Here is a 60,948-nt window from a genome sequence, read left to right as displayed (position 1 = left end):
AATGAGCTTCCTTAGTTCTCAATCATACATCTGTCGCAAATTTGGATTATTTCTGTGGGATTAGACACCAGGCAAGACTCTACACTTGTGTGAACTTGCTCTACCTTGCTCTACCTTCCCCGGGATTGTCCATATTTTCCTTTGCAGAGGCCTTTGTCCCTGTTGCAAGCCCTTCTTCCCAAATCTTGTGGTTTATCTAGTAGATGCTCATCATCCTTTTGCTTCAAGGTGTCATTTGCTGACAGGATTTACCCACAGATAATTTCCTCAGCAGGATAATGAAAGTGGTCATTGTTTTACTCCAGCTCCCTCTCCTTGCTATTATCATAGATTTTCCATCACTAACTCTTTTCCTCTGCCTGGATGAAGGAGTGAGGAGTGTTCATCTAGTTCCAGTCCAAAGGGAAAAAGGCTGGAATTAATGAGGCAGCATCAAATGATCACACTTCTGTCGACTGCTCAAAATTTCATGGGTAATCCTCTGGCCATGTGTCACTATGGCACAGCAGAAGCAGCCTAGCACAGGAGAGTCCTGCCACTGGAGTTGCACCACGGTTCTCACAGACACATAGACTTCTGGGCACAGGACAGGGATGCTGGGCCTGCAGAGAAGGCTGCTTGCTACCTCAGCCAGAATTGAATGAGTGCTTTTTTGCCTTGCTGAACTACAATTCAATTTTACAACTTCTGACACACTAACTGAGGTTGGGCATGTGACTGATGCTGCTGTAGGAGTGAGGGGACAACATGTGCCTTGATTGACTTCACCAAACTTTATGAAGTTCCATGTGGGTCTATGCCTTCATTCCAGGCTGCAGAGAGGACAGACCCTGGAGAAGGGAGTGGAAGAAAGTGCTTGGAGCCAGAGCTGCAGAGCTTGCCAGGGTCAGGCAATTTTTCACACAGAACCAGGATCAGTTAGGGATACACAACAATCTGGCAGAGCTAGGCTAGGGAAACACAGTTAGTGTGGCAGCTCAGGGCCGGTGAAGCAGCCACAGGGGTCAAGAGCCCACCAAGTGGTCAGTGTCGCCCAGGGGTGGAGGCCGAGGGCACTGTGCCTGTCCAGCAGTGCTGTGCTGCTTTGTTGGCAGCACGCACCAGAGCTGGTGGCATACCTGGCCAGTTCACATCTAAAGATGAAAGCAGGCCAGTGTGGGAGGTAGCAGCTTGCCCAGTTTCCAGCCTCTGATCACCTTCTTCCAGGCCCTGTTTCCTCACAGTATCCCCTTGTCCTCCCACAATGAATGGATCGCTGCCTTCCGTTGGGAAAATGAATAGCCTTATGAAAAAAGGGATTGCCCAAATGTTTCCCCAGAGAACTGTTTCACATTTAAGGGTGTGTGCACATCCTGAGAAAGGAGGTGATTTGATTTCTTTTAATAGACTCATTTCAGTCTCACAGGCTGAAGCATCCACAGTTGCACATGGCTTTTTCATTTGCTTCTTAGAGTCTTACTGATATGGCTGTTTAAGATGTCCATACCAACACATTAGTAAAGAAGCACCACAGCAAGTAGCCTCACGCTTCGTCCCAAATTCTGTGTAGATCTCACAGTTGTGCAGGTTAGGCTGGTGATGCCTGAGGATAATAAAACCCCAGTCTTCAGCCTGCTGGGCTCTGGCTACAGCCCAGCTCTTCTGGTATTAGGAAATTTTCTTCTTGTTTATAGGAAGTAACAGCCTATTTTTTTGCTTTCCTCCATCCTGCCATGGAACATATGGTAGTAAGAACAAAGTAGTCAATTTTTTCCCCTCTGTTCAGTGACTAGTTCTTTGCATAAGTAGTAGACCAGAATGGCAGGTGTTTTTGTAGATGAAGGTGACTGTTGCTGAACTTTAATCCTGATAAAAATGGTAACATCAAGAGGATTTGTTTTGTGAATGAGAAATAGCAGATCTGAGGTTTTATTTTACTAAAACTTTTTACTTTTTATAAGTTTGTAAGTATAAGTAAGTAAGCATAAAACTATCTAGCACATATTTGAAACAACAATGAATGCTCGTTTGCCACAAGTAATTAAAAAGGGAAACAACCTATAAGTTGAAATTGTTTTACGGTTTAACCCCAGCTGGCAACAAAGCCCAACAAAGCTGCTCACTCAACTCCCCACAGTGGGATGGGGGAAAGAATTGGAAAGGTAAAAATGACAACATTTGGGGTGAGATAAAGACAGTTTATAAGTAAAGCAAAAGCCACACACACAAGCAGAGCAAAACAAGGAATTCATTCCCTGCTTCCCATGGGCAGGCATGTGCTCAGCCATCTGCAGGACAGCAGGGCTTCATCGTGTGTAATGGTTACTTGGGCAGACAAACACTGTCACTCCGAATGTGCCCCCTTCCTTGCTCTTCCTCCAGCTGTATATGCTGAGCGTGACACCCTATGGTATGGGATTGCCCTAAGGTAGGTTGAGGTCTGCTGTCCTGGCTGTGTCCCCTCCTAGCTCCTTGTGCACTCCCAGCTACTCACTGACAGGGCAGTGTGAGAAGCAGAAGAGGCCTTGATGCTGTGCAAGCACTGCTCAGCAGTAATCAGAACATCCCTGTGTTATCCACACTGCTTTCATCACAAAATCAAACCACAGCCCTGTACCAGCTACTAGGAAGAAAATTTACTCTATCCCAGCCAAAAGCAGCGCAAAGATAGATAATGTTTTTGAAGCAAAAGCTGTCAGGTGATGTGGTGATATTAAATGTTACAGAATGACAGAATGGTAGAGGTTGGAAGGGATCACTGGAGGTCATTTTATCCAGCCTTCCCCAGTCATACAGGATCAGATAGCATTGGTTACCCAGAACTGTATCCAGATGGCTTTTGAATATCTCCAAGGATGGAGAGTCCAGAATCTCCCCAGGCAACCTGCTCCAGTGTTTGGTCACCCACACTGTTAAAAAGTGTTTTCTGATGTTCACACAGAACACCCCGTGTTTCATTTTGTGCCTATTGCCTTTGGTCTTGTCACTGGGCACCAAAAGCCTGGCTCCGTTCTTTGCATCCTTCCTCCAGATATTTATATACATTGATGAGATGCCCTGAGCCTTCTCTTCTCCAGGATAAACAGATCCAGCTCTTCCAGCCTGTCTTCATAGGAAAGATACTCCAATCCCCTAATCATTTTAGTGGCCTTCTGTTGGACTCTCTTCAGTAACTCTGTATCAGTCTGCACTGAGGAACCCACAACTGAACACAGCACTTCACATGTGGTCTCACCTGTGCAGAATGGAGGAGAAGGGTCACCTCCTCTGATCTGCTGGCAATACTCCTCTTAATGCAGCCCAGGACACCGTTATGTTCAACTTTGTTCACCAGGATCCTCAGATCCTTCTCTGCAAAGCTGCTTTTTGACCGGTTGGCCCTCAGCATGTTCGGATGCCTGAAGCTGTTGCTCCCCCATGCAGGGCTTTGTATTTCCCGTTGTTGGACTGTTAGATCCTGGCTATGCTGGCTCTGTATTTATTTTGCCTGTTGTTACTACTTGTTAGCTCATTCTTTCTGTTTATGTAGGGCTGCCAAGTGGCAATTTAGCTGCATCTGTGCTGGGTGCACATGAATCCTTCATGAGTGCTACCCTGTTCTAGAAATGTAAATTCACACATTGGCCTCATCAGTATCATTTTGAATGCAACTAACATCAATTATGTATGTTTTGTATTTTTCATCCTCTTCCAAGGTGCAAAATTGCTTATACAGTGTATTACTCCATCTTTGGAGTTTTTGCTGGTAATGTATATGCTAGGCCACGTTCTGTGTGCAGAAGTATTCTGAAACAAGCTGACTGAGGCTTGTTATCTCAGCCTCTCTTCAGAGGGCAAGTGCTACAGCTTCCCCTGGACAATTTGGTGGCCTCCACAGAACTTGCTGCTGTTTATTGAAGTTTTCCTTACATTCGGGGATGTAAAACTTGACAGCTACTCTACACGTGGCTATAAAAAGATACCACTCTCCCTTGCCTACTGGCTACGCTTTCGGTGGTACGACTCATGATGCTCTTGGCCTCCTTTGCTGCCAGGACACACTTCTGGCTTGTTGCCAACTTGCTGGCCACAAGACCCCCTGTCCTTTCCTACAAAGGTGCTCCCCAGCCCACCAGTCCCCAGCTTGTACTGTTGTCAAGGGCTCTTCCTTTCTAAGTACTGGACTTCAGACTGAATTTCCTTGCCTTTGCACTTGCTGAATTTCCTAAGACTCCCTGCTAGGCCATTCCTCTAGTCAGTCTTGATCCCACTGAATGGCAGCTCTGTCCCCCAGGCTTTCCCCTGTCCCTGCAAGCTTGATGAGTATGCGCTCCACCTCCCCCTTTAAAGTCACTGCGAAGGTTGTCAAATGGAACTGTCTCTGCTTGCTCGTGGCTGAGCCTTAAGATTTAACCATTTTGTTCCCCCTGTCTAATTATCCACTCTCTGTGCTGCGGTGTCCCAGTTTGTTCCTAGCTACAGAAAGCTGAGATGTGCTCTGTTACTCAGAACACCAAGTTGTCTCCTTCTACTGGTGCAGCAACGAGCAAGTCCTTTGTCCAACGCGATCAAAAAAACTTCACCTGCACTTTCACCGGGCAATGAATTCGCTCCCCATCATATGGGGGAAAGGAAACGAGGGTGTTTTGAACGTGTCATTGCTCCCTTCCAATGACACGCACGTGCCTTCACGAGTGTCACCTCGTAAACGTTCAGCGAGTCCCTTCTGCTTACAAGGAACCGCTCGACTTCTTCAAACGCGAGGCGAGGGCAGCTGGAGGCGCTCCCGGAATGCGCAGCCCTGGCAGGCGGGGAGGTCCCTCTCTAAAAAGCACGCACCCGCGCCGCGCCGGGGAGCGGCTCCCAGCGCTCTGGCGCTCCCGAGGGCGAGCGGTGTGGCGGCCGGGAGCGAAGCCGGCGGCGGGGAGCAGAGCCGGGGCTGTCCCGCAAGGCCGCGGCGGCCGGGCGCGTATTCACGCGTGCACGCGGGGCGCCTCTGACGCTGAATTCCGTCCCGGTGGAGGGTACTGCGTTCTGCCAAACACCCACAGCCCGCCGGCCGAGCCACGGCACGGCCCCGGGGCGAGCGGAGACTCCGCCCCCGTCCCTCCCCCGCCGCTTCCTCCCGTCGGCCCCCGCCACGTGACCCAGCCCCTCGCCCGCACCCAAGATGGCCGCCAGCGAGCCCCTTCCCAAGTTGGGCATCGTGCCCGACTCCAAGATGGTGGTCAAGGGAGGGAAGCCGCAGCCAGCCTAGCGGGTCAGTGCGAGCGCTGCGGCCCGGTAGGCTGGGCCATGCCCCGCCTCGGCCAGCCCGCCGCTCCCATTGGCTCCGCGGGGGGCCAGGCCTGCGCTCATTGGCTGGCGAGGTGTCGCTCCCGCTCTCTGCGCCCCAGGGCCCGGGGAACTATTTTCCATTCGGCGGAGGGGGGCCGGGGAGGGGGCTCCGCCGAATCGCTCCGTCCGCGCCGAGCGGCAGGCGGCGGGCCCGGGCGGGGCGGCGGAGCGGAGCGGAGGATGCTGCGGCCGTTGGGGCCACCGGGCCGGCGCTAAGGCGTCGTTGTCCCCGCCGCGGCGCAGCGGTAGGTGCCTCCGGCCGGGGCTCGGCGGACGGGACCTGCGCCGCTCGCCCCCCCGGCGGCGCTGGGTAGGCGACCGCTCACCGCAGCTGACCGTCGAGGCCGCGGCTCCGTGAGGGAGGCGGGGAGCTGCCGCCGTCTCCCGGCCGTGGGCAGCCAGCACCCGAGGGAGACGGGGGAAGGGACAGGGACGGGACGGGGCCGTGCAAGCGGGAGGGGAGCGGGCTCGGCAGCGAACGGCCGCCGCGGGGCTCGGCCGGGCCGGGGCGCGGCATGGCGAGATGCCCGCGGGGGAGAAGGCCGCCCCGGGGCAAGGGGGACGGCGACACGCGACGCTGCAAGGGACAACTGCGCTCGGTGCCGGCCGCTCGACTGAGACAGGCTGTGTTTGCAGCGGAGCCAGGGGCCTGGGGGTTAGACCTGCCCCATGCCTCGTCCGCTGCCGGCCCCCCGCGGCAGCCGGGCCGCGGTGCCCCGCGCAGGGCAGGCAGCAGACAGGGCAGGCAGCAGACGGGGCGGCCGCGCCGGGCTCCCGGGTCGGTGCGAGGCTGGTGCAGGCGCAGCGGGATTTGGTCAGCCGTCTCCTGGGGTCGAGTTTGCACGCGTGTTTGTCCGTGTGGAAATCACCCTCGCAGAATTACCGTTAAGGAGTCTTCAGGGCATGCAGCTGACCGTTACCACCTTCTGCGGAGGGTAGTACGTTAGGTATCAGGCTATTTCCCTCATGAGCACTCATAAAACTTTGGAAGGTTTTATACGCGTCTAACTCAAAGTTATGAATGGTTTCTCGTGATTGTAGGAGAAGTAAATCGTGTTATTTCTGCTCTTGTTAACTTTGTAATTCAATACTTGAACTGAATCACAATCGCTTAATCTTGTGGAATACATTTCTGTTTCTGATAATTTTTGTTTCATCAGATTTGTGTATCATCTGATCGATCGTGTGTTCTTCTAAACACAGCATGTGCAATACTTAATATTTCTTTTCCTTGAATATTTACAGAATGTTTCTTTTTTTCTTTTTTCCCCCCTCCCATCTCCTCTAAAGTTTGTTGAAATTTTCTGCAATGTTTATGACTGAAAGCTAAAAATTTTAGGGTAATCATCACATAGGGTGCCACGTCCCATCATGTGAGGTGTGATCCCTGGCCGTGCTACACAAAGCCCCTTACAACAAATACAGAACTTTTTGACTGAAGTTAATTCCTGTGTGGTTTAGAAGTTTGGTAAAGGTATGGTTTTGCAACAACTTTAGGAGTACTTTTATTGGGTGCAATATGCTCCTATAACAAGAAAATAGTTTGGGGATAGATGTGGCCCAAATTGAACTGTTTGCAGGGAGACAATGTGAGTGAGAAGTACTACCAAAGCTTGCATTTGTATAGCCTTATTTAAAAATAAATGTGTTCCATAAATTTATGTGTCAGTTGACTGGATATAATTTTAAATTGATCTGCCTCCTGCAGGAGACAGGTGAGCTAAGTTTGTGTGTTGAATAGCAAGGTGAGAGTGAAAGTTTTGAGAGGATTTTGGGTTTTTTTTTGTTCCTGGCCTTAAAACATTTTGCAGAAAACTAAACTGCATTTTTGCGACTGTCTAAATGTTTCAAATACATTTGAGTATTCTCTTTTTCTCAAGTTTTTACTCTATCCTAACATCTTCTGTGTAATTATTTTTTAAACTTAAAATTCCCTTAGCACTGAGCAATTGCATTTCAGGGACACTTTTTTTTCCCTTCTGAGTGAATGGCAAAAAGACCTGTGTTTGCAAGTACTACAATAATTCTTTTAAATGACAATGCACTTCAAACCTAGTAAAATGTAGCTTTAAAGTAATTTCACTATAGTAATTTTGTTAATATCATATGAGTTAGAACCCAATACTGAAAGGAGATTCTTCAGTTGCTGGACCCCTTTAGTGTGAACTTCTTTACAGAGTGGTGTCTTTAATCTGCTTTTCTAGGAGTGTTTGTATTTTTGTTACAGGATTATACAATGAGGATGTAATTCCTAATTTCATCTCATATAAACCTATTTAACTTCAGTTTAGGGATGTTACTCCAAGATACAGTACTCTTACGAAAGAGATTTTTTTAGTCTCATTCGACCCAAAAAGTGTATTTGTGCAACATGGAGATAATAATCTATGGGCACCAGAAGTTTTGATTCCAGTGAATTACTGAGGAAGATGGAATGTCCTTTTGTAAGTCCATTTCAGGAAGGGGCATTCAGTGGTGTCTCTAGGTGATGATCAGGGAGTGCACCATAGCCTCCAAGTGCCGTTTGTTTCAATTCACTTCTCATACTTTTCTTCTAAGTTCAAATCTCTCACGGGCCACTGTGCATTCAGATGATATTAGGGCAGTTTTGTAGTTAAATTGTCTTACATCCATAGAAATCTTGAGGTGTGCTTCACACACCTCAGGGTCTTTTATGGTGCGGGTTTTCTGCCATTAAAGGCTTCCTGGTGAGAATATTATCAGCCCCCAACCTGAACGTAACCCCTTTTACCTTGAATGTCCCTTGTTACAAGGTAGCTACAGTGAGATATCGGAAGAAGGCAAGTTTCCAGGAAGTTTGTAATTCCTTCAGTTGTCAATCTGTAAGCCAAGATATTTAGATGGACCTGATATCGAAGCAATAGCCTTGACAATAGGATCTCTGTCAAAACAGATTTAATTCTATCTTTTGGTGGATTGTGTGCACTAGTAACTATGGCAGAGCAAATAAGTGACACTTTTAGGATGCATTCGTTGTCAGTCCAAAGCAAAGGACAAAAAAAGAGAAAACAAAACAGTTTTGAAACCTAAAGGACTGAGCTACTGAAATCTCTTCTGATTTTCCAGTCAGTCTAAAATATCTTGCATCAACACTGGTTTCAGAGTTGCATTAGCAGTACAACCAACTGGGTAGCATGCAATAGCTTGACATGGCTTCATACGTATGAGAGCATTGGATAAATGGCTGGGTTAGTCCTTGGAGGAATATCTAGAATTTCTCTTCTACTGCTCTTTTAATGATGGCAAGTACATCTAAGAGAGAGCAGATGGCAGGGATTAGAAATCAACTGTGTTCTATTAGAAAGAGGTGGGTTATTTGGTTTTTTTTTTTAGTCTTTGAAACGTGTGAAGCCTGTCATTCTGCGGCAAGGTTCTAGAGAGATGACTGTTCATGAGATTTGATGTAGCAATTCACATGTTTCCCTGATGAACTAATAACCCAAGGTGGTATAACATGCATTCTTCTGGTCTCATTCATTATATTTGAAGTTAAGTAAGAGATGTAATTGAGTCTAATCAAAGGATAGTGGTGATTGCTGTTAGTTATAAACCACCTTGTCCTGTGATAGCTTGATTTTTGGTAGATACTTCATGGGATTTGCATGACTTCCTGTTACATTCACATGATAGGTTTGTCTAGTCTCAAGATTTAAAGTGGTGATGTTTCATTTACTGCTACAAATAGCAAAAGTGAACGTAAAATCTAAACAGCATACCTTTTCCTTCACTGAAATATATGTTCCTGACTTTGGAGAATTCTTTCAAGAGCTTTTGATGTAAAGGCTTCACCAGAAGCTCCTAAAATATTGATTCCTATTTCAAAATACTGGCTAGTTAAACAATTCTTGAGTATGTGTCTAATAAGTTGGTTTCCTTACCTCTTGTTTCCCCAAGAGCTATGCTAGGTAGTTTCTTCAGCCTTAAGGGGAAATTAGCATTTATTATTATGTTGTGGTATTTATGCCCAGAGGCTTCATTTAGGCGACAGAGTTTGTTTGTGTTGAGCAATATACAGTGCCTCCCCTCCATCAGACCATGGCCTGCACTGTACCAAAGTGCCTGCTGTCTTAGAAAGATGTCTACCTGGCTTAAAAAAAGCATTTTAATTTGTTGTTTGGGGTCAGAAGATTATCAAATTTTCTGATGTTGTTAACCTGTGCATTAGTTTGAAACAAATTTGCAATTGCTCTATTAAAAAAGTGCCCTGCAATGATAAGTAGTTTTGTGGTTTGGTCGTTGGACAGCTTATTTTAATCTTTGAGCTATATCTAGTTAAAATATTGTATTTAAAGTTTAGTAAATGTATGCTATACCTTCTGGAGCCCTTATACTTTGTCAGCTCTATAAATTAACTCTGACACACTGAATATTTTTCACCAGCTAGCGTAGCTGTTAGTTAAGTTAAATAAAGGAGAAAAGCCCACATGCTCTCTCCGTGCATACAGCTGGACATCTCTGTTAAATTTTTCAACAAAAATGAAATTTTGATTGCTTTTTAAAGCTTCATGAATACACTAATTGGTGAATCATCTAATGTGCTGTTTAGTTTCAGGAAATATGAAATGGCTCACTAACTTCATGGTTATAAGATTATGCAGACCTTCTTAAAATCTCAGTAAGAAAATGTGTGCAGTGGTGGTGGTTGATATTTTTGGCTGTGAGAGAGGTTGGCTAAAACTCCATGTACTTATGCATAGTCTGCACTAGTTTATGTGGTAGAAACTCCTTTGAAGAATTATCTGGAAGGAAGAAAGAGGGATTTTTGCAAGTTTATCTACTCTTGGGACCTTATGCAGATTTTGTTGAAGAAGTCTGCAGTCAGGAACCTCTTCTGGATCTGTAACTGGTCCTGAATTCCTGGATAACATGGTAGTTGCTTGTCACTCTGTAGCTTTATACAGCCATGGTTCTTCAACATTAATGTTGGACAGCTGCAAAACATTCAAAACGTATCTTTGAACAATTGGGATAAGAAGGAGGAGGAGGTGGAGACTGCCCAAATAAGTAATACTTCATGAGGACTCAGAAGTATTTTCTTTATGTAGACATATATGGTATGTTCCAGGCTACCTGGATACCACTTGATTATGTACTGTGTTATCAGCTGGAGTATCTAAACCAATAGGCCTTTCCTGTGAAAGTTTGGGTCTCTACAGAAGTTGAAGAGTCAGAGAGGTCAGGAATTTGCTTTTCTTTTTTGCTGTAGCAGAATAAGAAAAAAATTCAGTGCAGTGCATCAAGTCTTTCTGTAAACTCTTAAGTTTGTGTAATAAATACTCATGTTGAAGGTGCATGGAACATTCTTAGAATATTGTTGTATTGGAATCATAGAATGGTAGGGGTTGGAAGGGACCTTTAGAGGTCATCTAGTCCAACCCCCAATACATTCTGTCATACTTATAGTGAGCACCCATTTCTTACAGGTGGAAGCTTTTACATGGTTTGGAAATGCTTCAGTCATTTCTGATTCAAATATGTTAAGATAAGTGAAATTTGAAAGCTTAATTAAAACTTTCAAGTACGGTAGAAGCAATCACATAGGTTTTTCTACAATACTAAATCTGATGACATTTTTGTTTCTCCTCAGCAGAATGAATGCTGATAGTAATTCAACAATCAGCCTCAATCCTAGATGAAATCATTTGAGCCTCATTGTTCAAGGCCCAAATGTCAATCATAGGATTAAGAATTGTAATTCTGAGGTAAAAAGGACCGTCTGTGTAGTACCTATTATGTATTCCCATTAGGCTAGCAGTTGAATGAATTAGGCTTGATCAAGATTGATAAAAACTAATCTAGATAATATCTTAGAGTATTTTACCTTTAATAACACAAGCTTGTTGTATTGATTGCTTAGGCCCATTTGACTTTATTTGCTTCACAGAGCTTGGCTATGTAGAGATGAGCAGGTTTAATCAGGCAGACCTATAAGTACCGTGTTTCTTGAAAAGAACTTGACTTCCCTCTCCAAAATGTCTGTAACTTCTGATACCTTGTGTTCTGCCTGCTTGATACATCTGCTTTTGTGTCTAACTGTATACTCTGCCTCTGTACCTTAGGTTTTTGATTTTGGAGTAAGGCCTGTACAGCTAAGTCTGATTTATTGGCAGATTCACTTTTGGAAAAGTACCCGCTAATTACTAAACTTTGTCTTTGAAGAGCTTTTACATTTGACCTCTGAAGAAGGAAGTATTTTAATTGTTCCACAAGTGCAATATGAGGTCTGTAATTTTTTTGAAGTAGCATATGGATAAAGTGAATTAATTTTAGACTGCGAATAATCTTTAATCTTCACTTGACTAGAATCTTTGTGTGATAGATTTGGTTAATCACAAGTACTGCTTAGTTGATGCTTTGTTTTTCTATATCTTTAAATTTCCTATTTTTGTTGGGGAATTGTGAATTGCACACTCTTTCTTAAAGCATATGTTAAACTTCTCTTAGAAAATGGAATTCAATTAAATATACAAATAGTATTTTAAATTTTGTTTGTAGTTTATTACTTCAGAAATGCTGGATTAGTCGTTAAGCCAGCAATTTTATCAAAACACGTTTTTGGTTTAAAATTTGTTCAAGAAGTTAAAATTTTTATTCACTTGTGCCCTCCAGTATTTTAGATGTGGTAGATCTCATTTCTCATTCATTGGTCTTATGGCTTGAAAGAGGAGCGTAACTATGTACTTTTACCTAACAGTTGTAGTGGTAAAGTTACTAATACTTGAGATGGAGGGGTCCACCTAAGGGGTTATCTTTACTAAATGAACATTTCTTCCAAGTAAAAGCTACCAGTCTGTGATTGTTTCCAACTCCCCACTTTTGAACTAGGTGTGGGTGTGCCATTCCTATAGGCTTCAAGAGCCATCTCTCCATATTTTTGTGTTATTTGCTGCTGCTTGGGTCCACCTTAGATTGTGACTGTTTAGCAAGGGACTTAATGAGCCCATCCCTCCCAGGATTGGGTACTTGTCTTTGCTAACATTGATGTGATTGTTTTTCCTCACCTTTTTCTGAAATACTATATACATTGGGACTCTGCGATCACTTGGCAGAGAGCCAGCGGAGATGCTGTCAATATTCTCTCACCATGATTGTAGTTGTTAAAGCTTCCATCTCACCTGTCCCAAATTGTACCTGCATTATTATGCACTTGGAGTCCCCATAAACCTCTGACACAGAGATTCTCAATTTTTGTTCAGCCTGTTTCTTTAATCTATAGTGTTCTTTCTTTTTTCTTCTCGGTTAGTGGTAATGGCTTGTTGAGGGATACCCAACTTTGAGTGCCAGCGTTGGCCTAAGGGAGTGGGCTGGGGAGTGTGATGGGGCGATGGGGTGCTGAGGGGCAATGATCTTAACATTGCTGCTTAAGAGTGCAATGTCTTGTTCTCACTTAAGTCTCATCTGGCCACACTGTGAATATATGAAAAGTATCTTGAATCCAGTGAGAAAAGTTACCAAAAGTAAAAATATCTGGGTATTTCTGCAAGTTTTAGCCAGTGGCTTAACTCATTTGGACATTTGACAAGTGTGAGCTGTTTTGGTTTTGCTGAATTTCTGTTTATTTGTAATAAACAGAATAATGCAGATTGTAACAAAGCTGAGTAGGTTTGGATGTAAATGGATTTGAAGTTTCAGTATCAGACCAGCATTACCTTCAAAAATACCTGTGATTTATTTGCTGAAGAAGTTCCTTATAATTATTGACCTTAAGGTCTGGACACCTTGACTAAATTGACATCAGGACCTCCAGTTCTCATAGACATAAGACAAATGATATGTAATAATATAGATAATATGAGATTAAAATTTCTGTTATGTAATCTTGGAGAATGCAGAGGTATTCCCCTTGGGCTGTAAGACCCTGACCTGCAAAGTACTGACTTGGGAAGAGGCTATCAGGAACATGTTAATAAATAGCTCACATTTTCTGTATTCTTTGCCGAGTAGCGTATATTGGAAAGACAGGATTTTTCCTAGGTGTACCCTTTGATGTTCTGGGCTACCCTTAGCACTTAGCACTTGCTGGCACTATTAGCTTCTAGCTTGGTTCTGTCTTATGGATTGTGATTTTGATCGGTGATTTCTTTTGATGACTTAGTTATCTTTAGAAGATAATGTTTGAAATGGACTTCTGAAGAAAATCTACATTTGATCTGGAAGCTTAATGTATAGTGCACAGATAAAACTGTAAAAATAGTGATTTTCTAATTCATACTCACTTTGAGGATGAAAATTCTTTGAGTTCTCTATGATAAGGGTAACTTAACAATTATTTCTGCAGTATGACATTTCCAAAATAACTTCTCTTATGGTCTGCTGTGGTGCTTTCATGTTTCAATAAAAATGTTTGCAAGTTCAGTAAATCCACAGAGTACTCTCTTATGGAGGAATTTTTATTGCCCATTGAATTGTATTCTAGCAAAAATTATTTGAGTAAATACAAGGACTTTTTCATGTTGGCATGCTGATCTACAATTTCCCTTTTTCTGCAACTAGAAAGAGAAAAATCTGGGAATCTATCAAATTATAATTTTTATAATGCTGAAACAGTTGTGCTGTAAGGTGAGAAAACTGCTTTGCTTCAAAAATCTGGGTTGACCGGTGTCAGTTCTCATGTGCAGATGACAGGAATTTGTTCTCTGAAATTCCTTGGAGTCTGGCGCATCTTTGAGAGGATTTAGCATTTTTGCCAGTAGAACTGTTGGTCCTTATATGCATGTGATATGGTTTTGTTCTCTGAAACTCCTTTGGGAGTGAAGTATCTGTTAAAGAATTTTCAGTGTTTTTTGTCAGAATGAATGTGACTAAAATTCAAGACTGTCAAGTACTGATATTAATCTGTAGCTCAGAGTTGCTTATGAGAGTGACTGATGACCAGTACCTTGAACAAGTTTTCTATTTTGATGTTTGTCTAACAGTTGTGAACAGAATAGATGCGATGTGGGGCCTTAAGGTCCAGACCAGTAATTTGTGTCTGAAAAGGTAGTAGTCATCTTGTATTTTAGATGAAGGTTTGAACTTAGGTTCAGTATGGCATGTGGTTTTGAAAAATACCATTTTGTTCTGCTATGGACCATAGTTCGGGCAAAACTAACTTTTTGTTCTGGGACTAGATTTGGAAGTCAGCTTCTAGGGCCTAACTCTTTAGCCTGAAAGAGTCTGAAAGTTTCAAGTCTCCCTGCTTTTTGCACGTTGTTTGTTTTGACTCTTTCCTACATCTATTCATCACTGTTGTATTTTTTGGCAAGTGCTGCTTGACTTTTCTTGCCACTACTTTTGATCAGAATTTTAAAGTGGAAAGAATCAGGTTAGTAATGTATCATCAGTTGTCATTTTGAGACTATCTGTATTTAACTGATATTTGGAAATCCTTGTTGGTAGGGAGCTCCAGGACAGCTTTATAGTCCTGTTTTCAGCAATATAGTTTTTTTGTTTGGGTAGAAGATATTCTCCCTGAGCATCATAAATGACAGTAAATAAACTTAAGATTTTCAGTTTCATACCTATTTTCTGAGTGACTCTTAAGAGAAATGACTTTGCTTGTGCCTATAAGCAAGAACTTAGAGGACTAAAAAAATTATGATGTTATGAAATCATGTTTTGTTTCAGTTGTGCAAATAATTCTCTTATTTTGGCCATGCAGCAGTAGAAACAAAGATGCAAAAGATCTACATAGCCCATGAATTCTAGAATATTTTATAAACTTTAGTCAAGGATGAGAAATCCTTTTGTACCATGATCAGCCAAACATCCCAATGCTAGTCAAGCTATCATGGGCGTACTAGTAGTGTGTCTGTGCATGGCTGAGGAATGTCATCCCTGTACTTGCTTTAAAAAACCTGTAATAAGTGAAAAGAATCTTGATTTGCCAGTTTTGACAGAGTCATGTATAATTTCACTCAGGTTTCTTAGTGGGATACCTGCAGTGGTGTTCTCTGCTTCCTGAGAAATATGGAGGCACTAAGGTAATTTTTCTTGTCTTTCTTCATAATCCTAGTGAGCAAAACTAATCTGAAAATTGTGAAGAAAGCTGATAAAATTATATTCCTCTTTTTTGATATTAAATGCTTTGTGAATGTTTGTTACAAGATGTGCAGAGAAATAGTTTTGTCCTTTTTGTTACGCAATGCCTGTCTAGAAAGAGACTAGTCTTGTTCAGGGTCCATTCTCAATTTTCTTCTGTAACCTCACCGCTTGTATCTCATTTTTTGAGTTTTCACAAATGTTGGGCTTACTTTCTTCTCTTACTCACAGACTTGCTTTTCTTTGTACCAATAAGTTATAGCTCTAATGCCAAAAAATCTCCTTTGCAATTTAATTTTGCCTGACTTGGAAAGGGTCAGTAATTACAGTTACTGTTTCCAGCAAGTTGAGTTTTTCCAGCAGTCTTTCTAAGAAGAATGTGACTGTGGATTCATTGAACATAAAAAGGAGTCCAAAGCTTTTTTCTGCCAAAGGCAAACATAAGAGTAGGTGCTAGTAAGGTTTTTCAAAGCTTGTAGATCTACCGTGAGCTGTTGCTCAAGGAAGTATAAAACTGATTTAATTTAGTGAGAAAGTTACTGGAGTAGGGTTTACTTGTAAAATAGATAGCAATTTTGTGGGAAGTTTTAAAATTTTCACTCCTAAAATCAAGTTGATGTTGAGAGGCATTTTTAAAGCCTACTGCCTCCAAGCTTCTTGCCAACAGTGAGGTTGTCATCTCTGAAGCATGGAACCCTGTCTTTTTTCAAGTTGTTCGGAGTTCAGAGAGGACAGTAAGTTAACAGTTGTTGATTTAAGAATATGCTGACATCATGGATGACATACCTAAAAGACTTTCTTCTCTTCTGCTTTGCTAGTTTTTGCCCATTCCTTTAGGGTCCAGGAAGGGCTGAGGAGGCAACAGCGGTGCTCTGCGGCAGCAGGATGATATTTTTTACTTGTTGAATAGCGTGTGATGGTATTCAGCTGATGCCTTTTTTCTGAAGGATATTTTAGTTCTGCAGTTTCATTAATCACTGTACGTCTTCTTAATGCTCAGTATGCACTTTTCTTTTATAAAACCACCACAGTACTGGTATGAGGAGTGTTCTAAAGGGAAGCACTTCACAAACATAGCTGAGTTTGTTATTAGCATGGAAAAGTAGTCTTCATTTTAGCTGTCATGTCTGTGCCATCAGAAACCCTCATGGTTTGCATGTAGCAGGAGTTATGGTGATGTTACAGACTGGCAAACTATGTTGGCAAAAATTTGGGTCTTTGATTTGAGACAATGATGGAAAGCAAATGAGGAAAAGAATGTCAAAGTACAAAGCTGCCTCTCTGTTACAAGGGTAGTTGTACCAATACAGCACCATTTGTAAGTCGCATAAAAACAGATGAATCCAGTGGTTCTGAACCTTGTTTCTTACTTGTTTAGCTTTATATGTGTATTTTATCTTTTTACTAATTTCCGAGTGGAACCACGTATTTAGCTAATGAAAAGTAATTGTACTTCCAATGCTTGAGTTAGCATAGGTAGCAAAGTGTCTCTATGCAGGAGCTAAGCCTGGGGCTAAAATAAATGCATGTAGAAAATGGTTACTGAAAAGGCTTTGTGAGCATACCTATCCTATATGTGCAGGAATTAACTAGATATGAGTAAACTGAGTATTCATGTGCTTCGGTTGTGCTATAGGAGTGCACAGAAAGAAAATAAACTTGGGCCTTGTTGAGAAGCAGCAGCAAAGTATTGTATCATATAGTGAGACAGGAGAAGGATCTGAAATGAAGTTTGATGTGTGTGGAACTGAAGCTGACAGTATGTCAGTAGTAGCCCAACAGCTGACAGTGGTGATGCCAAACTTGTGTATAATCCCTGGGCTTGGTGTTGTTAATAGAGTTATTGCTGCTTTTGCATCTTTCTCACCTCTTGTCATTTAGAAAGGACATAACGTGTCCAGAGGAGGGCAACAAAGCTGGTGAAAGGGCTGGAAGGAATGCTCTGTGAGGAGTGGCTAGGGACTTCGGGCTTGTCTTGGTTGGAGAAAAGGAGATGGAGGGGTGACCTCATTACAGTCTCCTGAGGAAGGGAAACGGAGAAGGAGGTTCTGAGCTTGTCTCTTAAGATCCAGTGACAGGATATGGGGTAATAGTTTAAAGCAGTACTAGGGGATGTTTCGACTGGACATTATGAAGCATTTCTTTACTGAGAGGGTGATCAAACACTAGAACAGGCTTCCTAGAGAGGTGATTGATGCCAACACTGACAGACTTGGTGTATGTTTTAACTTTTGGTCAGCCCTGAGTGGTCTGGCAGTTGGACTAGATGATTGTTGTAGGTTTCTTCCAAATAAGACAAGCCAAGTAAAATAACTGCCCAACAAGAAACCACCAGCATTTAAACAAAGATGTGTCTTTGAACCAGGTGTATCTGTATTGAAAAGAATTCCAGTTTTAGAGTGGCTGCATGTAGCACTCTTCTAATGATACTTTAAATAGCTCTAAATTGCCCATAGTGGAAGTTGAGCAATGGTAACTGGTTGGAAAGAGTTAGTGGCCATGTCTCTTTCCAATTTTATTTATCTATGATTTGAGTTTAAATAGAATGTTCAAGACTTCTTGGAACAGTCAGAAGAGTGAAGAACCACCTCTTCTGGTCATTGTATTTTCTTACTGTTGAGATGGAATTTTTTCCCCTCATCAAACTCTGAGGTCCTTGTGGACTTTAGCTCCTGCTTACTGTAGGTCTGAAAGTCCTCTAATTTCTGTAATAAGATAATATTTTCTTCTGTACATGTCCATACTGTTACATTTTCTTGTTTGCAGCCTCCACTCAATACCCTTGAGATGGAGTATACTGTTGCACAAGACTAAGGCTTTGAAGTCTTCCAATTGAGTATATTTGAGGGCTTGCAAAGGTCACTGACTTGCCTTTCATACAGTGTTTTCTGGAGCAAACAAGATTATATAAAGTGTTAATGTTACCTGATCTCAATGAGTAAACAAATAGTGGGAATTTTTAGAGAGCAAAATAGTCATATGTTTTATTGGTGTTTGATGGATCATCATGTTCTGTCACTACCCAGAACCCAACATCAGTTATTATACAGATAACTCTGAGAGCATCCTGTTGTTCACCCATTGGTTTTGCAAACTCTTAATGGATCATCTGAATAGTTGTGATTTTTGTATCATTGACCAAGTGTCCTACTTTGTCATGCAGCTGTTGACTTCTGTAGCAAAGTGCATTGCTGCGTAAGTGAGAATGGGAGTTCACACATGAGTTATTGTTCCCACCGTTGTTCTTCCTTCATCTCTTACTTCCATAGGTAATAGGAAACGCTGGAAAATTTTTAAGTTGCTGGGAACTTTGTTCAACTCTAATCTTTTGGACTGAAATGCTTTTATGCCTCTGCTTTGAGTTTAATTTTGTTTAAAGCTTTAAGCCAAAATTCTTCATCTGTTTTTTGAAACAAACCTAGAGTAATTGGCTGTGCCATTTTTGTATGGCAGTCTCCTCTTTGAAATGTTGTAGTATGCCTCTGAACTGGAACATCTACTTGAAATTTGTCAGAGGCTGACCTCTGGCTGAGCTGTAATGTTTGAATTCTATATGAAAATCTGCCAATAGTGAGATGATTCTCTTTTTGAAAGCTTGTGATCTGGATGTGGCAACATTTCCTTGTGGAATTCCCTGGAGACTATCTGCATTCTGTCTGCTCAGCAGCAGAATTTTTCTTTCAAGTACATCTCTGGAGTGCATTAAGGTGTGCAAAGCCTGGAAACCACAATTAGGGAGTTGAGAGAGGGGTCTTAGGGCACTGCCAGGTGGGAAATACCTATGAGACAACCCTGGCAAGTCAGGTCTAGAATCATGCACATGTTCCTCCTCCTTTCCTGTCCCATCAGTTAGATGGTACCGCCAAACTCCAACCAACACCTGTGCTCTTGACTGTGACTTTGTGCTAAGACTTTTTTTAGAGAAGATGAGGTATCCATAGGGGACTGAAGCTTGGCTTCTCCTCTGTGCAAACACATACATCACTTGCGAGCATAACAAGGGTGACGCTTGTGATACTGATGTGTAGCTGAGTTGTAAGGAGTGTACCCAGTCAGTTCCTGTAAGTAGGGCGTACACATTTGGTCAGTACTGATTGCTGTCATCCAGAAAAGCTCAATCTAATTCTTTTGAGACCTTAACAGATAAAATCTGGAGAGATTACTGAAGTGTTGAGCCTAAAGGTTGTTTTTTTTACTTCAGGATTTCCAAACTGAACCAAGTTTGGCTATACTTCTATAAGGATAGCAAAAGATACTCCATATTTCCTGAATTTGTAAGATGAGGAGGTTGAGAGCTGAAGTATAGCTTTTCTTGACTTTTTTTCCTGCAGCAGTTTCAACTTTGAAGAGTTATTTTTGGTAGCTATCTGGATTATAAAATTCAGACCAAGTCAGAAAGCAACGGAGGCCACTGAAGATGGTCTGATAGTGGGAAACATTAGGTGATGGTAATAAATAAAATGAAGAAAATCAAGGAAAATAAATGTTTTTCAAAGACATGTCCATCTTGTTGAGAAAAAGATTTTAAGCTCACAGAGTAGGCTGAATTTCTTTACTATTTTTGAGGTGACTCATTCAAGGCTTAAGAAAGATGGCCTTGCCTGTTGACACTGTACAGTTTAAAATACCCCTTTTTAAAATGCATTTTCCCTATAGCAAAATACATGTCAATAAGTTGACTTTCCCCTCATCTGACTGGCAGACTCCTGCTAATCTATAGCAGAAGAGTTTGAGATCTGTGTGAAGTTGCACGATTATTTTTAGTGATTCAGACCCTTCAGCTTTATGTAATGGTTTGGGGGTGCTCAGACTGTGGTTCATCGTGGATATCTCAAGAAAGTATCTTAGTTTTGATCTACAAATGACAGTTTGGAATACTCATTTTTGTGATCACTGTGCATGTTTTTCATCGGAAATTCCTGACCACTGTGTGACACCATCTAGATGTGGAAACTGCTACAAGTCTCCTAATGATAAATTGAGGGAATTTATATTTCTGTATCAAGAATAAAATGATTTCTCATCATGGAGGATCATAGCTTCCTGAAATCATTTACTGAAAAGGTTGTTTCTGTCTTGAAAATGTTTATGTAGATTGTATAGTATTTTAAATAACAGTTCAACTGCCTCTTTGAAAAAATGAAGAGGAGTACTTCCTGTATTTTTAATAGTTTTTCCTACTAAGTGTTATGGCAGCTGGATCTTTTGAAATGTGTGGTGCTTTTCTAGATGAGTCCTAGTCTCAAGCCTTCATTTCGTCTTTTTTATGGACAGTTATGAATTTTGATTAATCTTTAATAAAACCTGTTTCCTGGTATAAGGAGAATCTGGTTTAACATTATGGAGTAGGGTTTCACAGAAATGGCTAAGCCAGCGCTAACAGCTCACTGCTGTTGGTAGATATGATTCTTTTCTCCCTTTCTCTCTTTACAGAAAACCTCAAGAGCTTCTCTTGCCCTCATGCTGTCTTTTGGCTCTTCTGGCTTCTTTTCTAAGCTGAAGTGTTCTTTGTGTGGTGCTTCTGCTCATTGACTTGTAGTGAAAATAGAAGTCAGATGCATATTGGAACTGATGTAAAGAGATGGGAGGGAAGCAGGAATATCCCTTTTAACAGCAGCAAAAGAAATGATCGGTTAGTTGTCATGAACTCTCACCCATAGGGTGCCCTCTCTATGGCTGAAATCTGTTAAAGAGAAACAATCTAGAAAGACCAGTATTCTTCTGTTCTTTCATGGAGGGGCTGGTAAATTATCATCTCAAGCTGAAATAGCATCATATCTCTGTGTTTTGGGGTTTGTTTGGTTTTGTGTGTGTGGTTTTTGTTTGTTTTTTTTAATGCCTTCTCCCTAACAAGTTCATAGTCAGTAATCCTTGTGTGACTTAGGTTTGTTTAGTTTTATGTGATGCTGCAGACTCTTTCTACATGAAAAGCAGTTCATTAAACCATTCATACAACTGAATCTCTGCTTTCATAATCTAATTCAAGGCAAAAGAGGATTATTAATTTTATTAGTCTCCTGCAGCCGGTAGTGCTATTTTAAAGTTTCATTTTTCTTGTCTGTTTCTTTGCTGCACATTCTTAAAGTTCTGCAGCCTATAACTTAGACTGACCCTTAACAGATAGGAGTCCATAGATAGATAGTGACTTTCCCATGCTGAATGAGTTGTGTAGCGTAGTATCACAGCTTGGTGAGTTGCCTTTTTCAGCTAAACCATTCTCTTTTGGATTAATAGGAATGCATCTCATGAGCCAGCTTTATGATTAGATAGACTATCAAAAGGCAAAGCATTTATGTAGTCTATGTTCAGAAGAATTTAGGAACTAACCAAACACACACATTTTGCTTAGAAAATTCTCATTTCTTGGATGTCTCACTTCTTTAGCATACACTGGTGCTTTGCTAGAATAAATATTTCATTCAAATAGTTTTGGTGTAACTGACTGAATTACATAGGACCAAGAAGAAAGATGTAGCCACATCTTGACAGAAAGTGTCACTTCCTTTGCATCTTACCATTCAATTGGAACCAGCTCCCTAAAGATAAGATAGGAACATAATAATCTACTTAACACCTCAACACCTCGGTTGCAATGAACTGAGGCAACAGACAGACTCCATCTTCTTATCAGTGGTTGTTCAGTATCTCCATTGCCTATTGTGTGCGAATAGTGATAGTCTTACATTTGTAACAATACGAAGAGTTTGATTTTTTTTTTTTTTCTTGAAGCTTCCTGATACTATGTTTTCAATTATGGCATTCCTGTTTTTCATGGAACAAGGAAAGTTTTTCAATTTAAAAACACAGAAGACCAAGAGAGAAGGTATTCCAAAGTGCTGGATCCTTTACTGTGCTGACACTCTAAGAAACATTTTTTTTGTTATTGCTAGAGCAATAACTCTAAACTTGTAATTTATAAACTCATTACCTCAAGCTTTTTCTTTTAAAAGATTGCTAATGGGTCTTTGTATTAGTGCTGTTTAATGTCACTATCAATTAAAAGGGTGGTGCAGTTGTTTATATAATGTGTTCAATTAAAAATGGAGCAGCATACTCCCTGACTCTTAGGGGAAGTACGTTGTAGTGATACCAGTGGGTTGACTATCAAGTAGTTCCGTTACAATCTTGTTTCCACAAACACCATAATTCTGCATTAATACTTACTGAATGAAATGTCTTCCATACAGAGACTATGTACAAGTACTGACTTTGCCTTTCAACACTTCTAAATCTTCAGTTATTTCAGTTATGGAAATGTCTGTGCTACTGTACGTTGTTGGAATTCCTGACTAGCAAGCTAAAAGTAAAATACCTAAAACGTGAAACTTGGCAGAGGCATAGATAAAATCTGCAGAGCACTTTACTTTGAAGCAATTTAGTTTTGACTTTTCAATGTTTCTATTTAAGTTGTCTTGCACGAAAAGATAAATCTATTGATGTCATGTATATATTTTATATTTTTGTGCATGTATATGTAATGAGACATTTCTTGGTTCAGTAAAATAAAACTCAGCTAACAAACTTTTATTTTTTTCCCTTCCTCCTAAATACAAAATAATCTCTCTACCTCAGAGGCTGAATCTGCAAGGTCAATGCTTGATTACTTTTTCACTTATGTTTTCATATTGCAAAAATCCAAACACGAAGGGTGTAATTTTAGAAAGTTTCAAATTAATTGAAATCGTGATTCCTAATAGAGGTCAAAGTATGTTATAAGCATCTTTTCACACTTCTGAAAGCCCCAATTCCTTGTGCAGCCTCTATTTAGCTACTTTCCAGAATGTTAAAGTTTCTTTTTACTTTCTCTTTCTTTCTTTAAAGTAGCACTGTAATTTGCTATGTAGCATAAGCTGTCATTACACATGCTTTAAATGTCCAATACACAGAATATCCCCAGCAGTCTTTTAATTTTTATTATCTGACATATTAGTCCATAATTTAAAAGTTATAACAACACCTTTAAGCTAATTTTTGGTGGCATTTGAAACCCAAAATTTCAATTTTGCTACAATTTAATAGTAGTGTGGATGTTGCAGCTGGCTGTGCAGCAGCATGAGCACGCATGGCAGGGCTTGGTGAGCGTTCAGTGGCAGAACTTGCAGGAACAGACCCGTAAAGCATGGGTTCCTTTCAGCTGGAAAGTTGCAGAAAAATGTTTCTAATAGCTCTCACTGGATGTAGCCTAGGATAAAGTTGCCTGTGGATCAAAGTGAAAACATGAAACAGGCTAGACCTACTGGCAGCCTTCCAGCTTCTCTGTCTTTGCAGGGTTTATATTCTTTTACCTACCAGGGTCCAGCCTAGGGAACCAGGTGCTTGCTGCCAATTAGTCTTGTCAAGACAGCCCAGAGCTTCTCTTGACAAGCCTGACTGCTGACAGCAGCTGTGTGGTAGTCTTAGGCAGGATTTTAACTCCTTGCCTACCTGATGCTTTGGAGGTTAAATCTCCTGGTCCCATTCTGCAATTACTCAAATATGCTTCTATATTATGAAAGCATGTTTTATACTGAAACTGATCTAAGATTACCAGTGGTGCTGTAGTAGTAGAGTTTACTTGTCAAACTTCTGGCATAAACGAATGTAAATTGAGAGTTAAGTCATTGGGAAAGTTACTATAAATTTGTAGATACTATCACAACTCTCCATCCCAGGCCATCTTTTACTCCATGTAGAGTGTAGCTGTAGCTGGGTAAGACACCAGACTGGTCTAGCAATTTTCTCCACGGTATCTTTAAGTTTAATCTCTCTTCAGTATTGCAGTGCTACAAGTGAGCCTGACCAATTTACAGGACATTCATTCATATAAGTGTACTATAAATTATTATTAAATATTTAATATTTTTTAACTTTTCAAGTAATTCATGTTGCTGCAAAGAACAGTTAATTTTTAGTTGTGGAATTTTCCTAAATTGTCTTTTACATGTGCATGTGACCTCACCACTGTCAGTGTCTTTGCTGTAGTAATGTTAGCAGTTAACAAAAGATACAGATGCTTTTCCTTTATGAGGAATAGATGATCTCTAAAGGTCCCTTCCAACCCCTGCCATTCTATGATAACACCTCATTGCATTTTTAATTTTGATCAGAAATAGCAAATTTATGAACTGACCATCTCAACAGTACAAGAGATTTTGTTTAAGTGCATGTAGCAGTACTTAGTCTTCAGGTTAACACTAACTTATTTAATTGTAATTCCTAAGAAATCAGGGCTTAACCTGTCAATCTCCTCAGCTGCTGTGATTCTAGAAGCTTTTGAACTTTTGAGTCCATTTCACTCAAATTTGAAAGAAAGGTGACTTTTTAAAATGTCTTGCAAATTGCATGAATTGCAATACTGTGATTCTTGTGTAGTCACCACTGTAAATACATGACTAGAGAGAGAGAAGTGTAACTTTGTTTTTATAAATTTTAAGAGATGACAACCACCAGGTTCATGTTAGAAAATGGGATCTGTTGCTTGGTCAGACAGAAAAGAAACATGAGATGTAGCTGAGTGCACTAGAAGAGCTCTGTGTGTGAAAGAGATACTTGTAAGCTGGAGAGGGGCAAGGAAGCTATGGCGAGGGAGAGGCATTAAGCATAGTATTGAGGATCTGAAAAATGTAGTGAGAAGTAAGGCTGTTAAAACAGTATAAGTTGATCCCAGAGCAGAGGAACTGTCTGTCTGCAAAATAGCCAGGTTGCAATTGAATGAAGTGATCTATTTACAAAATAGCTTAAATTGGATGTTTCTATTGAGCTAGTCAAGGATGTGGGAAGTGATGGAGGCATCTTTTCAACTTGGCTTCCAAATCCTTTTATTCGTGATGAGATGCAGCTATTAAGGTATGCTTTGCCTTGACTCTGGACTTCCAAGAATTACATAGGAATAACTATTAGATCATATATCAATTTGAGACCATTTATATTTTAGAATTTGATAGAGAAGGATGTGTTTTGTTAGTGTTCTTAAAAATAAAAACAAATTCTGCCCTGCTAGGGTAGAGCTTTAACTTTTTTTGCAGAGTACTTAATGGCTTTTGCAGAGGTCATCAAGAGGGCTGTGTACTTATCTTAAACACTAACTGGAACCACTTATTCTGCCCACATGAATTCAAAAAAGTGTATTGGCAGCTTCTGTTTGAGGAGAGTTAAATGCAGCAGTGCAGAAAACATTATTTCAGCGAGTCACCTAGAATTCTTTTCCATAGGAGGTACCTTACTTTGCTGACTTAATGCTATTTTTTTTACTTTTTCAAATGGTAAGGTGAAGTTTTGAGTTGCCTACTGACAGTATGTGGAGATAGTTTAAAAGAACTACTTCTGTTGAGTGGTGCTTGTATGGATTTATGTGGATTAATGAATGGCCATGAGGACATTGCATAAATGATTTGAGAGTGTCTTTACTTGGAATTAGTATGCATCATTGTCTTGGATTTGCAGAGCTTGTACCACAGATATCTACCAGTATGTGGAGGTCTCACTAGATCTATATAGCATTGTTTCTGTATTAATATGTGAGGAGTTTGCATTTCAGTGTTGTTCATGTTCTGTTTTTCCATGGGTGGTTCTTCTGTTTCAGGGATTTTAGATTCTCTGAACAGAAGATAAATTAATTGCACCTGTACAGTAACTTCTAATCCAACATGTCAACACATGTAGTCTTGACACTGTCCTTTTTGAACCCAAAAACCTAGTAGTAGGCTATGAGTATGTATCCCACCGTTCAAAATACCTCAGAACGATATTTTTGAAGTTACCAACATGTAGCTGCTTGGAAAGAAACTGGCAGAACATCAGCTAAGACTGCTTTTTTTGTTCATTGTGAATCTGCACCAAGGAGGGGGAGGAGACTACTTTTACTTTCAGGTTGGAACAATGGCAAAATATCCTATTTTTCTTTTACTTGACAGTCTGCCAGCTTAAGTCCTTGAAACTTGTAGCTTTCCCTGTATTTTAGCAGGGTGCATCAAGCCAACTCAGCATTTTATTTTTGAAGTACATGTTTCCTGTGACTGAACTTTCGACATGAATGTTCAAAGCAGCATCTTAAATAGAGTCCTAATCTCTCTCTTCACAACCAGAGCCCCGCAGTTGATTACTATGTTAGACTTCAAATTGATATTTCTCTTTGAAGTAGGTGTCTGAGGTCTTAATATGTTGGGCAGAACTAACCAGTTCTGCTGTTGAAGGAAGTAATCTTACCCTGGCTGCTGCTTCCTCCCTCCCTGTCCACTCTTGCCTTGTGTTAACATGAATGTATATCAAGACGTCATAAACCAGATGGAGTAAATGACTGAGACGTTTTCTGAGAATTCATTTTAATCTGGATCACTTCCTTGAGGTGGTTGACTGAGCAGCCATACGGTCCACAGGCCACCTCCTGCACCAGGCCAGGTAGGCAGTAAGAGGCCGAGGGCATTTTTTTGGGTTGTGCTGCTGGCTCATGCCGATTTTGTCTGCTTGTGAAATTCCAACTCAATAGCCTTTATGTCTTCTTGGCAGATTTGAGTTTTGATTTGGGACTTCATACCTTCAGATTCTCCCCCCTGCACAACTGCACTTCTAAATTATTGGAGCCTGCTAGGAAAAAAAAAAAAGCAGTAATGTTTTTCCCTGTTAAGGCATGAGCACTTGAGACACTTAGCCCCTTTATCTTGTCTAGCAAAAAAAAAAATAACAACCACCTCTTCTTTCTAGCCCTCTGAATCAGTTCTTCAAGCTGTCTGTAGTGAGCACATTTTTCTCTGTGTGTAGAAAAATGTGTGGTTCCACTTAAGCCAACATATTCCTTGTTTTTTAAGAAATGTCTCTAGTATTACAGTAGTAATTCATTATTTCTGGAATGTGTATTGGGAGGCAGGAAATTGCTTTGTAATCCTTAGTATTGTCCTTTCATCCTTCTTCAAGTGGGTTACTTGAAAGTATAGGTGTTTGCCAGCCTTATTCATTTTGACTGAATAAGGTTGAGTAGTGCTTATGTGAGCAGCTTTGTTAGGGGATCCCTAAGAGAGGTAGCTTATAGCAGGCCTTTGGCAATGTGCAAAGAGAACGTTAACCTCTTCAGCAACCATTCCTTAATGGAAGCAAATGTCTTTAATAATGGAGTGTCTTGTCACTGCAAAGTGAATCATTTTAAAGTAAGGAACATTCCAATTAGAAGCGCAGTCTCCCTTCATTCCTTCATGGTCCACGGTGACATGCGCCAGTGCCACTGACTGTGTTAACCTATTTGCTCGTGTTGGCTTGTCCTAGCATTGAGTTAAACAGTGTGCAAGGAGCAGAGAGACTGTGATTTCTCTCCCTATTCTCTTTTTCCTCTCCTTTCAAGTTGTTGTTTTTTTAAAACTTGTAAGAATTGTCTGGTTTTGTTCCCCTTCAATGTTTTGTCGTTATCTATCATTGCTTTGAAAGTATCATCGTATGAAAACACAAAAATGTGTTGATTTTTGATTCTTAAATAATCATACTATACCTATTTTGTAAGGTATCATACCTTATGCAATGTATCAGCTTGTATTAAGATGGTACTTTTTTAGGAATTAGTATTTTGAATGATTTGCCATCTCAGCTCATATTCAAATTGTTAGGACAGAGACAAACCATGTCTTCTAAAGTTTCTCTTAGGAAGTCACAGGTAGAAAGCTCTGGTTAGATTTTGTGACGCTTCTGGAAAGAGTGGTCTGACTTTTCACAGTAATCTATTCATATTTGTTATTTCAGGGTTACAAACAGGTTGTAACTTTCATATTACACAACCAATTTTCCTAGCAGTCTTTGTAGTTTCATTACTTGTACATTCAGAATACTTGAAGACTACACTCATGCAAACTTCATGGGTTCGAAGGTCTCTAAATATACCGCAGTTGGGAATATAGTGTTAAGATGCTACTTCTCCTTGCTTCTATAATCCCTGCAGAGTGTTCACTACCTCTTATTTATTTATTTTTCTAAATAACTTACACCAGTTTAAAGTAGATGGGAACATTTTTTAGTTGAATAAAGAGATTGGTTTAGGCACATTGGTATAACTTTTTTGTTTTTCTTAGAAAAATCTACAGATGGATGAATTAATTTTGTGAAATTCAGTTTATTTCTGTTTAGGCTAAAATAACCACTGTCAGTGTTTCTTTTTAAAACCAGGATGACTATATGGCCAGTTCAGAAGTAATTTGTGTTTTGTCAGCCTTGGTGCTGCCACGGAATCTGTGGAACCACACACCGATAGCACATTGCTAGATTGCATATTTAATACTTTACCAATGACTCGAGTTTTATTCTAACACAAGGTTGAGAGGTTTAACTGAGACAGTCACCCAAATTCAAGAAACTGTTTTCCACTAGTGAACAGTGGTTCCCAAAGCAACTGCTCCCTCCTGGAGGCACCAGGCAGCTTGTGCAAGAGGCCATGTCTGCTGGCTAGCAATGGTGATACCATAGGCTGTACCTTGAGTGGTGATGTTTCTGAGCAGAACTGAGGAATAGTCACGATGTATGAAGTTAAGTACCATTAAGCATGAAATTTCAAGATAAACTTCTATATCCTTTCAAGATTTTTAATGAGTTCAGATGGTTAGCATGCAGCCCCTTTGCCAACTGTGCCCAGTAAAGCAGTGTTACTGGCTTTATTGGGAATGCAGGTAAGTCTTCAAAGTCCTGCATGAACGGATGTTTTAAGTAAGGCTTCAGTGAAAATTGTATACCTCTTACTCTGGCAAATTTGCCTTTCATTTGCTCTGTTAAGGCCTTACTCTGTGTTTGTAGACTTGCTAGGAACATACTGAGGAAAAAAGAAATGGATGCAAATGTTAAAGTTGCAAAAGGATTTTAACCCTTAAAAGCAAAAGAACTTTTTATCTTTGTTTTGTGCTAAGCTTTTGTACTCAGAACTCTGTTGCTCTCCGGAAAGGTTACTTTCATGGTTTCTTTCAGTAACAGTAGTATGGCCTAACTTTGAAGGCATTTCATCAATTTAGTGCTTCCAGAGGTGGATGGGGAAACTATCAATGTTTAATACTTCTAACATTACTGTGGAATTTCTATCTAGGAGTACTAACTTTTACTACTCATCTAGTGATTGCTCAACCCCATATTTATTAATTCCAGTAAATATGTATCAAATTTGAATATTTTTTCTGCTCTGCATATAAAGCTTTAATGTAAGTTCCCAATGTTTTCTGTTAACCCTTACTGCTGTCCTGGGCTTAGTTGTAGTGTGGAGAAGCAAGTTATTCTCTGTCCTCTGTTAGATTTCTGACAGTGGTGTGAGTGTGCTTAAATCCCTCAGCTCCTCTTGGATTTCTGAAAAACAATTATTATTACTTTAGAGAAGCACTGACCTCTTTTTAATAAAGACCTTGCCTTGTATTCGACTTTTCCCTTTTTAGAATCATAGTTCATATTCCTCTTGCTTCACAATCATATAACATCCTTGTGGCAAGTACAGCAGTTGCTTACCTGGAAAAGTAATATTAGAAAAGTGTGTATTTTTAGCTGCCTTTTGATGTGATGTAGCAGCTGGAAACAAGGAGGAGAGGCAGTATGAGGTGATCTGACAGTACTGCCAACCACAACTTGGGAACCACTGCTTTGGACTTGAGGCCAAAATGTGGGGAAACCATTTTCACAGGCTTGAGAATGCCCATTGTGCCTGGCACTTCAGCAGTCTAGATGCTGTGGCTTTGCTCTTGCTTCTCAACAGCTTTATTTGAAGGTTCTCCCCTGGACTCTATTAAATAAACAAATGTTATTAATGAATGAAAAAGTTCTGTGAAACTTTTTGTTTATGATTATATGCATTAAAAGTACATAATAACCAAGCAGGTTCATGTACACATTTAAGATGTAATTGTAAAAATATCCCTTTGATATCAGTGACTAATTGTAAAGATCTAAATTAAAAGATATTCTAACAACTAACAAAAATACTGTTTTTCTTTGTAGTAATCATGTCCACAACTTGGAGAAAGAATCTAGCAAGTTCATGTTGAGGTATATTCTCCAGACAAGATACAGTGACTCGTGTTTTTCTGGGTAAGAAGAGTAGCTGTATTCTCTTCAGTATGACAAAAAAGTAGTTAACCTTTTAAATTTAACTTTTGAAAAGTACAGTCTGTTAAGCCAGCATGCTGGGGGTTTTGTGGTTGAGGGAGTGTGGTGGTTGTTTGTTCTTGAAACTTTCTGGGCAAGCGTAGAGAACTTTCCACCCATCTCAGTCTAAAGATATTGTAGACTAACAGTGCAAAGAAAAAGTAATAATGAGTAATTTTAGAATAAAAGACACCACTGAATAGCATATGACTGGTTAGAAAAGTAATTCCAATTCATTGTTGTAAAGATGTGTACTGTTTCTAGCTTGATTTCTTAAAGGAATGGAGGTTATATACTCTCTTTTTTTTCCTTCCCAAAAACTTCAAACATCTCTGTGAGTAGGAAGAGAAAGAAATCTACATCTTGAGAGAAAAATGGTTAGAATTCAAACCTATATATACTGTGTTGCCAGACTGACAGCCAGCAAACATGTGCTACCTCCGGGTCAGTGTGGATATTCTGAGATACCACAAACCGCTCTGATTATTGTGATGGCAAGATACGTGGTTGTATGGTTCCTGCAAATCTGTATGTGATCTGACTGTGAGCTCTTCTGCTCTTAGAACTCCCTCAGTCCCCCAGCTTGGTCCAGACAACTCCAGAAAAACCAAATTCCGGAGCTTTTTTGTTTTGTTTTGCTTTCAATCAGAAAGACATTCCTTGCATTTTGCTCACATTCTTGGTTTTATATATGCCCAGAACTCCGTTAACATCTTCTGTGTATAAGCATTTCTGTAAGTTGTATCAGTGATCTCTAGAGACTGCCAAGGTCTGGTTTCATTGCTTCCCCACCTCCCTGCATCCATACTAAATTCTTAAGTTTTTATTTTATGCAATTGAATATAGATAGCTAGCTTACTGGGTTAGTTAAAGTGTCTGAAGAAGATGTGGGGAAGAAGACTTGCTTCTTTTGCTTTCCATTCCCATAAGAGTTAAGTTGTTGCGCGTTCATTATCCTTTTCACGACTCTCATGAAATGAGAGTGATTCTCTCACTCTTCCTCAGCTCAGTGGATTCTACTGTAAAGTCATGGGCTTACAGATGAGCTTCTGTCTAGATTGGATTGCTGGAGTATTGCATCCCTTGTTTATCATCCACATTATTTAATGAGACCCCGTGAATTCAGTCACTGCTTCAGATCCCTTTCTAGCTGTGAATAGAAAAGAACTTCAGCAACAGAGAAATGTTGCTTCAAACAATATGTTTCCAAAGAACAGAGCAGTTTCCATTAACAGTTAAACTAGACAAGATGACATGTTTTAATCCTTTAAGTTTAGCACTTCTCTCAGAACCTAATTAGATATAATTTAGCTTGGCATTGCCTGACTTTAAGTACAGAATTAGTCAGTTTCTCTCCAACCTAGAGCAGTCCTATGTTTTTGGCAGTTTTGTTCTAATTACCAAATCCAGTTTCTAAAGAAATATTTGCAGAATACATACTGCTAATGTTTTTATCCTTTTACTGTACCTTCATGATTCACTGTCATTGTGTTTCTGCTGTGGAACTGCTTTCTTTTTAAGTGCTCTTGCTAAAAATAGAAAAGCTCCTTGGGCTAAAGCCAGACAGTAGTGGGGTTTTTTTAATATATATTTCTTATCTATGGCTTTTATTAATACATCAGAGACTTTTAATTCTATAATTCTGTTGATAACTTACAGCCTTTCCCTATTGTTTGGTGATGGCCTCATCTAAGAATGCTTCATGCTCTCTCCTCCCCCCCCCAAATTTGTATTTTTGTGCTAAGTTTTTAAAATCTTGTCAGTCATAGTTTGAAATTTGTCTGCCCTGTGGCAGATGATTCTACTTTTAGATGGTGTATCTGAACACTTTCAGTGCACTTGTTGAATTTCACTGATTACTCTCATAGTTTGGAATAACTTGGATAGTTCTTTTTCAGCGTTTGTTTTACCGCTGCTTATTGGAGGTTTATCAGAGAGTCATACCTTACACGTGGCTTACAGATTCTTCCTAAAATGAAGACATTTTGGACTGCTTATTTCCTATCCATCAAATGTGACCATGTATACCTACTTATGTGACTACAGAAAAACAGGAGTATGTTTTTTCTAAATATCTAAATGATGTGATGCATGTCACTTCCACGTAAAGGTACAAACGCTGGGGCACTTTTTTGAAAGCAACGTGTTCAATTAACAGTTGTCTTGTGTCTGTAACTTAATTGATAGCAGAAGATGTATTCTCATTTTTAACTCTGTTTTTATTTTAATGTTTCTTCTCTTGAATTTAGATAACATAATCCATGGATAAAGTGGGAAAGATGTGGAACAATTTCAAATACAGGTGCCAGAATCTCTTCAGTCACGAGGGTGGAAGCCAAAATGAAAATGTAGTCGTGAACGCCAATAGTTGCTCATCTGCTAAAGAGAACACTATCCAGATAACTGATTCGTCTCAACAACAACCTAGCAGCCCTTTGAGAGAAAACATTGCTTTGCAGTTAGGTTTAAGTCCTTCAAAGAATTCGGCAAGGCGCAACCAAAACTGTGTCACAGAAATTCCTCAGATTGTTGAAATAAGCATTGAGAAAGAGAACGACTTGTGTGTCACCACAGGAGCTAGACTTGCTCGAAGGGACTCTTATTCTCGGCATGCTCCTTGGGGTGGGAAGAAGAAGCATTCCTGCTCTACCAAAACCCAGAGCTCCTTGGATACCGAAAAGCGATTTGGTAGAACACGAAGTGGTTTGCAGAGGAGGGAGAGAAGGTATGGGGTGAGTTCCGTCCATGACATGGATGCAGTATCAAACAGGACAGTAGGCAGCCGTTCTCTGCGACAGCGTCTGCAGGATACTGTGGGGCTATGTTTTCCCATGAGAACTTACAACAAACAGTCCAAACCTCTGTTTTCTAACAAAAGAAAGATCCATCTCTCTGAGTTAATGCTTGAGAAATGCCCTTTTCCCGCAGGCTCAGATCTGGCTCAGAAGTGGCATCTGATTAAACAACACACAGCGCCTGTGAGTCCTCATTCAACCTTTTTTGACACGTTTGATCCTTCCTTGGTTTCCACAGAAGATGAAGAAGACAGACTCAGAGAGAGACGTAGACTTAGTATCGAAGAAGGGGTTGATCCCCCTCCCAATGCCCAAATACATACTTTTGAAGCTACAGCACAGGTTAATCCATTGTATAAACTGGGACCAAAGTTAGCCCCTGGTATGACTGAGCTGACCGGGGACAAAAACATTACACCTCCAGGGAACTGTGACTCCGAAGAGGACACCACAACGCTTTGCCTGCAGTCACGCAGGCAGAAGCAGCGCCAGATGTCTGGAGAGAGCCACGGCCATATCAGCAGGCAGGGGGCTTGGAAAGTGCACACTCAGATCGATTACATCCATTGCCTTGTGCCAGACTTGCTTCAGATCACAGGTAACCCGTGTTACTGGGGCGTGATGGACCGCTACGAAGCAGAGGCACTTCTGGAGGGTAAACCCGAAGGCACGTTTTTGCTCAGGGACTCTGCGCAAGAGGACTACCTCTTCTCTGTGAGCTTCCGTCGCTACAACCGATCGCTGCACGCACGCATTGAGCAGTGGAATCACAACTTCAGTTTTGATGCCCACGATCCCTGTGTGTTTCACTCCTCCACTGTCACGGGGCTCCTGGAACACTACAAAGACCCTAGCTCTTGCATGTTCTTTGAACCGTTACTGACTGTATCTCTGAACAGGACTTTCCCCTTTAGTCTGCAGTATATCTGCCGGGCAGTAATCTGCAGGTGCACTACGTACGATGGAATCGATGACCTTCCTCTGCCCTCCATGTTGCAAGACTTTCTAAAGGAGTATCACTATAAACAAAAAGTCAGGGTGCGATGGCTGGAGCGGGAACCTATAAAAACGAAGTAAACGGAGATCAGAATAAGCTTCTAGGAAACGCTTTTTTTGTGTGTGTGTGTGTTACGGTTTAACTGCAGCGAGCGCACTGACGACGTCTAGCTTTTCTGCAATATCCTATTTAAGCTGAGTGTTAGTATCCTGTCAGATGCTGCCTGCTGTTAATCAAACTAAGTTGTGTTGCCTCTCGGAAACAATAAGCAGACACAATTCTGCACGTTTTTCATTAAGGCCTAATGAAAATATTTTTGCTAATTTCTAAATATTTTGTTTCCCTTTTATAGCTGTAGTAATTGGATGAAGAAACTATGAGGCATTTTCCATGGGGCATTCATGTAACGCTAATAAAGAAAGGCTTTGTTAGAGGAGTGTTTTTTGCTCATATTTGAAGTATTTTTTTTAAATAGTTTTCTTGAAAACTTTCCACTACTCAAAATACTAACTTAGCTCACAAACAAGTTTCCAAATACTAGTGAGTAGGAGCGTTTTCTTTTAATGAAGAGCAGTTCATTAGAAGCAGTCCATTAAGAGTTAATGGTGCTTTGATGCTAACAGATGAATCGTGCTTTTCTCAGTGTATAAGGTTTCCTAATCATTAAGACTTGAATATGCCTGCTCAGTACTGTAATTCTATTTTAAACACTTGGAGATTTAAGTGGCATTGTTAGCAAAAGTAATACTGTCTTGGACAGTTAAGTACCTTCCAGTGTGAATTGCTGATTCGGCGGCAGGACACGGGATTAGATTGTTGCCGTGAAACAAAAGGTTGCGGTTTTTTCCTAAACCAGAATATGGTGGCCTGACTGCTGGTAACTTACAATGGAAAGTAATAGCAAAGAGAGAGAACTTTTCATTATTTAAAGTCGTCTGATATTTTTATGGGGAAAATTACCAGGGGTTGAATTATCGTGATCGGAGTACAAAATCTGACATATCTGAAGTAAATGTCGGGTTTCAAAGGTACTGTTACACTTTATTTGTAAATATCTTTCCATTTGCGCTTTTAAAAAATGTTTTAAAGTAATATGCACTGATTATAACTTCAACAGATTACTTGGAAGTGAGATTCTAAGTTCTGTTTGCTTATTTAATTGGAGATGGGACTTAAAATAGTTCCGTCTTAGACATTTTTGCACTAAAGTTTTGTTGGAATGCCCTGATCCATTTAATGTTTTGTACCGATTATGAGTGCTCCCTAGTTTCTTTACCAGCTGCTACAGTGTTTTATTACTTACTTCTCTATGGCAGTGACCTGTGCGAGGTAGGGAACATTTTGGCTGCAAGTACAATAAACATTATTCTTGTATGCTACACTAACCCTTCTATTGATGTATTTTTCTGCTTGCTGTGCCTTGTTCTGGCTTTTTGTGCTAATAAAGTACAGTATGTTCAGTGTTATACTTGTATATCTGCTCTGTTTTTATATATTCACGTAACTTGTAGCACTTAACTGAATTTTTAATAGACTTTTCTTATTACTTAGTGTAGGTAATGCACAAATACCGTGTAGTTGAATATCGATTGGTCAGCACACCATACTCCTGGTTTTTGTTTCGTGCATATCAGAAACCTGACAGTGTACACCACTGATGAGTAACATTTCTGTAGTCATGGCAAAGTAATGGACTTGTCTTCAGGCATACAGTTTTTTGTAATGTCAAGGATAAATGTTAAGCAAAAACAATTCTAAAGCATTACTGATCCCCCCTGTAATGGTTGCTGAAGGTGTTTCAGCTTGTTACGTAGCAAACTGCTAAGTTTAATGTTTTGATACTCCCCACTGGGTAAGGCTTATTCCTGTAAATTGACAGTAGAGCAGTGGCATTTGTTCACTTTTAGACTATTTTAAGAGATAGATGTACACACAAACTGGCCAAATGTCCTGTTTTTACCAAAGAATACTGTCAATTTATATTGGGGTATTTTTTTAGTAAAGAAAGAGTGGAGAGATGCAATTTCTGTTCTATCAGATATTTATCCCAAGCTATGATAAACCAAAGTATTTGACAACTTCATCTGAACTTAAGTAATGTATATGTTTATGTTGGTAGAGCTTAAAACTTTTACATCACCGGTGTCGTCATTTTTCTTGAACTCACAATGCACCTGAAGGAGAATGACTTAAATAATTTTGTAATGACTGGAACAGCACTACATAGAAGCTCATACTGCAAGAGATTAATCTGAAGCACCCAGAAAGCACTTTAAAACATGTGTTTATATGCTTGTGGAAAATTTGTGATCCCATTATGCATTCTTTGTAGTAGCTTATTTCTTTTCTGTGTTAAAAGACTTCAACTGTTAAAATGGAACTTTGTTTAGAATATGTAAATACTGAGTTTATGTAAGTATGTGTACAAATGTGCTAATGGTCACTTAAGTTTTCAATTGTGTGTGTGTCCTTGGATATGCAACTCCTAGTTTAAAATCTACTCTAAGCATAAAAAGAGGAAAAAAAGTCACCAGCATGGAATTGCACCTAAGTGTACCTTCGCTGTGTCCTCACCAGTCCCTCGGCTGGATCTGAATTCCAGATGAGTTTACTTTAAATCTTGTTTTCAATATATCATACGGTCTACTTGCAACCAAGCTTTGTCCCACTTCTAGGGACCTGTTTTATGTTTACACCTGTTGCAGTTGCTTGTCATAAACTAGCTGATGAGATTCTAGCTGTGACATTATCAATGTGGTCAGGAATACACATTCATTTAATTTTTTATCATGTGATGGAATCTTTGGGAAAAAAGAAAGACAAGAAATAAAAACCCCAAACTCTTATCTCAGAAGGTTTTTTGCTTTTGCATTTCTGTAAATAGCCTTTATGGAGAGGATTTATTGCTCCCTTGAAACACGCAAAAAAGGAAACGACCTATTCCTCTACGACTTCTTTAAAGCTTTGCTTCACTGAAATACTCAGAATAACTTGCTAGTGTGGTTATGCTCCAAATAATCACTTTTAAAATTGTAGTAGACTTGAGTGTTGACTACTCAAGTTGTTGTGTCTGTCATATTGAGTACCTTTTTGGTTCTGAAGGCGCTAAAATGTTAGTATGTTGAGAATGCAAGTAGTTGATTCCTCTTTTCTGTTGGAGTTATGCTTTGGCTTCAACTTGATTTTGTTTAGAAAATCTTATGTGCATCTTCTTGAAAAGATGTGCACAAACTACTAATTGGAGTGATTTTTTAACAATAGCATTCAATGTGATATAGTATGCTGGCATGATTCCAATCTAACCTGGTTATGTGACAGGTGAGCACTTGAGCCTCAGTCTGGTAAAGTGTTCTTTTGAGATGATTCCCATTTCTGCAGCGAGGACTAGAGAAAGGGCTTACTCAGTAGGATTGTTTTGCAAAAAATCTTGCAATAAGGTCTTTAACCATATTTGAAAAGAACACGATAGTGGTGCTATGTGGGAATTAAGATCTTTGAACACTTAGTACAAGGTGGTGGTTTTGTTTGTATGTAAGTACACACATCATTATATTTTACAGAGTCCGCAACAGGTCCAGTTTACCGAGATACAGAAATTAAAATAATGGGAATTTCCATATTACATGTTCTCTAACATTGGAAAATTATTGTATAAATAAACCAATGTCATGAATTCATTGGCATACAATGCATGGAGGTTTTTTTACTGTTGAGTCATTGTTTGTAGAACAGAATTACAATAAAAAAAACGAGGGCATTAAATCCAAATCTTTTTAGAAATCTGTCTTTATGTCCTGATGAAATTAGAGACTAATTAAATAGTCTTTTGACTATATATGAGGGTCAATGAGTTGAGGGGTTTTGTCAGTTTTAAAGGCATAACTCGTCGGAAAATAGTCCTAAGGACATGTGGAATGAAACTTCTTTGAATAAGTTAAAGCCATGCTTTGCATTTATATACTTTAAATTTTGTGTGCATTTGAAAACTTGTTGTTCGCAAAAGGACAGTTTCTAAATTGGAAGCAAACAGTCTATCTACAGTGTTTGGTAAGATGAATTCAGGCCTTTGCTAGACATCATCCTGACAGTCACTTGCATTCTTAAGTCCATAATTTAACTTTAATATTCTGCACTATTTAAATAAGCAAAGATTCTGAGTTTGCATGTTACAAAAGAGGTTTGCTTTAGTCTCTTTGTGCAAGCCAAAATATTTGCAGAATGCTTTAAATCTTTTCTCTCCTGCGAAGTTGTATGTAAGACTAAAATTGTGAAGGCAGAAGTTGCTTGAGTACCAGAGGGATGACTCTTATCTCCTTTTAAAACTATTCACGTTTAAAATTATGAAAGTGCTTTTTGAGTCTTCTTTTTTTTTAAAGTATTTTTGTGAAATCATCACATACATGCCAAACCTTAGTCTGCAAGAAGCTACGTAGCCTATACAGAGAAGGTAATAAGGTGCTTCCAAGTACATGTGCATCATGGTCTTTTTTGAAGGTGTCTGAAGTACACCAAGGTGGTGAACATTAGTACATTGGAATTCTAAAAGATCTCTTAACTTTTTGCCCATGCATAGCATGCATTGCAAATAAAAGGACTATTTTATTTGTAGCTTCGGCTATATTTGTCTATTATAGGCAGTTGATTTGTCTATGTTTTCCTGCTGTTGCCACACTTGCCTAAACAGTTGTCTCCTGACTGTGGCCAAAGCAGATGTTTTTTGTTGTTGTTCATAATTTCTTTTTAGGAAGTGTTAAAGTGTTAACTCTTAGGAAGGGTGATACAACACTGCTAACTGTTCTTCCTTTTTGCAACGTTTACAAAGAATCATTTAGCTTGACCATGGGGTTGTGTCTACCAAATGCCTGAATTTAAAGCTTGTTTGTTTTTAATTGAAAATGCTACTGATGAGGACTTTGAAAAGAAAAAGGCTTGGTATTTTCACAGCAAGATAAATGTTTTGCAATGAGGTAAGGATCTCTTGAAGATGCTTTATAAGAAGGTTGTTGTGGTGGTTTTTTTTCCTGCCTCTTACTGTCTTAAATCAAGACTCGTAAAAGAAAATTTTAACCTTACATTAATTTAAAAACTGAAAGAAATCTGGTGCTTTTACTTAATTTGCTTGCATATTGCCATTGTTTTAAGAAGCAAATTTAAAATCTGTTATTTCAATGAAGCATTGCAATTTCTTATTTTTATAAAGTACTCCTTTTACAAAAATTGTGTACCAATAGATTGTTAACCTGATACCGTCTTTTAAACCTGTTGTTATCAAGCTAGCTATTGTGTAAATGCTTTTCAGGCTGAATAAATATTCACTTTGTAAATCTGCATTAAAGCTACAGCTGTTGCCAGCTAGGTTTCTTAGGGCCAACACAATGTATTTGAGCTGAAGCTCCTGGTGCTTGACCCTTTTTCTTCCTGTCTTCAGTAGGAAAAAAAAAAGCGTGCATAATTGTGTATATGTGATAATGTTGCAAGTCTCTTTGTTAAGCACACAGCTACACTGACAAGCAGAAACGTATCTGAACTTGCTTGTCTGGAGTAAAGGAACCTCTCTGGTTTCTCAGCAGGAGTTGTAACTTGGTGGCACATTGACCCCGAGGAAGCAGAATCAAGCTTTGCTCTTCTGAGCAGCTTTTAAATTGAATATGATGTGTGCTTCCCGTGCAATAAAGTACATTAACTTTTTAGAGCCGTGAGGATTTTAATAGCTTTCAGAAGATACGACTGTATTTGGCTGCTTTGTCACTTCTTGCTTTCATACTTGTCTTGCAAAAGCATGAAGAGATATATTTATTAAAATTGAATCTATATAGTCACCAAATGTTTAAGCACTACTTTGTAGTATCTTTACGGAGATAGCAAATTCCTACACAGTTGTATTTGAACTGTTTTGGGAAATTGAATAATGACACTGTGGGCACAAATTAATTCAGATTGCACTAAACTTCCTTACCAGAAGCCTTCATTCTTAAAAAACCCAACCCTATGCGATCTCTGCACAGAAAAACTGTGGCTGTGGTGATGCAGTCTCTGGTGGGTGTCCAAAAAAAAGTGACACCCAGACGGTCCCTGGACCTTTTCCTGACATTCCAGTTGAAGGGCCCCTGGCAGGCCTGCTGGGCACTCGAGGAGTTGGCTGGCGAGCATGCCGATAGGCACCCGATGCCAGCACCTTGTGTAACGGTGCTGGTTTCGGTCTCCCTAGCTTAGATAGTTTTTTAACCCGCTGCAGCTTAAATGTTTCTCCACCCTGCCTAATTTGTCTTTGTTGTCTGGTTGCCAAATTGTCTTGCATCTTAATATGGTAAGAATAATGTGATTTATGGCTACCCAACCAGTGTATTTTAATTAATAGATGGCTCTGTCTTAATAAATGGGGTATAAACTACCATATCGTTTTCTTTTTATATTTGTTTGGGAGCAAAAAGTTGTAATTTTAATGAGTTCATTTTAAATCTAGAATGTAAATACAGCTTTGTCACAAATATTTAGTTGTTGCATGTCAAAAGGATAAGTAGTTAGATCAAAATAATCAGTAACTCATGTTTATTCCAATCAATTTCTATCGCGTCTAAAATACTTGAATGAAGAGATCAAAACATGAGTAACTATTGTCTTTAGAAGTTTTATCGCACTCTGAAATTCCAGCAAGCTCTTAATTCAGTGCGTTTTTGCTTAAATGTCAGGGGTTTTTCTCTCCACTTGTGAGTACGCTTTTTTTTGTGACATGAAAGTGTGTACTCTGAGAGCACAACCCCCATGAACACAAACTTGGGGACGTGTGTAGCTTGTCGTCCTGAAAGCTGAGAGAGTGTCTCCACTGTGACTGATGGGAACTACTCTTAAAGCAAATTAGTGCAAATGTTCAGGCTATGAAGACTGGGTAAAACGCTGCTGGTGAGGAGTTACAGTCAGGCACAGCAATGACAGTGAGACAAGCTGGAAAAAAGTATTGTGGGCTGCTCTGTGGAACTAATTCAGGCTTCTTAATTTGTTAATTCTGTCTTTTCTAGAGCATTACTCCTAAAAATACACTTAGTTCAGATTACTTTGGAATCTTTATATTATAACTAGTGAACTGTTAGGAAACCAAGCCCCTGAAAACAAAACCCGTTTTCTGACTGTTTTGCATAGAGATTATCCATGTAGTTAAGATTCATTGAAACATACAGAAGGTTGATTGTCTTAAACTTGGCTAAAAAAAATTACTGATTTTAAATTACTACATATAATTTATTATATATATTGTATAATATACCTCATTATAATTTATAATCAATACAAAGTTTTTATTTGATAAATGAAAGTTGTGAGAATTAACTTACCTATTTTAGTGGTATGTTTTAACTAGGAAGCTCTAATTCCGTTAAACTTACAGCAGAGATCATCATATTACATGATTATATATTTTGAGTGTTTAGATAGGGAAGATACAGGCTCAGTAATAGTTCAAAAGAGTGTCAAGACACCAGGTGATCTGAAACTAAGATTTCTAGAATCGGTGTCCTCTTTGTGACTTCCGCTAGAGGAGGGAATTTTAAAGAGTCTACCTCAGCTGTTTGTGACTTTTCAGGATGTCGAAAGTACATAGGTATCTACAGTAGAATGTATATAGGATAAATAAAGGAGATACTTGAGAATGAACATGGCTGGCTACACTAGTGCAAGTTGTGAGGAAGATAATATTTACTTGTAGTGGTATTTCTTGGGCTTCTGATTGTCCACTTAAGCATTAATTTGGTTACCCAAATCAAATGCCAAGAAGCAATGCGGGAACTTACCTCGCAGTATAGATTCCTGAGCCAGTGTTTCTGTTGCTGAACCTAGAGGGCCCAGACAAATGAATCGGTAAGAAGAGTTTGTGGTGTCCGTTCACCTCTGAAGAGCTGGTCCTATGAGGGGCATTAGTACAGTTCTGTGTCTGAGCTTCCCAACCGTTGATGGGGTAGCTCAGGTGTGGTGAAGTGGTGCTGGCATGACCTGCTTGCAAGACAGGTCTTGCTTTGTTCTGCCACTGAGTGTCTTGTGGCATCTAGGAAGTCTAGTAGTAAACCTTTTGTAGGGCTCTTGTTGTCTCTTCTTAAAACTTAATAAAATGGATAAAAACTACTATTTATAGTGTCAGTTGTAGCTCTCATGTTAGGAATGTGTAAGTTCATCACGGAAATGTGTAAATTCATCACGGTTTTGAGTGGTGCACAGACTTTGTGAGAAGGTCACAAAGAGCTGCCTGGAATTGAACTAGCTGGATGTGGGGCAAGTTCGACATGTTGCTGCTTGCTAGCTCGGCTTGCCCTTTAGCGAAAGAAGAATGATGATACATGATCCATTTGTGAAATACTTTGTGCTCTAGTGATGAGCAACATAATAGAAGAGCTAGTCTGTTATTTGCGAATATCTGACACCCCTCCTTCACTGTGGTAAGTATATGTCCACTCAGTATTTGTAATTGTTTTTGCTCAAGTGATAACTGACTGCTGTGGACATGATATATATGATACACAGGTTTGTAGGGTACTGAGTGCTCTATGCCCTTTATTTCCTAACCCAGCCCTTTGTCAAGCCCTAGTTTGGGTTTTCCCCATGTGAAGTGTTGTTTTCTCCTTGCAAGCTCTGTTGTGGAGACAGTCTTTGCCTCCTTTCTTCTGTCATTTTATGTTTTGTATCCAATCTGATAAGGCTCATAACCTGCAAGCAGCGTGTGAGGAGAATTTCCTGGCATGAGCCGATGAATTGCTGAGATTGTTATCATTCTCTACTACAGAAGCACCCTGTTTTATTTATACACCGTTTGTCTTCAGTTTCATTATGTGCCAAGAAGAAAAAAGCCAGACTTTTTCCTTCAAGCAATTGCTTGTATAACCTTTTATACTATGGACATGCAGATGCCTGACACTTAAGCCAAATTCTTTTCTGCTCTAGCAGTGTTTGCAAGGGTGCTCTTCTTCCCTCCTCCCCAGTCTGGCCCGTGTGTTGCCTGCTCATGGTTGGAGGATGCTTGCACCTTCTATTCTTCTAACTGTTCAGTTGAGCAGGAGCTAACAAACTTTTCTTTTTAACTGCAAATTTGCTTTCATGTCTCTGTGGGCATGGCTTTGCATAAAAGCTGTAGTTTAAACTGTTGCAGATGTGTTGGAGCCATCACTGACCATCATCTGAGTACTGCCAGTGTTTTTGCTGTTCAGGAAAAAGCTGATGGGGAGCATTCTGTGGGCAGGGATTTCAAGCTAGGAGTTTGCAAGAAGCATCAATAGCTTCAGTTGTATTTTCTGGAAGATGTTAGCTTCAGCTTGATTCCATACTTAAAGGTATTTTCATCCTTATACTGAGTCACCTCAAGTAGATTCTTTTACATTGGAGGAGAAAAGAAGTAATACTTCTATTTATTTCCAGCACAAACTTCGAAAGAACAATTTCCAGGACTGATTCCTATATCACTTTAAGACCTCCTGACCTTCTGAGGTGTCTGGTATCTCTCCCAGGAATTTAAGACTGGCATCAGCTCCAGAGATACAGTTGCCCAGAGAAGTTGAGTGGTGTTCTGCAGCACTACTTGGCTGAGGCTCTTGGTGTAGATGCCTTGGAAGTCACTTTCTAGCAGGTCATCACTTAAGTACTTCAAAGCCATTGGTGTCTTCCAGAGCTTGCCCCTAGGTCCTGGTTTCTGGCAGTTTAGACACTTTAAGCAAGGCCCCATTTCTAATCCTTGCACTCCTTTCAGGACCAATGCCACCTAATGAAACTGTGTAAGGTGGTCTGAGTCTCTGAATGTAGCTCAACCATCCTTGGCTTCTTAGAGAGACCTGTTGTAGGTGGAAACAGAGGACCAGGCACAAGACCAGATCCCCATATCAGACTGGACAGAGAACAGATCTAGTGGCCAGCTCTGCTTTTTGTTCCCTCTAGTTAGAGAGTTCTTAGTACTCTACTGTAGCCAAAAATCTCAGGTTCACAGGAGAAAAATCTGTCTTGGTTTCTGCCTGAGTGAGCCTGTGGACCAAATCTGTCTGTCCTAACAGGGTCAGTACTGGCATACCCTTCACCATGTGCAAGATGAGAGATTCTGCCCAGCTGCCTTGGTTGAGAGTAGTTGAACAAGGCTGTCCTCAGGCTGCCTTTATTCTAGAGCACAGAGGTAATGACTTTGCACCCATATTGTGAATAATGTGCACTCAGAGCTGCAAGCTGCCTTCAGTTCTGCATAGAAGAATTTCAGCAGAGTTATTGTCTCCTTAAGGTCGCTTTAAAGAGCTCCTCTTGGTGTTCTCAAGATGATGTCTATCTCTCATTGTGTCTATTTCAACCTGAGTCAGTTTATAATTTCTCTGTTTTGCTGTAGCAAGTTTTGTCAAAAATAACTAAGCAATTTACTACTCAGTAACATAGGTCAAATAGACACTGATTGACATCATGTTTCAGACCTGCTCACAGGCTTTGATATCAGCATCTCCACTCAAAGCTCCGTTCATTGCCTTCAGTCATATGGTCCTTGGTGTTAATTCCTGGCTATGCTTTTCTGTTGGGAGATACCCTAATTAACAGTAGGAATGAATGCCAAAGCCAAGTAATTAGATTCTCTGCTTGGAAGTTTAGTCATCTCTTTTGCCCAGGGACATGTTCCTCCTTTTCCGCTCTGGCACGATGTTTGGTGTCTGAGCTTCTTAGTTAAAAGTTAGTCTACAGCCGTCTTTGCTACTCAAACATTATTTTTCTCCATCATTCTGCAATGATTAGAAGGCCTTAAAGATTTAGAAGCATTTCTTTTCATTCTCTTCTTCTCCTCTTCTGTTATTTTAAAATCTCTTTCCTTAGGAGATATTTAAACTGGTTTAGACATCTGTGAAGGTCAGCCTAAGGCAAGCATGATGATGGCAGTTAAAGTGGTAAAAGAGGTATATGCCTTTACAGCTGATCCTCCCCATACTGGCTCTGTCTTGACAACATTACCTTTTGCATTTGCTTTACTTTTCCATCTGAGTAGAGATGAGTTTTGGTTGTGCTAATTACTCTGTTCTTTCCAAAATTGCAGATGTTCATACCTGAATCAACTCATTTTATCTTGTATGTTAGGGAAACTTTTGATTTTTTTATTTGAATGCCATGAAACTGATTGTGAGTACCTTCCACAACAGAAGTCCAGGGCCCAACTATTTTACCTAAAGGTTATGGTACCAAAGAGCTGGTTATAACACCATCTCTGATGAAGTCCAAGGATGGAAATATTAAATGTGGTGAAAATATCCACCAAGGCTTGGACAATTCAGATGGACTTGATGAGAAAAGCAGCTACTTTGGAACTGTGGTTGCATCTTTATGGAGGCGCATGCTGACATGGTTTCCAGGTATGGTGTAGTTTCAGCAGAACAATATATACCCTGCTCACCATTCTCCTAAGGACTGTGAAATCCTTCACAGTTGTTTGCTCAGGTCCAGTGGGTAGCAGGGTTGACTATTAAGTGAGTGGCCAGTGGAAATGGTTTTGCTCCTGGAAAAAACTACACTTCTGTGACCTGTTCTACAAATACATACTTTAATGGGGAGGGAAATACATACACTATATCTTTTGCAGACACAAGGTAAGCAAAGCAGTGTGTACATGGTCGCAGAGTATTCTGATCGGTTTCAACTGGAATATAGTGAATTTATGCCTTAACAGATAGATTTCCATCTCTCCTTTTTTTCCAGAGAAGTTTCAAGCTTGCTGAAATCGTACTTGAGAAGATGCTTTCCTGTGCCAAATCAATGTCTTTGCATGGTTAAGAAGGCAGCTTTAAAACTTTAAACAATGCCTTCACTTAAAGCTTCTTAAACTAGTCAGTAAGTATGCAAAACGCGTTTAAAACTTGCTTACAGTGTTTTTGTGTACAGAATGATCTTCCAAAGCTTCATCCTCATTCACCAGCTTACCCAATCTAATGTACTTGTGCACATATATATTTGCAGCTTCCCCCCCTTCCCCCAACTTGCTGTGCAGTTGTAGCTGGTCTGTGTACATGTTAGATGAAAGTCAGCTGATGTGCTTGGCATGGGTTTGATGGGTCAAAAGATTTTGGAACCTGAGGGGAAAACTGGCAGGACTGGGATTCCTTCTGAGTTTATGAGGTTCTGGAAGTGCCAACAAGACCTGGAGGGACACATTGCCTGCAATTTTCTGTCAGGTGCCTTTTAGATCTAGAAATACGGAATTTGCAGCTGCAGGTTTGAATTATTTTATATGTATTTCCTTGATTTAACTGGATTATTCTACAGTGATTAAATACTGCTGTTTGAGAGGAGAAATTACTGTGAGTTTACAACGGGGACTTAAGAGAAAGCTTTGAGAAGGTCTTTTGATTGATTTGGTGGGGGGAAGTTGAGTAACTAAACTCAGAAATGGTGGGCTGGGTTCCGCAGCGTTACCTACCTATGTGGGGCTGTGAAGTGTTTGTGGGTTACCTTCTGGAGTACACTCCACAGCCCTAGCTCTCCAGTCAGCCAGCCAGCCTGTCTGGCTATTGCAGCTTTTGAGCTGTGCGTTTGGATGTTGTTTACACGGCAACTGTGGTGTGTGGAAGGTGACCACAGATGGTGCATGCTCACCTCTTTCCTCAAAGCAACCCACAGCACAAATGTGCTGTCCCGGACTCTCTCTGTGAGGCCACAGTCCTTCAGTAGTACAGTTGTGCTTTGTTCCCATTACATTTTGTTAGCATTAGGTCACTCAACCAAATAAGGGCTTTCTTGTTGTGCATTTGCTGGAAGAAAGCCTGAGCCTCTATTATTCCTTGCTTACCACATCTGGCTGGGGACCCAGTGCTGTTTGGTGGCCTGTTACACTGCCTGTCCACTCATTCTCTTACATTGTTGCATCCCTGACTAGCTCTTCAGCAAATTGACTGGGTTGCCCTCCGGTGTGCCCTGTTGCTCCCATATTTTTCCATGAGTATTTAGAGTTGAAGAACCTTTGTTGGATGACACATATGGTCATCCTGGAGCACGTTCATCCAAGGCAGTCATAGGCGACCGCAGCAAAGGCCTCACACTCAGCTGATGCTGTTATGGAGTTGTGATGGCCAAAAGTTTGGCCTTGCTGTCTTGCAACAAATGAAACCAGCTGCAGTAAAATTTGTACGTAACTGGTAATTGTATAAATTTCTTTCTCAGAACACACCACAAAGATATTTTTATTGTGATCTCAGCAATCAGTTGTGCGACAGAAAGAGCTCTTCAGCATTGCAACAGGACACGAAAACATTAAGCATGGTAAGTCACGTTATCGTGGTCCTATGTGTCTCTGCTTTGTGTGTATAACCATGATTAAGAGTCTAGATGTATTTAACAATAAACTTGGATTTACTTCTTTAGCTGGTGTGGAGACCATGTAACTAACTCACTGCCTTTTCTTTCACATAGTCACTGATTCAATGATCAGTGCATCAGATGCATCACGAAGGGTGTGGCCAGCAGGTCAAGGGAGGTTCTTCTCCCTCTCTACTCTGCCCTGGTGAGGCCTCATCTGGAGTACATCTTGGCCACCAGGTGATCAGGGGACTAGAACATCTTTCATATGAGGAAAGGCTGCGGGAACTGGGGCTGTTTAGTCTGGAGAAGAGGAGACTGAGGGGAGATCTTATTAACATTTACAAATATCTAAAGGGTGGGTGTCAGGAGGTTGGGACATCCCTCTTTTCTATAGTAGCTAGCAACAGGACAAGGGGTAATGGGATGGAGCTGGAACACAAAAAGTTCCACTTAAATGTAAGAAAAAACTATTTCACTGTTCAGGTGAGGGAGCCCTGGCACAGGCTGCCCAGGGAGGTTGTGGAGGCTCCTTCCTTGGAGGTCTTCAAGACCTGCCTGGACATGTTCCTATGCGACCTGATCTAGGTGAACCTGCTTTTGCACGGGTGTTGGACTAGATGATCTCTAAAGGTCCCTTTCAAACCCTACCATTCTATGGTTCTATGATTTAGCTAATACAAAGAGAGGAGAGCAGAAAAGGGACTGAAACAAGCAATTGAAAGCATTGACTGAAAGCATTGGGGATCTTATTAGTATTTACAAATATCTAAATAGTGGGTGTCAGGAGGTTGAGGCATCCCTTTTTTCTTTTGTACCCTTTTTTCTATAGTAGCTAGCAACAGGACAGGGGTAATGGGATGAAGCTGGAACACAAAAAGTTCCACTTAAATATAAGAAAAAAACTATTTTCCTGTGAGGATGAGGGAGTCCTGGCACAGGCTGCCCAGGGGGGTTGTGGAGTCTCCTTCCTTGGAGGTCTTCAAGACCCGCCTGGACATGTTCCTATGTGACCTGATCTAGAGGAACCTGCTTCTGCAGGGGAATTGGACTAGATGATCTCTAAAGGTCCCTTCCAACCCCTACCATTGTATGATTCTATGAAATTTAAATGAACTAGATCTGCTGTTCTGGTGATGATGCTTGCAGGGATTTTTGGTTTTTTTATACATCAGTTTAGTTAAGATTTGTGTAGAATTTACTTATCCTTGAAATGTTGAATGGAGATATAGGAGAAAACCTTGATAAATTGAGGGGGGTTAAAAAATTATAGGTTAGTAGCTGTGATGTCAGACATACCCACATGTCCATTCATAACAGGACTACTCATTTTGGGATGAAATCTCCTATTTGTAAACCTAGTTTATCACATGAAACAGTAATGTCACTTAGTGGCAATACCTCATAAGTTTAATCTGTGAAGAGATACATTAAAAATAGGCCTACTACAGTGTTTTGTATTGTAAAAGTCAAAGAAAAAAACTTCAGTTAATGAAACAATCTTTGTTATCGGAGTTAGAAATAGTAGTCTCAATATGTCATCGTTACATTGAGGTTTGTTTGTGATAATGAAGGATGTCAGACTGATCTAAACTTGATTATTTCTGAGTACACAGGCCCCAATAATGTGTTTTTCAGATTTGATGAGTTTGGGCGGGGAAGGGGAGGGGGGGAAGCAATCTGCATTATTTGCAGACTTTTTAAAGTCTCTCCAGAAGCCAGGGAGGCCTGAAAATACTGGACACATCATACAAAAATTGTATTTGTCTCCAGACTCGATACTCTAAAGAGCAGAATCTGGCTGGTTAAACTAGAAGATGGTCTTAGAGACGTGCTGAATGATTTGAGGTAAAGGAGAAAATACTCTGCTAAATGTAGAGATGTAGTGCTGTTAAAGGATTGCTGTTGTCCCTGTTATGATGGTTGCTCAAGCTGTTTGATTGTTTTTTATTCTAAATTCAGAGATAATTTAAATGTCCACTCACCCAAGCTTCTTTGGGAAACCTTGACAGAAGCTGGGAACTGCTGAATGGGTGCAGAGTGTATTACCCCAGTAATGTTATTCCGTTACCACAATATTTATTAGAGACTCTGGGGAAACTCCTGTGGGCACTTTGAAACAGCCTTTCTCAAGCCTTCAGAGGTTTGGTTTTTCTGTCTGTCAGGTGTGTGATTTCAGCAAGGCAAAGTCAACATTCTGGATAAATTTGATGGGAGGGAAAAGGCCCAGCTCAGTAGCTGTTATACATAGCCAGGTTTTTAAGCCAACAGAAGCAGTAGTAAACACTCCAGAAGATATAATTTTGCTATCAGAAGAAGCTGGAGATCGTAAAACTGGAGAGTGCAACTGTTACTTCAGATGACTACTCCCTGTTCCACCTCACTGTAACTTTTTAAGCTGCTAAATCCCCAAGTATTTGCAAAGTTATCAACTGGACAGGGAACACTGCAGTCTAGCTGGCTCATGGATGTTTGATGAGATTGCTCCTTGCTCTTAATCCTCTCCCTTGACATCTCCTCTGTACTGATGCTTTCATCAAATTCCTGGGGTAAGTACAGGACAGGTTTCTTCTCTCTGGTATGCTTGCTGGAAAACCTCAGAGTGGTCATCCTGCCATGAAGATTTCACGTCAGCCCCATCTAAGGAGTTGCCCAGATGCATGTCTGGAGATGAGCTGAGCACAAGACCGTTTTGCTTTGCCTGTCTTTATGTCTTGTCCATCTGAAGCCACAGTGACTGTCCAATGTTCTTGTGGCTGTCAAAGGTTTTCTCGGCTTCATTTGAAAATTTACTTCAACAGTTATTTTCCTTGGATTCTTTGCTGTTCCCAATTTTTATGGATTGATTTTGTTCTTTAGAAAGTTGCAATTCTGTTGGTGAGTTTTATTCTCCCTTCAGTTAGAAAGGAGGGGACAGACAATGTCAGGGTTTGCTAAGTGGTATTTTGTTTGACTGCATCAGCTGGTCCACAGCTTGACCTGACAGCGAGGGACTGAAAGTTGCCTATGTAATGCAGATGCTTTATGGCTGATAGATACTCTTGGACTGACCAGACTTTTAAAATCAGAAGCTAAATTTGTCAGAAGGCACCATTTTGCTTTCAGTTGAAGGCGTACAGCTGTTGTAGACACTGCTGCACGCTGGTACGAAAAAAACCCACATTTTTCTTGTACAGTTTGAACGGGAAATAATTGTGGTTTCTCAGATCCCACTTTGAAGCAGCGGTTGTTTATAGCTGGCTGACTTTAATAACTGTAATTGTATGTGTAGTCCTGCTCCAGCTGTGCACTGGGCACAATGAGTCACTGTCCAAAACCATCCCTTAGGTTCAAACTCCTCTTAAAAGAGATGGTTTGCAAATACTCTTGAATACCCTCTGCCCCATTATTGGGAAGTCCCCTTCTGGTCAGACAGCTGAGTTGTGGCCATTTTAGATGGCTTTTCTGGAGTTTGCATGGGCATATCCCATGCTGGGTGTTCTCAAGCTGGATCTGGGGCCAGAGGATGGAGTGTGCTGTCCCAGAGAAGCTGCAACTTGGCAAGTGATGGACACACGTGGTCACCTCATCCCAGAGCACAGTGGACACATTCAAAACCCACCTGGACGAGTTCCTGTGTGACCTACTCTAGGTGGTCCTGCTCTGGCAGGGAGGTTGGACTAGATGATCTTTCAAGGTTCCTTCCATCCCTTCAGAGTCTATGTGACTCTATGTGTGTGTGTGTGTGAGATGCATGTGTTGCATGTGGGCCATTGCGCAAGTCCCCAACATCACTCTGGTCCTCTCCTGAGAGCACATGTGAGCATGGGGAGCCTTCCCTGCTGTGCTGCTCACCTGCTTTGTGCAGAGCTAGGAGCAACTTCCACTTCTTTCCTCTGCTGCTTGCTGCTGTCACTGCAGAATTTTCCCTGGTAGGAAAATTTGCTATAAACACCAACCAAGAAAGCCGTACTTCTTCCACTTTATCAGAAGAAGCCACAGCTTAACTACCCTTGTATTACCTTTGCTATGAAACACACCAGGGTTTATAAATTCCTTTCTATCAACAAAACTCAAGTCAGTGTATGAAACAGCTCGACATTGCCTGATCTAGCTGTAAAAAGTAAAGAAACTGAGGCAGAAAAATGGAGTTTGTGTTGCCAAGTGGCGAGTAAGCAAGCCGTGGAAGAGGAGTTTATCCACTTTCTGCTCTCCTCCTAGCAGCTATTGCCATACTGTAAATGAAGTTTAAATGCTTAAATATTTTAAAAGTTCCTTGAGAATAATTACAACAAATGCCTTCTTATTTCATACGTTTCCTGCCCACATAGCATATTTACATATTACATGTAGTTGGAAGGTATTATTAGAGATCCTTGTTGAGGCACCTGAGTCATAGCACCTTTAGCTTGCCACCATAAATAGGCATGTTTGACTGAGACTGCTTGGGATGTGATGCCCCAGCTCGTGCATCGAGGGTGCTCTCCTCTACTGATAGCTAGGGAAGACCTCTAAATCAGATTTATTTTCTACAGCAAAAACCTCATTTGCCCGATTACCAACAGCTGATTGCACAGGCCTGCAACCTGAGCCTGACCCCCAGTCAAAACACTCACGAGACATCCTCTAAGTGAAGCATTGTGAGACCCAGGGGCACTGTCACTGTGTTGCCACTGTGACTGTCCGCCTGCCTGCTGGCCTGTGTCAGCTATGCTGGGGGCCAGCTGCTGGTGCTTGAGGGCAAAGCACTAGGGCTGTGCAAACAAGCTGGCTGAAGGCAGAAGTCAGGCACTGCAGCCTGGTTTTCTTATGTGCTGAGGCACGTAGGAGGTGGGGAAAGAGCTGTTTGAAGGCATCTCGAGCAGTGAGGTTTGAAAACAGCCTCCATAGTGCTACTACTGTCTGTACTAACATCTGTCTGAATTTGCAAGTACAAGACCTTATCCAAGAAATGTCAAATCTCCCTTGCTGAAGCTGGGAACACGGCCCAGGTGCTACATGGGATATCTGATGCTCTGGGAGTCCTTGACTGTATGTGTGTACCTATTGTACCTACCCAGTAGGACCTGTTTTCCAGTAGGATCAGAATTCTGCAAATCCACCCTGCAGCCCTGAACAGTATGTGGAGTAAGACTTTTGAAAGTATCCTTGGTGGAGGTAGGGTTTATATGCTGTAGTGTATGTATGTGTTGGAGTTCCAGTTTTCTGGTAAGCCTGAGTGGATTTACGTGTGTGGGTTTACTTCCAACTACAGATGGACACACAGAAGTCCTGGGGAAACATGGACAATAGTTGTTCATCTGGATAGAAGCTCTGAGTGGGAAAGAGATATAATTTTTCTCTTAGGGGATGCTGAGAGTATTTGGTCTAGAAGCACACCCCTGCCTCTGCTTTGGGGAAAAAGTCAGTGCCATATATTTTCTTGGATGATGTGATGAGCTCACCAGATCTGATCCTGTTGTCAGGACTGCAAAGAAATGTTTGCTGTGGACTGTCAAGAGATCAGCAGCAGCTCTCTGCATATTATGCCCAGCAGGATGTGGTTTCTCAAGCAGGATAGCCATGTTCTTGCAGGAGGCTATGGGCAGAAGAAATCTTAATATGAGTTATTGAACTTACTTGCTTATGCAACTCTTTAAGAGGAAGTTGATCACGGTCATTCTGTACATGCTTTTTGTGGAAGCACTACGATAGCTCAAGTTGTCCTTCAAATAACCAAGTGGCATGGTGTGTGTCAGCTGGAAGAATTAAGTACTGGGGAGACCTTACAGTCGAATGTGGCCTGACCTTTTGCCACTGTTTCCCAAATTGCACATGGAAATCATAGGGCTTGTGTACCATTAGTGTGGTTTTTGCTGGTTCTGACATGATTTTTAAGGCAGATTAGCAATCTATATGATAAATGATATCATAAAATTATGTCTAGCAAAAACTGCTGCCAAGGTTTTAAAATACCTACCAAATCCTCTTCCCATTGAAACAGTCTTGTTAAAGTTGTCTGCTCCAAACAGAAAGGTATTTTGCTGTTCTGAGTTCTGTGGTTTTCTCCTCAGATTTCTGTGAAAGTATGTGTTTCACAAGGCATATCAAAGTTGTTTCATAGGCAAAACCATGTAAACAAGCAGCATGTCATTTTCATGAAATCCCCTGTAAAACAGCTAGCCATGTTGCCTTGACTGTGCAGACAGTTTTCAGCAGCATAGGAAGAAAAAGGGAATTTGCAGACACTCCAAGCCTGGGGCTGGGAGACACCTGAGCTGTGCTTGTGGCTCTTCAGTTGCCTATCAGTAAATGTACATTCTGTGCTTCACTTTTCCCCTTTGGGAGGCAATGACTGAGTAAGGAACTGGGTTCTGCTACAGAAAAATGTAGTGCAAAGTCCAGTCCACATGTTGCTTGGTTGGGTGCTTAGATCGGCCTTACCTACTGGTGTGGTACATAAACCTTGCTTATGTTCCTGGGAAGAGTTTAATGCAGCATTTTAGGATGTGAAGTTTCTTGCTCTGGCTCCACGCTGAGCTCTTTCTCCTTAATGCAGCCAATACATGAAAGGAGAAGCAGCTCTTATTCCTTGCCTTGAGTCCCTGCTGGTTGTTTAGGGTGAATCATTAACCAAGCACTTGAGTCTGGAAAAGCCAAAATGTTTTGTGAGTTTCTATTGTAGACTGTGCAGAGCCTTGGCCTTCTGCAGAAGGCTCTTCTGCTCCTCTCTCCTGCAGGAACCAAAGCAACACCAAGTCCCTCTGCTCCTCCCCGTGCTCTAACCAGACCTTGCACTTCTAGTACATATTAAAGTTCTGGTGTTGCTTCTGCTTTGTGACTGAGGAAAGAGAACGATGGCTGTGTCCTGAAGAAAGAAGGTGAGAGATATGTTAACTTTTCCCTTGATTCCTCCTTGGTCACCACTCCCATTTTTCTTTTTTTCTTTTGGTAAAAGGAACAATAATCCTTCTGGCAGCAGTTAGTGAAAGCATTGGGGATCTTATTAATATTTGCAAATATCTAAATGGTGGTTGTCAGGAGGTTGGGGCATCCCTTTTTTCTATTGTACCCCTTTTTCTATTCTATCTAGCAACAGGACAAGGGGTAATGGGATGAAGCTGGAACACAAAAAGTTCCACTTAAATATAAGAAAAAAGTATTTCACTGTTCAGGTGAGGGAGCCCTGGCACTGGCTGCCCAGAGGGGTTGTGGAGTCTCCTTCCTTGGAGGTCTTCAAGACCCGCCTGGACATGTTCCTATGTGACCTGATCTAGGTGAACCTGCTTCTGCAGGGGGGTTGGACTAGATGATCTCTAAAGGTCACTTCCAACCCCTACCATTCTGTGATTCTCTAGGATGATGCTGGCGTGCTTTTACTCCATCTATGTGGAAGATTACTTCTGAGGTCCCACAGGAAAGGCTTGTATAGTCTGCTGAAGATCACGGGATAGATACCCCTCTGCAAAAGATGGCGTGGTTTTGTCCAACAGCAGCTTCTGTGTTTCCTTCATAGATCTTCCCACTTCCCTTCAAACTCTTTCCTTGCTGTGCTGGGCTCTAAATCTCTGGGGACAATGATGAGGGAACAGCAGCCTCTAGATAAACTCTACTTAATGCACGTATTCAGATGGCGGTTGATTGGCTTTGCCCTTTCTCCGTGAGCCAAGACTGAAATTACTGAAACGCTGCAACCTTGTCAATCAGGTGAGTGCTTTCCTTGTAAATCCATAAATCCTCTTTTTACTTCTGTTTGTAAGAGATGAATGGGAGCCCTTCAAGCCCACCTTCTCATAGACCGTCAGTCCCGTTCATGCGACAGATATAATGAAAATACTGATTTTTCCCTTTTAAATGCAAGAGCATTTGTCTTCCAGTCCTCTAGCTGTGTTTCCACAATATGAGAAGAGTTGTCTGGATAATTAACAAATGCAGTTACAACCCATCAGTTTGAACAGATGTTCTTGCCTGTGCTTTTAAAGTGAATGGCCTTGATTTTGCAGCAAAGTCAGTGAGATGACAGCTGAATGCAAGGGTTTGAGTTTAGGGAAACTGCCTGCAGAATGAGAGCCTATATCTGTATTTCTTCCAGAAAATCTTTCTATATTGAATGGAAATCTCATTTGGAGTTTTACTGAGACGATACATTCAAGCCTTTGATATTAAAGATGTCAGCAACCAGACTGTCCTTTGGACATTAATTCTTCCAACTGTGCCTCCATGTATTGTAACTGCCCTAATTTATTTGGTTGCAGTTTGTTTTCTGCAGCGTTCTCTTGCCTGCTCAGCGCTCATGGGGCTGAGGCTGAACCTGGGCTGTGTGGCAGACGGGGCTGTGGTCGATCAGACTCGTGCTGGGGCTGTGACAAGGACCAGCCTGGCTGGCAGGGCAGAAGTGCTGAGTATCCTCCAGACACCAGTGGAAATGGCCGCTCTTGTTGGCTGTCTGAGAACAAGTGAACACAGTCATTTCACAAGGAGCAAGAATCTCTGTTTCCTCAACTCTTATCAGCTAAAAAAGAAAAATGGTTGTGGAACTTTGAGCTTGTCTCATTGAAATTCAATCAGATTTGGAAAAATATGTCAGATGGAAATGCACATGTCTCCAGCCCACCCTTGGCTCCCTAGCTTCGTCATCCAGCCATGGAGAGGTTGTGCAGGTATAACTGGATGAGCTTATAGGTAAGTGTAATCAGATAAAAACATCACAGGAAACAGATGAAAATATTTTGTGCTAGGTCCAGATGTGCAGAGGCTTTGTAGTTAGAACTAGTATTGAGATTGTACTGATTAAAACAAACATCCCTCATAAAGGATGACCTGGAATATACGACTCAAGACAGATGCTAATTAAGTTTCTAAAAAATAGGCAAAGGTAACAGAGTGGAGCAAGATCTACACATTATTAACTGAACTGCCTTAAAAATACCTAAAAAAATTTGCCTAAGGTGGAGAGAGCATTATCAACAACTTGATGGAGTGGACCTGGTTACTTTGGATGTGTGACGTGATGTCCTGTATTCTTGAAGAAGGACCAGAGAGTGGTAAGGATGGAACCTCCTGCTCCTCCAGGTGCCAGAGGACAGATGATCACTTACTCAATTTATATACCAGGCAGACTCACTAAATCTAATTACCAACACTTGCAAATACCTTAAGGGTGACTGTCAAGGTGATGGGGTGAGTCTTTTTTCTGTAGCACCCAGTGACAGGCCAAGGGGTAATGAGCACAACCTGGAAAACAGGACTACTTGAAGAGGAGGAGAAACTTCTTTCCTATGAGAGTGAGGGAGCCCTGGCACAGGCTGCCCAGAGAGGGTGTAGAGACTCCTTCTCTGGAGGTTTTCAAAACCACCTGCATTGTGTGTTCCCGGGTGACCTGGTCAAGGTGAACCTACTTTAGCAGGGGCTTGGACTGGATGATCTCTGGAGGTCCCTTCCCACCCCTACCATTCTGTGATTTTGTGTGATTCTGTAAATAGGATAACAACATGTATTATATAAGGTTTTGTACAAATACAGTGTGGGATGTACAGTTGGGTGTGCTACCTATGTGCAGTTACCCACAGCACTTGTGTCTGTGCACACACGACATAAGGCAGTATCTTGACTCTGTGAGTACATTGGCTTATGCACATTGGGCACAAATCCACTTTTTGGACAACATAGGCATGAGTTGACATGGGCTGCAGAAAACTCCCTTTCTTGCCTGCTTTACCTGCTCTTCCACCTCTGCAAGTACAAGTCTTCACCTCTAGCCAGTCCTATTCCCCATCCCTTTCCATCTTTCCTCCCCTTTCCTCTGCCCCTGCTGGTTCCCAAAGGCAGGGCCATTTTGAAACAAACCTCTGTCTCTTTTGGTCTCTTCTCTGCCAGTCCTTCCTCTTGCCAGGGCTCTAGGTCACGTCTCTTCCTTGCCCCTGAGCTCCTGATTTTTAGTTGTACCTCTTGCTGCAATAGGTCTGTGTCCATCCTCCTCATTCACAGCTCAACCCTGTGGCTCTGCAGGAGATAAGGGACCTCTTGCCCATGACAGAAATAACAGGTAACTGCAATTCTCAAAAGCCTTTAATGAGCCCTTTACTGCAGTTTTCCCTTGTTCTGTACTCTGGCCAAAGTTGGGTAGATTTTAATATGGATAGACACATTTCTACCACAAAAGGCTGCCTCTCTGCCAAACTTCAAACTTGCCCTTCTGGAGCTAGGGATCCTCATATAAAAGGTTGTCAGGATTTATTTAACATATGCCAAGCGGTATATTTTTTCCCTTAATATTCCTGGAAATGACTTGAGCTGTTTTGGCTAAGGCAGTTACCAAACTGCTTGGAACCCAATTCTCTGTGCTAAAATTTGGCAAAGTCAAGTAAACGTGCCATTTTGTGTCATTGATGCTGGGGAAGGCTGAGCAGTGTGGCAACAGGGAGGGGAGGTGGCACTGCTGGTCGGCCAACCAACTCCACCCAACAAGTGTTGCTTTTAAGAAGCTGTCAGCTTGAAGCCAGTGAGGAACATCCCTGTCCTCAGGTATCTGGTGCACCCTGTGGTTTGTACCTTCCTCTTAAAAAGTGAACACAGCAACCCAGGAGCATCCGTGTTGCTTCCAGCTATCTTTAACTGTTTAAATGTGCCCTTTAAAATACCCAAGCTCCCTCTTCTCCCCTTTTATCACTCCTGGGCTTAAGGCTGTGTTTATATGTGTCATCTACATGCATGTATTAAAGTTTGGCTCAAAGTCATTTGTATTGCCATTTCCTACCTTCTAAGTCCATCTGCAGAACCTCTCTGTGCCAAACAAGAGTATCCCCCATGGGTGTTTTACCATATAGTTATGTCTTTTAGTTAAAGCCTTTCAAGGCTGTGATGTGAATAAGGGCAAAGCTCCTTCACTCTTCTCTGCACTATGCCCTGGCTCCTTTCTCTGCTTTTAGGACCCAAGCCACAGTGACATAGAGCTCCTTAAATCTTTAGTGCATAAGCAAACAATGAAATGCCCTGGCACACTCCTTACTGAGTTGACTTTGTCATAGACAATACTATTATTTCAGGGGTAGAGATGAATTTTCTATCTCTAGAATTTCTTGATAGTTAAAAATGAAGGACTGAACAAATAAAATCTGTTACACACTCTTAAAAAATGGTGTGCCTACTGACCTTGCGATCCCAAGCTAGATTGTTGTGCCCTTTCTAAGTTTGTGCTGCGCGAGTCCTTTACACAACTTCCCTTGCTACTCATCAGTTTCCTCAAACAATACCGGTACCAGAGCATAGGCCCAGCACTTTCATTAGCTGCTGAACTGTGAATATCCCTTTTTATGGATGTGATGTTTGCATGCTGTGGCTTTGGGCACAGGGTACATCAGTGTTAGCGTGGGGCTAATAATAGGCTCTGAAGTCAATTGCAGAAGTTACTTACCTTTCCCTGGGGAACAGGACACGTCTTTGTATTTCCTGCTTTTAAACACACAGTCCTCTTGTGGGCTTGACTGCAGAGCAAATGCTGTGTGAGGAGTCATCCTTGCTTGTATATATGTGTTGTTTTTTTCTTTTCTCCTTTATGTTCTGCTTTGCCTGCTCAATTGTATTCTGCCTGTTTTCTCCAAGGCTAGTGGTTTCACAGCAACTTCTTGCTCGTAACCAAAGCAAGGTAATGGGCCAGCAGCAACTGCTATGTTAGGTAGCCCAAATTGACCCTGCCAGCGCTTTGGTAGGATAAATAAACTGTTTCAGAATAGCACAGCCGTTCTGAGCGTGCTTCTGGGCTTCATGCAGACAAGGGCTGCTCAGAGGAGCCCCTTGACCCTGCGCCATCTCTGTGACCTCTGCCAGTCTGACTGATAACAGTGAGTGCAGTTTGTGTTGGGGCTTTGTTCTCCACTCTACAGAGAGAAATGTTAAACTGCAGAATGACTAAGTGGCGTTTCAAAGGCTACATAATGAATCAGTGAATGAACAACAACCCCCAGCAGCTCCAGGCCCTCTTCTCTCTGCAGAACAATGCCTCTTCCCCTGTATCAAGATGTGCACGTAGTATAGGTTGCATACAGAATTATGTATTTCAAAAGAGATTTGGATATTAATATTAATATTGAAGTGAAGCCACTGTCCTCTGGGCTCTGTAAATTGCTGCATACAACAATGTGAATTATTCCTTTTATGCAAAACCCTGGCCAGTGAAATAGCTTGTCGATGCAAAATATAATAGCTGCACAAAAGTTTGACAGCCACATTCATTATATATGTCAATCAAAGGATCCTAAAGGCTTTATTGTCGCTGTACAACGTCTGAACAATCTGCTAGCCCAATATGCCGCTAAGTTATTTTCTCACTACTCCTTTCATTTAAAAAAATAGCCACCAATAACTTTTGTCAAACAGTGTGAGAAAACTGCATGACCAGCAAAGAAATCTCTGATTTTCTTGGGTGCCTGTGGGCTGGAGGCGTTCCAGGCTGAACTCATTGCGCTAGGCTAACATACCACAGCCCTTACAGGAGGTGAGATCCCATGAGGAACACGGGGCACACAGATTAAGTAATTACTGCACAAATCCCAGAGGAAGCTGGGGCTGTGGAGATGGCGTGGTAAGATAGATAAGAAATGTTACACTGAAGAGAAATGAATTTAACCACGTAGCCTACTTTTTTTGGTCTGCTTTTGCTAGGTATCAGATACTCCGGCTACTCTACCAGTTATGGCTGGCCTGTGGATTTTGATAAGGTGCTGCTCTCAATAATTTAGCCTACACCTTGGGGGAGAGAGTTGTGTTTGATTTTCTTTTTGCAGCATGCTCTCCTCTCTGAACCTGTCAAAACCCAGCCATAGGTTATCACTTAATTTGTTGTAGTCGGGGGCAGGGGAACAAAAGCAAAAGGCAAAAGCAGCAGCGGCCGTGCTGCACCCCGGGCTGCCCTGCCAGACAGAAGCCCCAGGGCCTGGCATCTTGGGTTTTGCCCGGTTTTTGAGGGGGACCGTTGCCAGCTTTGCCAGCCCTCTGCTCCTTTCCAGCAAAAAGCAGAGCAGCCACGAGAGGGAGCTGCCCAGCTCGCTCCTGTGCCACGGCACACCACATCTGATTCAGGAGGATGTCGTAACTTGACCAACTTTAATTTGCTCTGGGCTGGAACCTAAATTAGGCTTCGCAATTCAAAACATTTCGGAGGCTGGTTGTTGCCTTTAAGCGGCCAGCTCTGTTCTCGGCGTGTGCTGGTTGCACGGCTTTGCTTTCAGACCCTGGTCACGGGTACGGTGGCAGCAGCAAAACGTCAGGAAGGTGCTTCCTGCGGCTGCCCCTGGCTGCAGCTTTCTGGAGGCTGCTTTTCGTGTCAGGTGCTACTTTTGGCCTGGAGTAAAGGATGCTTTTCAGTTGCTGGCCTGAAAGTGTTAAGAATAGCCCTGCTCTTATGTTTGGGAGTGAACCATGGGGATGCTCTGTGAGGATGCACACAGAGGAGGTGTTGCAACAGAACACTGGTTGTGATGGTGTTTCTACTGAGAAAGCATGGCACAAGGATGG

The 60,948-nt window shown here is 41.1% G+C and overlaps 1 protein-coding gene across 2 annotated transcripts; it reads left to right on the top strand.

Annotated features, from left to right (window-relative positions):
• The first annotated feature begins 5,419 nt into the window (after nt 1-5,419).
• On the top strand, nt 5,420-40,572 carry SOCS5 (suppressor of cytokine signaling 5). 2 transcript variants are annotated; one of them, XM_061991302.1, is made up of 3 exons: nt 5,420-5,540; nt 30,259-30,348; nt 32,655-40,572. In XM_061991302.1, exon 3 carries the CDS (start codon nt 32,667-32,669, stop codon nt 34,275-34,277), a length of 1,611 nt encoding a protein of 536 aa, XP_061847286.1. In that variant the 5' UTR covers nt 5,420-5,540; nt 30,259-30,348; nt 32,655-32,666; the 3' UTR covers nt 34,278-40,572. The 2 variants fall into 2 exon arrangements, with proteins under 2 accessions (XP_061847286.1, XP_061847288.1); XM_061991304.1 differs by lacking the exon at nt 30,259-30,348.
• The last annotated feature ends 20,376 nt before the right edge of the window (nt 40,573-60,948 follow it).

This window comes from Colius striatus, chromosome 2 (assembly GCF_028858725.1).
Source record: "Colius striatus isolate bColStr4 chromosome 2, bColStr4.1.hap1, whole genome shotgun sequence".
In the NCBI taxonomy this organism is placed as follows: domain Eukaryota; kingdom Metazoa; phylum Chordata; class Aves; order Coliiformes; family Coliidae; genus Colius; species Colius striatus.
The sequence above is the reverse complement of the archived record's forward strand: the minus strand, read 5'-3'. Positions and strand labels throughout refer to the sequence as shown.

Bases quoted from the DNA above. Each gene is read 5' to 3' on its own strand.
- SOCS5 (XM_061991304.1), top strand. From the start codon at position 32,667: ATGGATAAAGTGGGAAAGATGTGGAACAATTTCAAATACAGGTGCCAG.